This window comes from Bos javanicus, chromosome 21 (assembly GCF_032452875.1).
Source record: "Bos javanicus breed banteng chromosome 21, ARS-OSU_banteng_1.0, whole genome shotgun sequence".
NCBI lineage: Eukaryota > Metazoa > Chordata > Mammalia > Artiodactyla > Bovidae > Bos > Bos javanicus.
Genome location: NC_083888.1, coordinates 8,304,473 through 8,376,561, shown reverse-complemented (window position 1 = coordinate 8,376,561; position 72,089 = coordinate 8,304,473). Strand labels below are relative to the sequence as shown.

The 72,089-nt window shown below is 41.0% G+C and overlaps 1 protein-coding gene and 2 long non-coding RNA genes across 3 annotated transcripts in view; 1 reads left to right on the top strand and 2 right to left on the bottom strand.

The window, feature by feature from the left end:
* Positions 1 to 14,333: 14,333 nt before the first annotated feature.
* Positions 14,334 to 44,475, bottom strand: LOC133234104 (uncharacterized). The gene is made up of 4 exons (XR_009732011.1): positions 44,386 to 44,475; positions 36,543 to 36,615; positions 16,108 to 16,145; positions 14,334 to 14,578 (listed from the first exon to the last, which is right to left on the bottom strand). It is a non-coding gene; the product is annotated as an uncharacterized LOC133234104 (long non-coding RNA).
* A 3,383-nt stretch (positions 44,476 to 47,858) lies between these two features.
* On the bottom strand, positions 47,859 to 58,400 carry LOC133234105 (uncharacterized). Its single transcript, XR_009732012.1, has 3 exons — positions 57,911 to 58,400; positions 51,364 to 56,985; positions 47,859 to 48,225 (listed from the first exon to the last, which is right to left on the bottom strand). It is a non-coding gene; the product is annotated as an uncharacterized LOC133234105 (long non-coding RNA).
* Positions 58,401 to 58,629: 229 nt separating this feature from the next.
* Positions 58,630 to 72,089, top strand: part of ARRDC4 (arrestin domain containing 4) — a 14,298-nt gene continuing 838 nt past the window's right edge. The window contains exons 1-8 of the mRNA XM_061394283.1: positions 58,630 to 59,065; positions 63,956 to 64,022; positions 64,744 to 64,891; positions 66,815 to 66,917; positions 67,872 to 68,128; positions 68,615 to 68,777; positions 69,639 to 69,793; positions 70,171 to 72,089. The exon at positions 70,171 to 72,089 is cut by the window's right edge and continues 838 nt beyond it. Coding sequence (XP_061250267.1) covers positions 58,774 to 59,065; positions 63,956 to 64,022; positions 64,744 to 64,891; positions 66,815 to 66,917; positions 67,872 to 68,128; positions 68,615 to 68,777; positions 69,639 to 69,793; positions 70,171 to 70,227 — 1,242 coding nt within the window. The 5' untranslated portion in view covers positions 58,630 to 58,773 and the 3' untranslated portion in view covers positions 70,228 to 72,089. The remainder of the gene's footprint in view (positions 59,066 to 63,955; positions 64,023 to 64,743; positions 64,892 to 66,814; positions 66,918 to 67,871; positions 68,129 to 68,614; positions 68,778 to 69,638; positions 69,794 to 70,170) is intronic.

Genomic DNA, 72,089 nt, shown 5'->3' with positions numbered 1-72,089 from the left:
TCCTGAGGGTGTTGTAACTGCTTCAATAATGTGAATTAATTTTTTAAATAACAAGAGTAAGATAAGGGGAACATGAACTTGCTTTCCAAACTTAAGAATTCTGTATAAGTTTAAGTTCTGTATAAATTCTGTATAAAATTCTGTATAAGTTCATCCCTTAAAGCCCAACATGCAAGCAAATATCAGGACACCTCAAAATGAGTAATACAGCCAAAACACACACACACACAACAATACTCATTTTCTTCAGGAGGTAGTCCTCAGGAAAGTACAAACATAAATCTGTAGCTTGGCCAAACGCGTGGACGACCTGGCATTAATTGTCCACCAGAATGATTAGGGACAAACTGCATTTAATGGAACTACTGTGAACTATCACATTTCCTGGGAAAGGTGCCAGTGGCAGGTGACTGGGCGAGGAGAAGCCAGAGGCGGCCAACGTGAGCAATATATGCCCTTCCTACCACTGTTACCACAAATGACCAACCTTTGCAAAGATCCCCTGTTACTTACTATCTTGTCTCTTTTCTATTCCCTCCTCCAAGGGATCTTCCTAACCCTGGGATCGAATCCAGGTCTCCCACATTGCAGGCAGATTTTTTACCATCTGAGTCAGCAGGGAAGCCCATCTCTTTTCTAAAATTTACTATTTCGTGAGAAAAGATTCCACAAATCAATTAAGTACAAGTTTATTAATTTGGATATGAAAAAGAAAACATTCTCTTTCTACTTCCATTTTTCTTTCTGAGTTTTCATAAAGGCCACAACAAGTCTCAAGGCATTCATCACACCCAAGACCAGAAGAAGCGGCACAAATCTCAGGGGAGAGGAAAAACCGTGGGTCTCCAGAACTTTCAGTGGAGGAAAACATTCCCTCATGATCTCTCATGTCAGTGAAGTCAAGAAACAGGACACTGAGGTTCTCCTTCAATAAAAGAGCGAACATGTTACGTTGTTTAATGGAACAGCACAATGATCCTCTTCTGAGAAAGAGTTTGATTTAGGATTATAAAAATGAAAAGATGAGGGTCTCTTTAGAACCCTACTCCTACCTCTGACCTCTGGAATGCACAAGTAAAGGCTGGCTACACAGCAGCCATTTTGCAACCAAGAAGTGAATGCTAATACTGTACACATTGTCACACCCACTGAAGAAGAAAATCAAATGAATGCATCCTACTTAATCCTGCAGTGGTGGGATAAAATACCTCAATGTGCATATTTGGGAAAGAAAAAGATATAAGCACACAGCCTAAAACACAAGTGTGTAGGCTTCATACAATATGATTATCTGGGACACAGTGGAGAAGGAGAGGGTGGGATCAATTGAGAGGACAGCACTGACAGATGCACACTCAGCTCAGTTCAGCCGCTCAGTCACGTCTGACTCTTCATGACCCCATGACCGCAGCACGCCGGGCCTCCCTGTCCATCACCAACTCCCGGAGTTCACTCAAACGTCCGTCAAGTCAGTGATGCCATCCAGCCATCTCATCCTCTGTCGTCCCCTTCTCCTCCTGCCCTCAATCTTTCCAAGCATCAGGTCTTTTCAAATGAGTCAGTTCTTTGCATCAGGTGGCCAAAGTATTGGAGTTTCAGCTTCAGCATCAATCCTTCCAATGAACACCCAGGACTGACTTCCTTTAGCATGGACTGGTTGGATCTCCTTGCAATCCAAGGGACTCCCAAGAGTCTTCTCCAACACCACAATTCAAAAGCATCAATTCTTTGGCTAGCAGCTTTCTTTATAGTTCAACTCTCACATCCATACATGACCACTGGAAAAACCATAGCCTTGACTAGATGGACCTTTGTTGGCAAAGTGATGTCTCTACTTTTTAATATGCTGTCTAGGTTGGTCATAACTTTCCTTCCAAGGAGTAAGCATCTTTTAATTTCATGGCTGGAGTCACCATCTGCAGTGATTTTGGAGCCCAGAAAAATAAAGTCACACTACCATGTGTAGAACACAAAGCTGGCGGAAGCTGCTCTGTAACACAGGTAGCTCAGCTCGGCACTCTCTAATGACCTAGATGGATGGGACCAGGGCTCAAGAAGGAGGAATGTATATGTATATGTACATTGTTGTACTGTGGAAACTAACACAACATTGTAAAGCAATTATCTTCCAATTAAATATTAATAAATAGAATAGGAAATAAAAAAGCCTATTTGGGGAAGCGTTGAAGACTGAAAGCAAAGAGTAGATTAAATGTTATGAGGTGCTGTGTCTTTTTGTGAGTTTGCAGGTGGTCTAAGAAAGTAAAAATAGTGTAACTTTGATCTGGCAGATTAATTTTAAAATCACACTTCAACATTTGACCTGTTTATCGAAATCCCACTGTGACATCACTGCTCACATCCTCAGTTTCGACTTTCTTTCTGCTTCAAAGTCCTCCAGGCTCACGAGTGCCTTTTTATCAGCCCTGCACTTTTCTCCTCTGACTCCTATGCCTTCTAGAGAAGGCAGATTCCTTTTATCTCATACAAATTCCTTTTATCTCATCCCTTCCCTGAGCTATGAAGAATCACAACAAACAATTATAAGGATGCATGAATGTTTAATAAACTTATTTGAAAGAAATGGCCAAATTAAGGTCTAATTTATAGCTTCATGTCACACTTGAGGAAGCTTCTTCGATAAAGTGTTTGTGTTTGTTCTTCCTGTATCAAAAGCCATGGGATGAAGAATTCTGGTCTGAGTGGAGTCCTACCTTACATTCCTTCCACCAGCCCTTAGCATGTTGTTTATCAATGGAGAATGAGTAATTCAAAATCTATTCCAACTTTCTTTTCTTTGCACTTTTCTATTACAGACTGTAAAATTATATACTATATAGACACTTTATACTATAAACCTCCATCCCTCCACCTCTGCTATAGTCAAGAATTGCTATGTGACTCAGTTCTGATCTACAAGATATAAGGGAAGTCTGCTGGTCTCTTCAGAACCCTACTCCCACGTCTGGAATGCACAAGTAAAGGCTGGCTACACAGCAGCCATTTTGCAACCAAGAAGGGAATAACAAGAGAACTTTGGAGATTTAACTTAGTTGTTGTTGAGCTGTTGAGCCAATGACTTTAGGAGCCTACTCACAATATAAGGCAGGAAATTTCCCTATTTCAGTTACATGAAGCCAGATTTCTATTATCAGAGCAGATCAGATCAGTCACTCAGTTGTGTCCGACTCTTTGTGACCCCATGAATCGAAGCACTCCAGGCCTCCCTGTCCATCATCAACTCCCAGAGTTCACTGAGACTCATGTCCATCGAGTCAGTGATGCCATCCAGCCATCTCATCCTCTGTCGTCCCCTTCTCCTCCTGCCCCCAATCCCTCCCAGAATCAGAGTCTTTTCCAATGAGTCAACTCTTCGCATGAGGTGGCCAAAGTACTGGAGTTTCAGCTTTAGCATCATTCCTTCCAAAGAAATCCCAGGGCTGATCTCCTTCAGAATGGACTGGTTGGATCTCCTTGCAGTCCAAGGGACTCTCAAGAGTCTTCTCCAACACTGCAGTTCAAAAGCATCAATTCTTCAGTGCTCAGCCTTCTTCACAGTCCAACTCTCACATCCATACATGACTACAGGAAAAACCATAGCCTTGACTAGACTAACCTTTGTTGGCAAAGTAATGTCTCTGGTTTTGAATATGCTATCTAGGTTGGTCATAACTTTCCTTCCAAGGAGTAAGCGTCTTTTAATTTCATGGCTGCAGTCACCATCTGTAGTGATTTTGGAGCCCAGAAAAATCAAGTCTGACACTGTTTCCACTGTTTCCCCATCTATTTCCCATGAAGTGGTGGGACCAGATGCCATGATCTTGGTTTTCTGAATGTTGAGCTTTAAGCCAACTTTTTCACTCTCCACTTTCACTTTCATCAAGAGGCTTTTGAGTTCCTCTTCCCTTTCTGCCATAAGGGTGGTATCATCTGCATATCTGAGGTTATTGATATTTCTCCCGGCAATCTTGATTCCAGCTTGTGTTTCTTCCAGTCCAGCGTTTCTCATGATGTACTCTGCATAGAAGTTAAATAAACAGGGTGACAATATACAGCCTTGATGAACTCCTTTTCCTATTTGGAACCAGTCTGTTGTTCCATGTCCAGTTCTAACTGTTGCTTCCTGACCTGCATACAGATTTCTCAAGAGGCAGGTCAGGTGGTCTGGTATTCCCATCTCTTGAAGAATTTTTCACAGTTTATTGTGATCCACACAGTCAAAGGCTTTGGCATAGTCAAGAAAGCAGAAATAGATGTTTTTCTAGAACTCTCTTGCTTTTTCTATGATCCAGCAGATGTTGGCAATTTGATCTCTGGTTCCTCTGCCTTTTCTAAAACCAGCTTGAACATCAGGAAGTTCATGGTTCACGTATTGCTAAAGCCTGGCTTGGAGAAGTTTGAGTATTACTTTACTAGCGTGTGAGATGAGTGCAATTGTGTGGTAGTTTGATCATTCTTTGGCATTGCCTTTCTTTGGGATTGGAATGAAAACTGACCTTTTCCAGTCCTGTGGCCACTGCTGAGTTTTCCAAATTTGCTGGCATATTGAGTACAGCACTTTCACAGCATCATCTTTCAGGATTTGGAATAGCTCAACTGGAATTCCATCACCTCCACTAGCTTTGTTCGTAGTGATGTTTTCTAAGGCCCACTTGACTTCACATTCCAGGATGTCTGGCTCTAGGTTAGTGATCACACCATCGTGATTATCTGTGTTGTGAAGATCTTTTTGTACAGTTCTTCTGTGTATTCTTGCCATCTCTTCTTAATATCTTCTGCTTCTGTTAAGTCCATACCATTTCTGTCCTTTATTGAGCTCATCTTTGCATGAAATGTTCCTTTGGTATCTCTGATTTTCTTGAAGAGATCCCTAGTCTTTCACATTCTGTTGTTTTCCTCTATTTCTTTGCATTGATCACTGAAGAAGGCTTTCTTATCTCTTCCTGCTATTCTTTGGAACTCTGCATTCAGATGTTTATATCTTTCCTTTTCTCCTTTGCTTTTCACTTCCCTTCTTTTCACAGCTATTTGTAGACCAAATGACAGGCCACAGTTATGGCAGCCTAGCGGAAAAGAGTATAAACCACATCTAAGAGAGGCAGGTATCTAACCAATTAACTAAACTATTGAGTAGAATATGAACAGTACTAAATTGAAATAAGCAAAAGTCCAAACACAGAAGCAGAAAGAGAAATTTTGTGTTACCAATAGGACCAAGGAAATACTCACAGAAAACATGGGAAAGACATTGGAGCCACAGGCACTTCATTTTGCAAAGAAGTCAAGGAGTGGTGGACTGCCCATACCAAGGAGCTAGCACAAAGAAAGGAATAGTGGCCTGGCACAGCACAGTTAGCTTCAAAATAGCCCTGGGTGGCTGGAGAACTGAACTGTGTTTCATGACAACAGTCCTGGTTGATCTTCCTACATTACAAAATGGATCTCGCAGGCCTAGTTCTCCTAAACCATTTCCCACTTTCTATTTCCTTTTATGTTCAGTAGCAATTTCCATCAAAAATTCATCTACTGTGAGAAGCTAGGTATAACTCATTGGCTATTACCCTTCAAAGAAAAAGAAAATAATGTTCGACAATGGATATAAACATTTGGTCTTTCATATGAGTCACTCTCTGGGGAAGGCCATGGCAACACACTCCAGTACTCTTGCCTGGAAAATCCCATGGACAGAGGAGCCTGGTGAGCTGGAGTCCATGGGGTCACTAAGAGTCAGACATGACTGAGCGACTTCACTTTCACTTTTCACTTTCATAAATTGGAGAAGGAAATGGTGACCCACTCCAGTATTCTTGCCTGGAGAATCCCAGGGGCAGGGAAGCCTGGTGGGCTGCCGTCTATGGGATCGCATAGAGTCAGACACGACAGAAGCGATTTAGCAGCAGCAGCAGCAGCAGCATGAATCTCTCTCACTCAAAAGTGATTTTTTTTTCCCTAGGAGGACATTAGGCAATTTCTGGAGACATGTGTGGTTGTCACAATAAGGAGAGTTGGCTTCTGCCAACATCTAATGGGCAGAAGCCAGGGATGCTGCTAACATCCTATGATACACAGGGCTGGCCCCCCCATAGCAAAGAATTATCTAAAGTGTCAATAATGCTGAAATTTCTGTGGTATTTGATTGTGGCTGGTGGAGCTGTCACAAGTGGCTTCATATCACCAAATGAGAGGAGTGGATGGCAGCAGCATCCTGAGACCAGTGGTCACGTGAGATGCACCACTGTGTTTTCTAATTAATACTGAACCAAAGTGTGCTGACCGAAGCGACCTACTAGTGCCTTTACTACTTTGGCGTCCTTTATACCCAGAAACCCCTACAACAGAATTCTCAGCAATAAATATTTGCTTAATCAATGAATAAAGAAACAGAAATTCCATCACACAGGGTTCAAAGTACATTTTATATAATGAAGTTCGCTGGAGATGGGGTGACAGGAGAAGGGTGGAGTGATTTTCAGAATTTTAAGCCCTTGTGTACAACAACAACAAATACTTAAAACAATTGTTAAGGCCATATTGGGCTTCTCCAATATGGGATGCTCCAGACTCAGAAGGTAAAAGAATGGACCTGCTATGCCAGTCGGACACAACTGAAGCGACTTAGCAGCAGCAGCTATTCCAGAGACACAGGAGATGCGGGCTTGATCCCCAGGCTGGGAAGATCCCCTGAAGGAGAAAATCACAACCCACTCCAGTATTCATGTCTGAAAAATCCCATGGACAGAGGAGCCTGTTGGGCTGCAGTCCAAAGGCCATATTTACTATTTCATTCAAAAGAAACTCCATGTCAAGAATAACAATGTTTTACAAAAGTAGTCTTCTTAGAAAAACTTTTTAAAAAATCATACTGAACTACAATGGATGCAGCCTTTGTGAAGAACGGCAGTTAGACCACAGATGGAATATTGAAAACTGTGCTAAATCACAGATGGTATATTTTTTCCTATATTTCACAAAACAGCCAATTTCTACCATGTTTTTCTTTTACATTTTGCTCTTGGTAATCCTGTAGATTGAAGAAAAAAAAAAACCTAAAAACTAAAAAGAAACGTGAAAACATTTACTTTTAGTGCTGTTTATAATCTTAGTCTTTAGTGGATAGAAACACCACTGAATATTCTGTGGTGTCATTTACTTTTAAAAAAAAACTTGGAGTGTAATTCATTTTAGGTGTGCAATTTGTTTTATGAGCCGTGCATGCTTATTTGGGGTTGTGCTGTTTTTTTATTGAGTGCAATAAAGACACTTCTTATCAATTGATTTGTTGTATCAGCAGTGGGCTTCTCTCCAGACTGAGACGTGGCAGCTTTTCTGAGGACATTATCCCGCATCTAATTTCACCACAGACATGAATCCAGGTTCATTAGGGCCCACTTGCACTGCCTGTTATGACCTAATTTCTAGGATTCCTGCTCGATGGTGGCATTATCTTCCTCTCACACAGTGTATCACATGGCTGTCAAATGGCTTCTCTCCCTTTGATGGTTCATCACATACACAACTGTGAATTGTGCCAACTTGTATACCAACTGATCAAATCAAAAGTTCAAAAGTTCACTCCCAGTCCCACATGACATTGAAACTTCAAATAGTGTAGAGCTTACACCTTGGATAAGTAAGAAATGGCAAAGTAGGGTAGAAACCGGAAATGTTAGGGGACTATTTCAGTGCTATTAAAAACACAAATCCACCCAAAGGGGGATTAGTACAATTCAGTTGCGTATTATGCAAGCCACCTGCCTTCTCTCTAGCCCTGGGTGTGATGAATACTGTCCTTTTGGGCTTGGCTGACTTAACCATGACTGCTAGAGCAGGGGATGCTTGCAAGGTCTGATGTCAATGTGTATCTCACATATTTGTGCATTTCCAGGGTGAGAAAATCATGCCTTGAGAACAAGATCACAGTGGGTGCAGATCTCACAGAAGCGCATATCCCATCATCCTGGGGAACATGTCCTTCGGTCATACTGTGTGTGAGACAACACACGAGCAATACACGCCCACGGAGAGCAGTGCGGTACTGTGGAACAGCTGTGTAAACGGGCTTAAGAATGTAAAATGAGGAAGCTGTGTCTTTAGAAACATATTTCTTTTAAATTCCCAAATATCACATCTGGTTGCATCAAGTTGTCATTATGACATAGTATTTAAGATGATTTAATGGGTTATTGCAGCATAAGAATCTTGGAGTTTATTTAACTACTGTGCATTAAGAGAATGTAGCTCTCTAAACTGTGTTCTGACAAGGCTGATACAAAGCTGTTCTTGATGTTGGATGACTTTATTGTATGCTTTTTTTTCTTCCTTACTGTAGTCAGTATAAATATAGCTTTCAAACATAAACAGAATATATGCGAAGACAAGAGTGAACGTGGAGCTTTGGAATAGAAATGTAAAGTGAGAGGCACACACCAAAATGTAGAAAGCTATTCACTGTTAAAATTTATGAGGTGCATTCACTGTGAGTATGAATATGGGGATGCCACAGTTACAAGGCACCACGTACCTCCTGGCCCTTGTCAGCAGATTCCCTGAGTGGGCCTCTGCCAGCCAGCAGGTCAGCCCCCAACCCACAGGCAGGTTACCTCGGACTCGGCAAAACCTTGCTCCCTCCTCACACTCTCACACCCCTTCACCTCCCCCGATCATCAGGAACCTCTTACTACGTCCCCTCAGAAGTACACATCATTTTCAACAGAAAAATGAGGCTCTGTGTAGTTAGAACAATTTAAGATAGCTGATCTAAGGCCAAACTCCAAATCCATCACCCCCATTTCCCAATCCATAGCTTTGTCTACCAAATCATCTCATCCCTGCTGCTACTTAGGTCAACTATCTTCGTGGACGTCAATATTACATGTTTTTCCAATATGGAGAAGTTTCTCAACGGAACAGCTTTTGGATGCTTTTCTATCCCTGCTGTGTTTTTGCCTTAACATCCTTTTAATGTGCTAAGAACTTTTATGAAGGGGTTAAATAAACAAACACTACAATGAACCGCAGACTTGGAGCACATCACAATGACTATTTAACAAGGTCTTAAACAAAACAGAAGTTTAGTCTGGGACTGGCACAGAGGCCCTGCTCAGTAATGTCCTCAAGGACATAAGCTCTTCCAGATCACTGCCTTGTCGTCCCTCCTCATGGTCCAGGCAGCAGGATGCAGGAAGAGATCAAGAGAAAGACAGGTGAAAAGCTGGCATCGACTACCTCCAAAGAGTGTCTCCCAGAAACTTCCACGTAATGCTGCGCCTTGCATCCCACTGACCAAAACTTATCATTCAGCTGCAAAGAACAGACCAGAACATTTCGTTTTTATTCTGAAGAACCATGTGCCCAGGCAAAATCCTACCATTATGAAAGAAGACAATGGAACAGCACAGTTGCTGTGGATGGTGAAATGTGCATTTGCCTGTGGACTTTTAATCATTAAAAGTCTTCCTTATTCAATGTTTCTTTCATCAGTTACAGACTCTAGCATTAAATATAGTGCATACGTTTTATCTGGAGGCAACCCTGATGAATAGTTTAACCCGATTGATGAATGCTTGATTAATCATTAACCTTGATTAATGACTGCTTGAGAGAGTCTGAAACAAAGTGTGGCCTCAGCGACAAAGAGTTCTGCTATCCATTGGTGATGCCTGAAATGGGTACCCACAGGAAGAGAGAGTAGGATTAAGGATGCCTTCTCTTATATTCCTGTGCTACCACTCTCATTTGGTATTCACTTTCAAATAAAGTTAATGGCTCTACAAGTAAGTCTAGCAGCATGATAATAACTAACGAAACTGACACTACCCCAAACAAGGTGTGCCTACGCCTACTATTTCCATCCCAACTGGCTTCTTGCAAGGTAAGTGTTTTTATGATCCTTAATTTAGAGATGAAGAGGTTGTTTTAAGCAGAACAATGGGCTCCCACCAAAGTCACCTAATAATAAATGGCAGATACAGAATTTGAATTTCATTTTTCAGCATTCAAAGAAAAGAAAATTTCTCTTGATAGACTTTCTTGAATCTTTAAACTATTATGGTGCCATGTGCTAAAACAAAGATAAAATAGGAAGAAAACAGAGTGATTGTATATTATCTACTAATGATTCTCTCTTCAAGTTTTTGAGTCTTCCCTAATAAACTTCCCATGGTACTCTAGCCCAAATGAAACATTCATTCAGCAAACTTAAAACTGAACCAAAAAGTTGACTGAAAGGAACCCTAGCAGGAAATAGGTTACACAGATGAATAAAAAATAAGAAAGCTGTGGTACATATACACAATGGAGTATTACTCAGCCATTAAAAAGAATACATTTGAATCAGTTCTAATGAGGTGGATGAAACTGGAGCCTATTATACAGAGTGAAGTAAGCCAGAAGGAAAAACATAAATACAGTATACTAACACATATATATGGGATTTAGAAAGATGGTAACAATAACCTGGTGTACGAGATAGCAAAGAGACACTGATGTATAGAACAGTCTTATGGACTCTGTGGGAGAGGGAGAGGGTGGGAAGATTTGGGAGAGTGACATTGAAACATGTAGAATATCATGTAAGAAACGAGTTGCCAGTTCAGGTTCGATGCACGATACTGGATGCTTGGGGCTGGTGCACTGGGACGACCCAGAGGGATGGTGTGGGGAGGGAGGAGGGAGGAGGGTTCAGGATGGGGACCACATGTATGCCTGTGGCGGATTCATTTTGATATTTGGCAAAACTAGTGCAATTATGTAAAGTTTAAAAATAAAATAAAATTAAAAAAGAAAAAAAAATCAGTTTCCAACTATAGAAAAATTATAAACGTGTAAACAGAAAACCCCCATTGTGTTCAGAGAGGCCAGTACAAGGACCTGTGGTGGTCCAAAGGGACCAGCAGCCGCCATACTCAGAGGGGGTGGGCAGAGCGCATGTCAGAGTGACTTTACAAAAGAGGAGATGGTTGGGTCCCAGAGGGTGGGTGGGCCATCACCAAGCACACTCAAGCAGTAGCTAGCCAAGCAGGGAGCAGCAAATGCCAGAACCAGGGTGGGGGGTCCAGAAACAGTGTGGTGAGTTCAGAAAAAGCCAGGCAGCATGTATGTGTAATAGGGGTAACTGAGGCAGGGCGTGGCATGCCTGGAGTATACAGTGAGTTGGAGGACCACAGGCGAGGTAGACAAGATGGTCCCAAGAAGCTATTTCAGAAGCTTGCAGCCCCTGAGTGAGGCTAGGGTTTATGGATTTTAGCCTGTAAGCTGTGGCAGCCACTGGAAGCTTTTATAGCAGGTACACAGAATAACCACGTTGGCCTTTGAGAAAGACCACTGTGGAAGTGCGACTATGGTTTCCTAAGGCAGAGGCCATGCAATCAGGTAAAAACTGAGCAGAGTCTAGACTGAGAGTTCTTCCTCTGGGATCGACACTCTTTGAAGGATTTATGAACACCCTCAAGCCACATGTTCCAAACGTGGGAATGAGTGGGTCTCTGAGGAAAGGCTCAGTACTTTTCCCCTGGTTCTCAGGGAAGTCCAAAATATTCGAGAGTTGAAGTAATAACATTCTACAGCTGAAAAGAATCTGGCCTAAGCTCAATCCACAAAAGTGGAAATTTTTTAAAAATAGAGATAAATGTAAGAGTTGTACAGGAGTCATATATAAAACAAGTAGGATTTTAAATACGGTATTTGCATTTATTTTAAAAAATGAGCAAAGGCCTTGACAATAAGACAAGTGTATGTGGCTCATATTTTATACATAAAGCAGAGAAATTCATGTGTGTATAGGAACCTTGCCACAGATTTTCCAAGACAGGCCAATCCTCTTCAACATCTCATATTCTTGAACTTACAAGTGCTCTCTTACTTGGCAAATACCCCAAACTTAGTTTGAAAAGTAAATTCCACATAAATTCAAGTCTCTGAGAAGGTGGCCAAAGAGGGTTTTTAATAGAGTTTGGGGAGAGGAGGGTATTGAGAAGCATCAAATCTCAAATCTCTAGCTATAGAACTATAAACAGAAAATGGAGCAGTTATCAGGTAAATATGGAAAGAAAAATCTATATCAGTTGTTCTTAACCTTTATGGGGGTCACAGACCCATTGCCTCAATAATTTTGAAAAATTGATGAATGCTGCAAACCTCCTCCAGAAGGGATCCATGCAGATACTTCCTTACAGAATTGTGCAGAATATAAGAGATTCACAAAAATCCAAGGATACTGACCTGACCCTGGATGCAAATGTAAAAGCCCATAGTCTCAACAGCTCTCCTTTCTCTCAACAAAAATTCCTTTATCACAGTTTATCATCTAAATTAGTCCCATTAATGTTTACATTATCTGGTTTTCATTGATCTCATTCACTTTGCAATTAATTTTACCTTTCCTGCAAATATGCAACCTCCATCAGTTCTAAAATCACAAAGTCAAAAAGGAGACTGATTCCAGTTTCCACTAAGTTGAACTGTTGCCCAAATGTCATACAAGCTCCCAAATGGATTCATAAACCTAGAATAGAAAACACCGTGCTATGCTTAAGCTTCATAAAAATGCCTTATCCTCTCAGCATCACTGTGTGTTCTTACAATCAGGTATTTAAATCCTGGTCTACTGTATGGATATATGTCTACATTCTTTAACATTCTCTCCACTACAAAGCAAATTTATAAACGCTAAAAAAAAAAGAAAAAAAAAAAGCCCAAATCCAGCAATGGTCTTGATCTCTTAATGGATTAGGGAAAAGAATAATTTGAAGGGAAAAAATTACAGCAATTTCTATATCACTTCTTTTCTCTCCCACATTGCAGTTACTGAAAACCTTTGATTAGACCTCTGAAAAGGACCACACATTCAATAATTTGAAGCAAAAGGTTAATGGTGTTGTTACAACTATTATCCCTTTTAAAATCATTATCCTCTTGTTTTTTATGGCTGTATTACCTTCACCTTTCAATGAACCCACTTTACCAGCTGTTTCCCTCTGTCATAAAGTTTGCTGAACATCATCGTGGAAATAGGATAAATGCCATGTTTTATCAATCAAGCCTAAGGGGATTTGAGTCTTCTTATATCCACAACTGTAAAGGGAGTTTATTGCAAGTTTCTGTTTTGATTTGTAAATTGTCCTTAAGTAAAACACATACCTGATGCCAAGGAATAGAATGTAAAAATGCAATACGTTATACTACAAAAATCTGCATCATAAAGTTTGATAGGTTGACAAATGAGAAAGCTTAAGATTACTGAGGAACACTACAGGCTTGCTTTCTTGGTAAGTTGACATCTACCTGCCGGCATTCCTGAACCTACCCATATGTGAATTCCCTGGTCCTTAATGCTGCACCACCTCAGCAAGCCAAGGAGTGTATGAAACATAAGACTGAGGTTTTTATCCTACACAGGGCTATGTGGTCTCAACACAAATCTGATATAATGAAAATATTCTTTAATCATATGCAATAAAATTTTAATTTACAGTAAAATTCCCAAAATACCATTACACACTGGAGACTAAAACATGCATTACTAAATTAAAGGACATTATAAAATATCCATAATTTACTGATAGCAAATGTCAAAATTTTAGGTTACAGCTAAATGAGTACTTAGGAAATTCTGAACCCTTAATAAGCACTTTTAAAAATTGAAAATAAATGAACAAAATATTCAACTAAAGTAGACATAAAAAAGGCCAAGAAAAAAATTCAAATAAAGTTGTAGAAAGGAAATAAGCATAAAAATAAAAATTCATACTTTATATATTTATTCAAACTTTATATGTACATAATGTGTGTATATATACAAAGAAAGAGAAAGAGACAGAGATGAATAACAAAACCAAAATCAAGTTTCTTAAAAAGATGAGTACTATTTATAAATCTCTAGCAAGACTGCTGCTGCTGCTGCTAAGTCGCTTCAGTCATGTCCGATTCTGTGTGACCCCACAGACAGCAGCCCACCAGGCTCCCCCGTCCCTGGGCTTCTCCAGGCAAGAACACTGGAGTGGATTGCCATTTCCTTCTCCAATGCATGAAAGTGAAGAGTGAAAGTGAAGTCGCTCAGTCATGTCTGACTCTTAGTGACCCCATGGACTGCAGCCCACCAGGCTCCTCCGCCCATGGGATTTTCCAGGCAAGAGTACTGGAGTGGGATGCCATTGCCTTCTCCGCTAGCAAGACTAATCAAGGAAAAACAGAGAGGTCATGAATTAGCAAAATTAGGAATTCAAAAGAAACATTATAGATAACTTATACATAATTATAGATGTTGTAAGTTAAAATTATTGTTATTGAATAGGGGGTCCCAGTGCTAGTCACTTACAAAATCAATACAAATGGTAGAAAGGAAAGGTATCTTTAATCAGAATGCCAGCAATCTGGGGAGATGGTGGACTCAGTGTCCCTAAGAAACTGCCTACAAAGATTCTGTCTGGCCTTGAAATTTTTAAAGGGAAACAAGGAAAGAACCTCAGTTAATCACTGAGATGGGGATCGGGGTTGTCGTCATCCCCATCGTGTGCAGGCTTGTCCACTCCTGGTGATCTTCTTCCAGATGTTATCTTCACATAGTTTGTTCAGGAGATTACTGTGGGGGAAGCCAGGAAAGAGACCTGGTCATCTCTTAACTATGTATTCATCATTTCTACTTCTTTGATCTATGGAAAGAATTGACAAGCTAGGCAAACTAGTATGTGATTTAAAGACTTGAAAGCTGTACTTGAGCCAGAGATGAGTGGAACATGGGGGTGCCTGGTTTAAGGTTAAGACAAAAGTGTGCCTCCTGCAGAGAGCTCTTCCCTGCCAAAAGCTGCTTATACTACAAATGGGGGTGTGTGTGTGTGTGTGTGTGTGTGTGTGTGTGCCGGTAGCTTTGAAAACATAGATGAAATGTAAAATTTCCTAAAAAAATATTTTAATCACCAAAATTACTCAAAAACAAATTTTTAATAAGCCAGCAAACATTAAATAATTTGAACTAACAATCTAAAAACCATCTCTCCCCAACAAATTTCATGTGATAATTTTGTTAACTTGACCCCAAAAATCTCTCTCTCTCCCTCTCTCTCTGATTTACAAAATTTTCCAAAAACACTGAAATACTGAAACTTCTCCAACTCATTCTTGATGTTATTATATCCCTAGGCTGAGACCAATCAAGGGCAGTGCAAAAGAAAATTAAGTCCAAATCATTTACAAGTATAAATGTAAAAATAACAAAATAGTATCAAATTAAATCAATAGTGTATAAAAATAATACATCATGAATGAGCTGGATTTATTTTAGAAAGGCAAAAATATTTCAAAATTATAAAATCAGTCAACACAAAGAGTAAAGGACAAACTAATACAATTATTTCAACAGATGTAGAAAATTTTCAAATAGAAACATTTATCTAGAATAAAATCTTTTGACAAGGTAGGAATAGAAAGAAACTCTCTTAAGTTAAAGATGACATCATTCTTAACCTCAAATTTTGTAATGAATCCCAATAAATTCAAGAAAAGGGCAAGAATTACTGGTATTGGTAATTGGTGTCACTGAACAATACTATAATACAGAAATCCTAGCCCATGAAATATGATAATAAAAAGAAGCAAGGGGCTTAAGATATGGCTTTAAGAACAAAAATACCCTAAATAGTCAAGCAATATGCATTGTTTTTTCAGGTATGTCCAACTCTTTGTGGCCCAATGGACTGTAGCCTCCCCATGGAATTTTTGGGGAGGCTAAATTCCATGGCTCCATGGCTCCTCTGCCCGTGGAATCTTTCCAGTCAAGAATACTGGAATGGGGTGCCATTTCCTACTCCAGGGGATCTTCCTGACCTGGGGATTGAACCTGCATCTCTTGTGTCTCCTGCGTTGGCAGGTGGATTCTTTACCACTAGCACCACCTGAATAAGAGGCTTAGGGTATATCTTTAAGAACAAAAATGCCCTAAATGACTACATACATTAGGGGTCTGTAAAATAAGGTCCATGGGCCAAATCAAACCTATCATGATCCAAATTCAGTAACTTCCATGGTCCAAATCTATTTCTTTATGCATGGTTTGTGGCTGTTCTTATCCTGAAACTACAGAGTTAAGTAGTTTTGATTAAAAAAAATACTCACCATTGGCCTTTTCCAGAAAAAGTTTACACACCTCTGATCTACAAACAAACCAGTAGAATAAAAAAATATATATAACATAGTTTCTGGGCTCAAGAAGTGTACAGAAAATCAATAGCATCTTTATAAACCAGCATGATCTAATTGAGAGCTATCTCACAAAAAGAACAAATATTTAAAATAACAATAATGATAAACAAATAAGCAAACTATAAGGCATATAGAAAAATATGCCACAACTTTACAAAAAAACAGTCTTTGAAGGATGTGCAATAATAACTGAATAAAAACTGAATAAGTGCCTGTTTCTTCAGCAAACTGTTCAATCACAATATATACAATAACTGTCAAGTCTGCATGGAATTCTTTAGGCCAGAAACTGGAGTGGGTAACCTTTCCCTTCTCCAGGGGATCTTTCCAACCCAGGGATAGAACCCAGGTCTCCTGCATTGCTGGAGGATTCTTTACCAGCTGGGCCACAAAGGAAGCCCAAGGATACCAGAGTGGGTAGCTTATCCATTCTTCAGGGAATCTTCCCGACCCAGGAATAGAACCAGGGTCTCCTGCATTGCAGGCAGATTCTTTACCAACTGAGCTATCAGGGAAGCCCTTTTCCATTGTGCACCTGCTTCACAACTGTTTTGACTATTTCTAGATTTCCCCACAATGTATGATGTAGATAAATAATAGATAAGCAGAATGTGATTGTATTCCATACCACAGTAAAATAAAAGGTGTAACGACAAGAGGAGTAAGAGAGAAAGGAAAGCAATAACCATACTTTTAATGTATTGTGATAATCATAAAATATTTAAATGTATTATATATTTATAACATGCTTAACTCTGACATAAAATATACCTGTATGTTTTACTACAATCCTGTGAGGAAGATATCACTAGTATTTTCAATTTATGTATGAGGAAACAGCCTTGGAGAGAGTAATGGCTTTGACACGTTAGATAGGCAGTCATTCAATGAGGATTCAAACTCAAGCAATTTAATTCCAGATCTTGTTCTCTTAATCTTCACTCTATGAAGTAGGTATTACTCCCTTCATAAATATATGTCATATTACTCATCTCATAATTATAAAATGGAGAAAAAGAAGCTTGGAGCTATTAAATGACTTGACTAAATTCACCAGCCTAGAAACTGATAATGCTGAAATTCAAATGAGAATGTTATTAAAGTGCATGTTATTGCTACTGTACCAACTATGGTCCAAAACTCAAATGATACCAGTGGAGGAACAAGAAGAATATAAAGCCTGGATATTAATTATTCAGCAGACACTGTGATTTGGGGTAGAACAGAGCTTCAGAAATGTCAATAGACTATACATTATTAATCAATTTATCAAAGTCAAGAATCTAAATATTTAAACATTTCTACAACTGAAACATAGGTAGCAAATAGCACAGTCAGTAAAATGGATTGTAACACATTAAATCTCTGCCTCCTCACTAATGAAATATACTTCAGATCATTTGATTCTAGTAATTTTCTGTAGAAAAATAGGCTGGGAGTATCAGGAGAGGAGCAGTGGAAGGTGGGAAAGTACCCCCAAGTTACTGATTCACAATCTGCAAAGCTACTTCCTTCAATAGTTATATCATCTTTTAGCATCCCTGCATTCCATTCTTAGGTAGAAATGTAATTATTATCAACAGTAGTTCAAAATAAGTTTGGGGCTTAATTTCTTGAAAATGTGATATATACTTACTGTAGATTTAAGGAAAGAAATATCAATAACCTCAGATATGCAGATGACACCACCCTTATGGCAGAAAGGGAAGAGGAACTCAAAAGCCTCTTGATAAAAGTGAAAGAGGAGAGTGGAAAAGTTGACTTAAAGCTCAACATTCAGAAAACGAAGATCATGGCATCTGGTCCCATCACTTCGTGGGAAATAGATGGGGAAACAGTGGAAACAGTGTCAGACTTTATTTTTGGGGGGCTCCAAAATCACTGTAGATGGTGATTGCAGCCATGAAATTAAAAGACACTTACTCCTTGGAAGGAAAGTTATGACCAACCTAGGTAGCATATTCAAAAGCAGAGACATTACTTTGCCAACAAAGGTCCGTCTAGTCAAGGCTATGGTTTTTCCAGTGGTCATGTATGGATGTGAGAGTTAGACTGTGAAGAAAGCTGAGCACTGAAGAATTGATGCTTTTGAACTGTGATGTTGGAGAAGACTCTTGAGAGTCCCTTGGACTACAAGGAGATCCAACCAGTCCATCCCAAAGGAGATCAGTCCTGGGTGTTCATTGGAAGGACTGATGCTGAAGCTGAAACACCAATACTTTGGCCACCTCATGTGAAGAGTTGACTCGTTGGAAAAGACCCTGATGCTTGGAGGGATTGGGCACAGGAGGAGAAGGGGACAACAGAGGATGAGATGGCTAGATGGCATCACCGACTCGATGGACATGAGTTTGGGTAACTCTGGGAGTTGGTGATGGACAGGGAGGCCTGGCATGCTGCAATTCATGGGGTTGCAAAGAGTCGGACACGACTGAATGAATGAACTGAACTGAAGGAAAGAAAGAGAATCTTTTACAATATTAATAGCCATAGATAACAATTTTTAACCATCAAGGACATTTTTAAAATTGAAGCAATCCCCTGAGAATTGCCATAAAATTGCCTTAGTCAAGAGATTTGCTTGGACCTCAGCCGTAGGCTGTCAAAGTATATGGGATTTTGTTGGACAAAGACTAAGTTTGTGATGTAGAAATAGAGTTTGACCTCCAAAGAAAGTGGTTATCAATCTAAAGTATTGTGTATAAAGCTTGTATTCGATGCCCAATGAGCCAGCCTGAACAGCTAGGTGACCATCTCTGAAGTTTCTGGGTCAATGACAAATAGATGGAACTTTCTGCTCAAGCAGCTCTCTGGATTTGGACATGATCCCAGGCACCAGCTGTAAGTAAGTACTGGGATAGCTTTGACGTCTCTAGAGAAAGATACCTATCAAGGGTCAGTCATGGGTTTAGGGTCCCGTTCAAACAGGCTGAATGTTAAAGCCTGTGTCATAGGCAAGGATGAACCATGCAGAAACCTAGCTAAATGTGTGTTATCACTGAGATGAGTAAGGAACCTGGATTTCAGAGAGCCACTCAAAAAGTTGGCAAGAGATAATTTTTGGCTATGTCTAATGGTTGGTCTGGTTCAGATCCCTCATCTAGCCAACCTTGGTTCTCTAGACTCAGAGACTACAGGTTGAATACCCTCAATATCCAGAGTTAAATGATACTAAAATACTAGTAAAGATCCTGTTGCCACTTGATAAGCATTTGGGAATGGGTCAGTTTTGCTGTATTTCCAAATTCTCAAAGGATGTTTTTATCAGTCAGGTACTGATGCTTCATCAGACTAACCATACTGGATTAAGGTCATCTCAGGTAGTAGGAATTCATTGAAACTGACCAAAGAGCATCTTATTCAGTACCCTGAACAACACACTTTAAAAATTACCAATCCATCCTTCAAAAAATCCCACTGCATGACAAACACAAAATTAAAAACAGTAATTATTTGATAGAAGAATAAAGGGCTAAGCACTTTTCCACTGCAAGACAAGAAACATTGGAAATTATTTACAGGACACAAAATATTGGGACAGAACTGAGGTTGAGATCAAAGTGAGTTGTAACCTAATCAAGACAAACAAGGATGTGACTGAAGGAATGAATAATAATTTTTTCAAGAAGGCCCCCAAAATTTTCAAATACAGAGTCAGCACGATGAGGGAGCAGGAGTAAGCTGTGGGCTGCTGGAGTGTTCTTGGAGTGGGTTCAGTCCAGTTGCTCAGTTGTGTCCGACTCTTTGCGACCCCATGGACTGCAACACGCCAGACTTCCCTGTCCATCACCAACTCCCGGAGCTTACTCAAACTCATGTCCATCAAGTCAGTGATGTCATTCAATCATCTGATTCTCTGTCGTCCCCTTCTCCTCCTGCCTTCAATCATTCCCAGAATCATGGTCTTTTCCAATGAGTCAGTTCTTCGCATGAGGTGGCCAAAGTATTGGAGTTTCAGCTTCAGCATCAGTCTTTCCAATATTCAGGACTGATCTCCTTTAGGATGGACTGGTTGGATCTCCTTGCAGTCCAAGGGACTCTCAAGAATCTTCTCCAACACCACAGTTCAAAAGCATCAATTCTTCAGGGCTCAGCTTTCTTTATGGTCCAACTCTCACATTCACACATGACTACTGGAAAAAGCATAGCTTTGACTAGACAGACCTTTGTTGGTAAAGTAATGTCTCTGCTTTTTAATATGCTGTCTAGGTTGGTCATAGCTTTCCTTCCAAGGAGTAAGCATCTTTTAATTTCATGGCTGGAGTCACCATCTGCAGTGATTTTGGAGCCCAAGAAAATAAAGTCTCTCACTGTTTCCATTGTTTTACCATCTATTTATCATGAAGTGATGGGACCAGATGCTATGATCTTCATTTTTTGAATGTTGAGTTTTAAGCCAGCTTTTTCACTCTCCTCTTTCACTTTCATCAAGAGGCTCTTTAGTTGAAGTGGATATTAGAGCCAAAAAGAGAAATGCAGCAGTTTTAGGCATCTTCAGGCCACCACAGTGTTAGCCTATACAGCCTAAAAGAAACTGGCCCACATCTCCTAACCCCATAAAACGATGGATAACATTCCCATTTATGACTGGAGGAAGAAGGACCTAAGGTTGCTATATAGGAATTTCTTCCTTATGTTTTAGTATTTAGTATTTTCAGGTAAATTCAACATATATTAAGGTAGAACTCTACATCAGCTACTAACATTGACTATTCTAGACAAGAAAGAGTCAACATGAACTTAAAAAAAAATAATGGCATGAAAGTGAGATATTACCCTATAAAAGTAAAACAAATGTTTTCCCAAGAAAACAGCATTAATGTAGAGAAGAGAAGGAAATGTTGCCAAAAATTGAAATATTCCTTGTGACAGAGAAAGCGATGTTGCATCCACATATTAAGAGCAGGCTGATAAAGAAGTACACTTAGAAAGTTTTAAAAAAATCTTAAACAAATAAAAATATGATTAGCATAAAATGAAACACAGTGGGAGACAGAATAACAAAATGCATACACTCAAATCCGAAGCAGTTTATTTAAAAGTCAGTTTAAGAATGTAAAGCAAAAGACAAGTGATATGTATAGATTGTATGGGAAAGACTTGAGTTTTCATAACTAAAGTGCCATCTAAACACTAAAAAGAAATATTGGAAGTAGACACACATTCCCAAATATATCCTGCTATTGTTGCTGAATTCAGAGGTTCAGAGCAGTAAAAAAAAAAAATACTATGAGAAAACAGTTTTATTACAATGGAAAGAGAAATAAACATATACTGAATGTATCATAAAATGCTAAGCACTAAAACACAGTGGAGAAATGTCTATATTGCTTTGAAGAAAATACTATGATCCTTGAATCCTTTAACAGCGCGTTTTATCATTAACATATGAAGACAAGCTAAACACTTCTTGGACTAAAAAATATACCAGCAAATTTGTTTTTTTTTTCTGAAAAGGAAAATTACCCAATTATATATTCAGGCGAAATAAAGAATTACATGTATATATCCAAAAAAGAGGAAAACCTTGGATATAAAACACATTGGAGAGAAAAGCAATCAGTAAATCCTAGAGTAACATCAAAACAAGAGTGATAATGTACTTCTAAAGCTTAGTGTTTAGAACAGATACTTATAAAAACAAGAGGTATAACAAAAAATTTAAAACAATTTAAAAACTCTGGAGCTAAAATAGTCATTTTTTTAAATTACAGATAATATAAAAAGAACTGAGTCTTGGAGCAGGCAACAAGCTTATGGAAATGTTCAATGTTTTATTTGTTTCAGAGATTATAGACACTGATGTAACAGAAAAACGTAAACTCAAAAAAGGTTGCCAAAAATTAGGGGTAACTTTTGGGGGTAAAAGTGACTGAAAAAGAACAAGGACATTTCTGGAGTGCTGATTACACAGTGTGCTCACATTTAAAAAAGTCATCATGCTCTACACTCTTGATTTGAGCAATTATATATACATTATAATTAATAATATCATATTATTTTAATTATATTATTACACTTTTGATTTGAGTGATTATATATACTATCATAATTGATAACATATAATTATTATAGTACTATAATTTTATATAATTACTACACTTTAAATAAAACTTGAAGGATAGATACACAGTTAATATATAAAAATCAATTGTTTCTCTATATACCAGCAAGTGGAATTTGAAATTAAAAATACAATAACATTTTATTAGTATCTAAAAAGTGAAATACTTAGGTATAAATCTAGCAAAATATGTACAAGATCTATATAAATAAAATTCCAAACCTACGATGAAAATCAAAGACACATAAATGAAGAGATATTCTATATTAATGGTTAGGAGGACTCAATATTGTCACAAAAATTAACTCAAAATAGATCACAGACCTAAATATAAAACACAAAACAATAAAACCTCTAGAAGATAACATAGGAGAAACCCTAAATAGCCTTGGACATGGTGATGACTTTCTAGTTACAGCACCAAAGGCACAATCCATGAAAGAAGTAAGTTAGAGTACGCTAAAATTTAAAATTTCTATTCTATCAAACGTGGCGCCAAGTGAATGACAAGACTAGTCACATGATGGAAAAGATGTTTGTAAAAGACATATCTGGTAAAGATGACTTTCCAAAATAGACCAAAAATCTTAAACTCAACAGTAAGAAAATAAACAACCTGGTGAAAAAAATGGGCCAAACATGTTAAGAGATACTAAACCAAAGAAGATATAGAGATGTCAAATAAGTATATGAAAAGATACTCTACATCATACTGTAGCCTACCAGGCTTCTCCGTCCATGGGATTTTCCAGGCAAGAGTACTGGAGTGGGTTGCCATTTCCTTCTCCAGGAGATCTTCCTGACCCAGGCAGGGATCGAACCCAGGTCTCCTGCACTGCAAGCAGATGCTTTACCCTCTGAGCCACTATGAAGCCTGTTCATACATCATCAGGAAAATGTAAATCAAAACAACAGCAGAGGACTTCCCTAGTGGCTCAGCGGTTAAGAGTCTGCCCCCCAGTGCAGGGACACTGGTTTGATCCCTGCTCTGGGAAGATTCCACATGTGACGGGGCTACTAAGCCCGTGGGCCACAGCTACTGAAGCCTGCATTGCCCTAAAGCCCGTGCTCTGCCGCAGAGGAGCCACCACAAGGAGAAGCTCACACACTGCAACTAGAGAAGGCCCGCATGCAGCAATGAAGACCCAGCACAGCCGAAGTTATATAAACTAATAATTTTTTAAAACACCTCTACACACCTAGCAGAACAGCTAGTATCCAGAACACTGACTCCACCAAATGCTGGCAAGGATGTGGGAGTGACAGGAACTTTAATTCACTTCTGGTATGATGCAAAATGGCACAACCACTTTCGAAGATGGTTTGGTGGCTTCTTACAAAACTAAACAATATACCATTCAGCAATGTGCCCACTGATGTTTACCCAAAGGATTTGAAAACTTTGTCCAAAAAACCTGCACTGAGATATTTTTAACTTTACTCATAGTTGCCCAAACTTGCAAGCAACCAAAATATTCTTCAGTAGATGAGTAAATCAGAGAAGGCAATGGAACCCCACCCCCCCAGTACTCTTGCCTGGAGAATCCCATGGACGGAGGAGCCTAGTAGGCTGCAGCCCATGGGGTCGCTAAGGGTCGGACACGACTGAGCGACTTCACTTTCACTTTTCACTTTCATGCACTGGAGAAGGAAATGGCAACCCACTCCAGTGTTCTTGCCTGGAGAATCCCAGGGATGGGGGAGCCTGGTGGGATGAATAAATAAACTGTGGTAATTTCAGACAATGGAATATTATTCAGCACAGAAAAGATATGAGCTACTGATTTCAAACATATGATATTCTGAAAAAGGCAAAACTATGAAGACAGTAAGAAGATCATCAGTAGAAGGAAAAGGGATGAAATATTTTAGGGTAGTGAAAATATCCTATATGATACTATAATGGTAAGTATCCTTATACATGTCCTTATGCATTTGTCTAAACCCATAGAATGTGTAACACCGAGAGTGGCCCTTAATGTGAACTGTGGACTTTGGACACCTATGACGCGTCAATGTTGGTTCATCTTTTATAACAAATGTACTATTGGCGGATGCTGTAAATGGGGGAAATATATGCATATATAAGGGCATGAGAATATGGGAAATCTGCACCTTCCTCTCAATTTTGCTGTGAATGTAGAACTGCTCTAAAAAATAAAGTCTGGAAAAAAAACCTCAATGCCTAAATACAAGATTAGAAAATTCAACCTGTTAAAGGGAACAAAAAAAATTTTGATTAATCAGTCAAAAATCGTGAAAGGGACTGAAAGAACAACAGAAAGCGTACTAAGAAGATTATAAAATAGGATAACAAAAAAAAAGTGATCACAATAAATGCAGAAGAGTTAACTTTACCTTGTAACAGTAAAAATCCTTTTAGAATAAGCTAAAAAGTAAAACCCAGTTCTGTGCTGTTTACAAGAGAAGCACTAAAGGAAGATAGACATAACACAGAAACCGATGAAGATAAGTCAGGCAAACAGTAAAAACGACAACAAAAGCCAGCAAGGTCCACGTCAGACAAATCAGAAGCCTTGAAATGGTGTTTTGGTCATGTCTAACTAGGAAAATGGAAACCACTGCAAATATTTTCAGTATAGAGAATTTAATGGAGAGAACTGCCCATAGGTGTGGAGTTGCTGAGATATCAAAAGGGAAGAGGGTATGGTGACACCAGGCTGAGGGGCAAAGGAAGGAAGCAGTGTTTGCAATGCCCTGTTGCTAAAACCACTGTGGGTTGGCTGGTGGAAGCTGGAGTCACCTGGAGAAGCAGCCTAGACAGGAGGCAGGAGGAAGGGGGATAAGCACCTTAACTCTTCTTTTCCTTCACACTCTTATCTTTCTCCCACTGACACACCCATCTGAAAACCTGGGAACCTGGGAAACACAGACTCATACAGCAGCTACCATAATAAAGAGCAGAGGTGGGCAAGGAATGGATATGCGGACAAAAATGTCTAGGATGAACAAAGAATGTTGAAACGAATGTTTTAAAATAGATAAAAGGTCAGTTCAGTTCAGTTGCTCAGTCGTGTCCGACTCTTTGCGACCCTATGAACTGCAGCATGCCAGGCCTCCCTGTCCATCACCAACTCCTGGAGTTCACCCCGACTCATGTCCATCGAGTTAGTGATGCCATCCAGCCATCTCATCCTCTGTCGTCCCCTTCTCCTCCTGCCCCCAATCCCTCACAGCATCAGAGTCTTTTCCAATGAGTCAACTCTTCGCATGAGGTGGCCAAAGTACTGGAGTTTCAACTTTAGCATCATTCCTTCCAAAGAAATCCCAAGGCTGATCTTCAGAATGGACTGGTTGGATCTCCTTGCAGTCCAAGGAACTCCCAAGCATCTTCTCCAGCACCACAGTTCAAAAGCGTCAATTCTTCAACGCTCAGCTTTCTTCACAGTCCAACTCTCAGAGCCACACATGACCACTGGAAAAACCATAGCCTTCACTAGACAGACCTTTGTTGGCAAAGTAATGTCTCTGCTTTTCAATATGCTATTTAGGTTGGTCATAACTTTTCTTCGAAGGAGTAGTAAGCATCTTCTAATTTCATGGCTGCGATCACCATCTGCAGTGATTTTGGAGCCCCAAAAAATAAAGTCTGACACTGTTTCCACTGTTTCTCCATCTATTTGCCATGAAGTGATGGGACCAGATACCATGATCTTCTTTTTCTGAATGTTGAGCTTTAAGCCAACTTTTTCACTCTCCTCTTTCACCTTCGTCAAGAGGCTTTTTAGTTCCCCTTCATTTTCTGCCATAAGGGTGGTGTCATCTGCATATCTCAGGTTATTGATATTTCTCCCAGCAATCTTGATTCCAGCTTGTGCTTCTTCCAGCCCAGCGTTTCTCATGATGTACTCTGCATATAAGTTAAATAGGCAGGGTGACAATATACAGCCTTGACGTACTCCTTTTCCTGTTTGGAACCAGTCTTTTGTTCCATGTCCAGTTCTAACTGTTGCTTCCTAACCTACATACAGGTTTCTCAAGAGGCAGGTCAGGTGGTCTGTTATTCCCATCTCTTTCAGAATTTTCCACAGTTTATTGTGATCTACACAGTCAAAATCATATAAAAATCATGAATCTCTATGCCCTGAACAGTACAGCTTTTACACATAAAGTGAAAACCTTCATTTCTAAAACAAATTAGAGAAAACTTTCGGGGGTAGAAATCTTTAGTATAAACTACTGTAAGCTTTTCTTTCACCCCCATATGGAATTATAAGCGAAGTCTGATGCCCACTAGTGCTTCTGTGGGACTGCACTCTCTCCGGGGGAACTCAGGGAGATTTTGGACTTCACATTGGGTTAACATGGTCCAGAGTCAACCAGTAAAGCCATGGGACACAGAGGAGAAAGATACATGAAAGAGATGGTCCAAGAAGTTTAAAAGAATCTGGGAGAAGTTTGGGCTTCCCTAAGCATTATATCCAACCAGTCCATTCTAAAGGCGATCAGCCCTGGGATTTCTTTGGAAGGAATGATGCTAAAGCTGAAACTCCAGTACTTTGGCCACCTCATGTGAAGAGTTGACTCATTGGAAAAGACTCTGATGCTGGGAGGGATTGGGGGCAAGAGGAGAAGGGGATGACAGAGGATGAGATGGCTGGATGGCATCACTGACTCAGTGGTCGTGAGTCTCAGTGAACTCCAGGAGTTGGTGATGGACAGGCAGGCCTGGCATGCTGCGATTCATGGGGTCGCAAGGAGTCGGACACGACTGAGCGACTGATCTGATCTCATCTGATCTGATCTGAAGCATTATATGATAAAATATTCAAGGCTCTGCAGATTACACATTGTGTGTATCTCTGTGTGTGTGTGTGTGTGTGTGTTTGCATGCACGTGTAATTCTAAAAGCAGGGTGAAATGTACAGAAGGATTCACAGCAACTTTTGATGGATATTACCTTGTAGATGAGAGTAGGAATGGATGAGAGATAGATATCAGTCAGGGACCAGTTAGAAGACAGAATCATAAGTTATTTTAAAGAATGCAATATGAAAAAATTTTAACTAGGAATAAGGTTGTTAATTGAAAAGGCAGAAAAAGAACTCTGAGGTATCACAGGGGAGCAATCACAGGAAACCGCAGAAGAGGGGCCTTGTGGACCTGGGACCCATGTCTCAGGACTAGATGCTAGCCAGCTGATGAATCTAAGGGGTGCCATGGCGTCTGTTCTTCATATCTGAGAAAAAACACAAACTTCATCAACTGCTTCTACAGGGGCAGGAGAAGGAACCGGATGCAAAACCCACAGGAGCAAAGGTGAAGGAGTCTGCTAAGTCTCCCTTCATCAGGCCTGCAGGCTCTATTCAGGATCCTGAGTGATAAAAACCTGACGTGAAGGCAGCTGACAGAAAAGGAATGTGTTCTGTAGAATCCTGGGTGTATCCCAGGGTCACAGAGCAGGAGTATAGGCAGGTGGTAACGTACAATTAAACCAAAGAAGAGTTTTCTATTTGAATATAATCACATGAACTATAGTACTAGTTATGTGTAAAGAAATTTATTTCCAATATCATTATTGACCCCTGCTTTTCACAGATGTAAGCTGTCTTATCTACAATTTACTCTTATTCGAATTAGCCAAATTAGCACAATCTTTCTGGGCTTCCCTGGTGGCTCAGATGGTAAAGAATCCGCCTGCAATGCAGTAGACCTGGGTTTAATCCCTGGGTTGGGAAGATCCCTTGGAGAAGGGAATGGCTACGTACTCCAGTATTCTTGCCTGGAGAATTCCAGGGACAGAGGAGCCTGGAGTATTACAGTCCATAGCGTTGCAAAGAGTTGGATGTGACTAAGCGACTCACACTTTCACTTTTGTTCTCGTTTCATTACAATCTTTCCAGTGAAAACCACTTTTCATGTCGTTTCTGAAAATTGTTTATGCCACCTCTGAACCTGGCACCCCACTCCAGTACTCTTGCCTGGAAAATCCCATGGATGGAGGAGCCTGGTAGGCTGCAGTCCATGGGGTCGCTGAGAGTCAGACATGACTGAGCAACTTCACTTTCACTTTTCACTTCCATGCATTGGAGAAGGAAGTGGCAACCCACTCCAGTGTTCTTGCCTGGAGAATACCAGGGACAGGGGAGCCTGGTGGGCTGCCGTCCAGGAGGTCACACAGAGTCGGACACGACTGAAGTGACTTAGCAGCAGCAGCAAACCTTTAAAAGCATTCTTTGCTTTTTTTTTGAACAAAAACCCCAGCCCACCTTGAAAACTCCCTACTCCAAAACATGGATTCAACTTTCTCTAAGCAGCCCAGATAAGGCATAGTGAGAAGAGCACTAGAGCCCAAACCTGGGGTTAGGGGTGTAAATCACATTATTAATTGCGAGCACAGATGATGTTTTCCCATATGGTGACAGAGATAGAAAATATAGAGCTTAAACTAGTATTTTAAATTTACTGTTAACACTTTTGTATTATGTGCTTAATTGAATTTTTAATTCTCTACCTAAACTATTCTAAATTGATAAGCCATGTAATATACCTTTAAATAAAATATTAATTAAAACAAATATAAACATTTATTCATTTCTCCAACAATAAAGTATCTCTAAAACTTGTCAATGTAGAATTGTGATATATAAGACTTGCCACTAAACTCTTTTGTGACAATTTTTACATATATCTCTTAACACTTTATGATGAAATTAGTTCATTTTGCATTGTTTGTAACAATTTGGATTCCAATGAACTTGTAAAAGATACAGGTCTATTGTATACTTTAACCCAGTTACTTAAGCTTATTTTAACCCAGACTGTTGATCTACTAAAGATGGATAGTTCTTATTTTATAATGACATTCATTCATCTTGTGTTCATTTGACAAATATTTAATATATTTATTAATATATTGGTGATATAGTGATGTATGGTTGGATAGACAAATGGATAGGAAAGAAAATACATAAATCCCTATCCTTGAGAATTTAAATTAAATTCTGTTTTGGAGACAGATAGGAAAAAACAGTAAAATAAATAGCATGTTAGAAAACAACTGCACAAGGACCTACTGTACCACACAGGGAACTCAGCTCAATATTATGTAACAACCAAATAGGAAAAGAATTTGAAAAAAATAAATATATGTAGAAGTGGATCGCTTCACTGTACACTTGAGACTAACACAGCATTGTTAATCAACTATACTCCAATATACAATTCAAAGTTTTTTTAAAAAAGAATACAGTAAATGCAATAGAGGGAAAATGAAGAGAAATAAGGAGGTATGAACTATTAAGGATGGGATAAGCAACCTAGAGAGCATATTAAAAAGCAGAGACATTACTTTGCCAACAAAGGTCCGTCTAGTCAAGGCTATGGTTTTTCCAGTGGTCAAGTATGGATGTGAGAGTTGGACTATAAAGAAAGCTGAGCACCGAAAAATTGATGCTTTTAAACTGTGGTGTTGGAGAAGACGCTTGAGAGTCCCTTGGACTGCAAGGAGATCCAACTAGTCCATCCTAAAAGAGATCAGTCCTAGGTGTTCATTGGAAGGACTGGTGCTGAAGGTTAAACTCCAATACTTTGGCCACCTGATGCAAAGAGCTGACTCATTGGAAAAGACCCTGATGCTGGGAAAGATTGAAGGTGGGAGGAGAAGGGGATGACAGAGGATGAGATGGTTGGATGGCATCACTGACTCAATGGACATGAGCTTGGGTGGACTCCGGGAGTTGGTGATGCACAGGAAGGCCTGATGTGCTGTATAGTCCATGGGGTCGCAAAGAGTCAGACACAACTCAGCAACTGAACTGAACTGAAGTTAATATTTTAGATAAAATGACAAGGAAAAATCTCTCTGAAAAGGTGAGTGGAGATCTGAATATAGTGAAGATGGTATCCATGAGGATACCTAAGGAAAGAGAACATTCCAGGCAAAGGCAACAACATCTGAAAAGGCCCTGGGGTCAGCATGCCTGATGTGAGAGAAGATTTGAGTTCTTCCTCTCAACTCTAAACCATGACTTCCTGGACTCACAATGATAGCTTTTTCCCTTAAGTTGTTAATTTGTAGAGAATGTTACGTGTAAAATTCACACTGAACACACACTCACACCAAATTTGTTTCATTTTGTGTCTTATTATATAAGTACATTTTTTGGTATTTTTGTCAGTTCTAACAATAAAGAGGTTATAATTTTTTTAATGTAATGTTACAGTTAAAAACAAAAGTAATGACTAAAACAGTTTGAAATGTAATTGTATTTTAATATTATTGTTAGGAATTCATCTTTAAATGAATAAAAATTATAACTTTCATTTTCAAAAGATGTTAATTATTTCAAATGGGAATTTTAAAATAAGTTGATTGTGTTTACACTTTATGTCAATGTAAGGTTAATATTTTCAATTAAATGTTTTAATTGGTTGCTCATATGTTAATCTTTCAACAGGCACAATTATTTTCAAGAACTTGAGACCTCCAAATACTATCTTAAATTCAATTAGTTTATAATGTATTTGAATAAATTATAGTTTTAAGGACAGCTCTTTTGAGAGGCTAAATAAGATTAAGTTAAACAATTAAAATTCTGCTCCCTACATACCTAGTATGAATAAAAAATTATTTCACTAATTTTTATTATTATAAAATACTTCATGTATCCTAAAATAAATAATATAAAGGTATAAGGTGCAAAAATAATTGTAAAATACTCAAGTCTTCCACAAAGGTTAATAGAGCATTAGCAATAATTTTGAACTTTCCTCTCTGTACCAACTCCCCTCTCCCTTTTTCATCACCTCCTAGGAGTAACTAATCTTCTAAAATTTATATACATTATTTCTTGTTTTCTGTCATAATCCATGAATCCCTTAATGATATATTATTTATACTTCATATGCCTTTGAGCTTCATATAAGAAGTATTATGTTTTTTGTTTTTTATTGTAACTTGCTTTTTTCATTTAATACCATCATGAGACTTATCCCTTTTGAGATATATAGAGCTGTACTCAACTCAGTTTCATTACTGCATAGGATTCTATTATGTGAATATACCACAATCCAGTCATCTTCCTATCAATGGACTTTTCTTGTTGTTAAAACTTTGCTATTAGAAATATTGCTGCTATGAACACTCCTGAACACATCTCAGTGCATCGGGTATATCCCTAGGAATGGGTTGTAGACTAGTATATGCATTTTCAATTTTTTTAAAAATGAAAAATTATTTTACAAAATGCTTGCATGAATTTACATTCTAACCAGTAAGGTATATTATGGTTATTTGATTTTTTTTAAAGAAACATTTTATCAGAATTACTGACTTTGCCCTTATTTGTACTGATAAACTTTGTCTCAATGATTTTAGAAGGCTTTTCTAAACATATTTTTTATATTGACCCTTTGAAAGTTATGTTCTTTGTAATTAGCTTCTTCTAGTATACATCTTATAGTGTAATGAATAGACTTTTTCAAAATTTCAGTTCAGTTCAGTTCAGTTGCTCAGTTGTGTCCGACTCTTTGTGACCCCATGAACTGCAGCAGCCAGGCCTCCCTGTCCATCACCAACTCCCAGAGTTCACTCAAACTCATGTCCATCGAGTCGGTGATGCCATCCAGCCATCTCATCCTCTGTCATCCCCTTCTCCTCCTGTCCACAATCCCTCCCAGCATCAGGGTCTTTTCCAATGAGTCAGCTCTTCGCATGATGTGGCCAAAGTATTGGAGTTTCAGCTTCAGCATCAGTCCTTCCGATGAACACCCAGGACTGATCTCCTTTAGGATGGACTGGTTGGATCTCCTTGCAGTCCAAGGGACTCTCAAGAGTCTTCTCCAACACCATGATTCAAAAGCATCAATTCTTCAGTGCTTAGCTTTCTTCACAGTCCAACTATCACAGCCATACATGACCACTGGAAAAACCATAGCCTTGAGTAGACAGACCTTTGTTGGCAAAGTAATATCTCTGCTTTTCAATATACTATTTAGGTTGGTCATAACTTTCCTTCCAAGGAGTAAGCGTCTTTTAATTTCATGGCTGCAATCACCATCTGCAGTGATTTTGGAACCCAAAAAGATAAAGTCTGACACTGTTTCCCCATCTATTTCCCATGAAATGATGGGACCAGATGCCATGATCTTCGTTTTCTGAATGTTGAGCTTTAAGCCAACTTTTTCACTCTCCTCTTTCACCTTCATCAAGAGGCTTTTTAGTTCCTCTTCACTTTCTGCCATAAGGGTGGTGTCATCTGCATATCTGAGGTTATTGATATTTCTCCCAGCAATCTTGATTCCGGCGTGTGCTTCTTCCAGCCCAGCGTTTCTCATGATGTACTCTGCATATTAGTTAAATAGGCAGGGTGACAATATACAGCCTTGATGTACTCCTTTTCCTATTTGGAACCAGTCTGTTGTCCCATGTCCAGTTCTAACTGTTGCTTCCTGACCTGAATATAGGTTTCTCAAGAGGCAGGTCAAGAGGTCTGGTATTCCCATCTCTTTCAGAATTTTCCACAGTTTATTGTGATCCACACAGTCAAAGGCTTTGGCATAGTCAATAAAGCAGAAATAGATGTTTTTCTGGAACCTTCTTGCTTTTCAAAATTTAATACACTTTAATTACTCTCTTTAATTCCCTTATTTCCTTGGTTTTATTTAAGAGATCCTTTTCTATACATATAGATTTGACTATATGGACCTTTGTCAGCAAAGTGATGTCTCTGCTTTTAAATATACTGTCTAGTTTTGTCACAGCTCTTCTTCCAAAGAGCAAGAGTCTTTTAATTTCATGGCTGCAGTCACTGTCCAAATGACTTTGGAGCCCAAGAAAATAAAATCTGTCACTGCTTCCATTTTTCCCCTTTTATTTTCTACAAAGTGTTAGGACTAGATGTCAAGATCTTAGTTGCTTGAATGTTGAGTTTTAAACCAGCTTTCTCACTCTCCTCATTCACCCTCATCAAGAGACTCTTTAGTTCCTCTTTGCTTTCTGCCATTATCTGCATATCTGCATATTGTATCATCTGCATATCTGAGGTTGTTGATATTTCTCCTGGCAATCTTGATCCCAGTTTGTGCTTCATCCAGCCCTGCATTTTGCTTGATGTACTCTGTACAGAAGTTAAATAAGCAGGATGACAATATACAGCCTTGACATAACTCCTTTCCCAATTTTGAACACTCAATTTTTCCATGTAAGGTTCAACTGTTGCTTTTTGACCCACTTATGGGTCTCTCAGGAGGCAGGTCAGGTGGTCTGGTATTCCCATCTCTTTAAGAATTGTCCACAGTTTGTTGTGATCCACATAGTCAAAGGCTTTTGCCTAGTCCATGAAGCAAAAGTAGATGCTTTTCTGGAATCTCCTTACATTTTTGATACTTACTGCCTGAAGAGAGTTTCTAATTCAACAAGCAGGGACAAGGAACCCACAAGAAAGCAAGCAAACTTCCTAATTCAATGAGACACAATCAGCTGTCTGGGGGGCAACCAGGTGGCCAGAGTCTGTAGAACAGAGGGGCAGAGAGAAGACGAGAGGGCAGGGGCAGAGCTGCGGTGTGAAGAGGCCCTCCCAGAAGGGTCAGCTGTGTATGCATCGGTGCATGTTTGTGAAGAAACTGCTTAAAGTGGCAGGAAAAGTCACCTGGCAGAATGAGAGGTAACAGGGGTCTGTACCCATGCAAGACTGGAAATAATGCCTGTTCCCAGTGGCCAGACTGGAAAAGCTCACAGTCCTTAAGGCATGGGGTAGAGTACTCAGAGGGCTTTGCATGTGGGAATGATTAGCCATAGACTGACCATTACCCTTCTCACAAAGCCTAAAACTGTGAGATGTGAAGTAGTCAAATTCTTTCCAATTATCTTAACTTTATCCCAGAACAGAATTCAAGAAGATCCATAGGGATACAAAAATATACAACATCCATAAAAGATAAAATTCACACTGCCTGGCATCTAATTAAAACTGCCAGGCATGCAGAGAAGCAGAAAAATATAACCTATAATAAAGAAATATTCAACAGAAACCAACCCAGAACTAACACGGATGTTACAGTCAGAAAAAAGCACACTAAAACATTTATTATAGCTGTACTCCATATGTTCAGAAAATTACAGAGACAGAAGATATAAAGAAGACCCAAATAAAAGGTTGAGATAAAAACTACAATGTGTGAGCTAAAAATTAAAAAGTAAAACACTAGATGGGATTAATGGCAGGTTAGACATTGAAGAAAATTTAGTGAACTTAGAGACATAACAAAAGAAACTAAAATGAGACACAGAAAGACTCAAAAACAAACAGAGCTTCAGGGAGCTGCAGGACAACTTCAATCAGCCTAGTATACAAGCAACTGTAGTGCCTGAGGGATAGGGGGATAAGCAGAAAAACATTTTAAAAGAATAATGGCTAAAAATTTCCCAAATGTGATGTATACTCTAAATTCACCCATCTAAGAACTCAATACATCTCACATCATAATCAACTCCTCAAAAACAGTGATAGAGAGAAAATGTGTAAAGCAAGCAGAAGGAAACGTCTGCATATTTCTCCAAGGAAACAATGTGAAAAACAAGGCAGTGGAGTAATATCTTTAAAGTAGTCAAAGAAACAACTGCCAACCTAGAGTTCTATAACCTATGAAAATGGCTTTCAAAAGCTGAAGATAACCAGAGGGGAAATGTTGCCGGGGATGGGGGATAAATCAGGAGTTTGAGAGGAACACACACACACCACTATATATAAGTAGTAGTAGACAGCAACGGCTTACTGTATAGCAGAGAAAGCAACTCAGTACTCTGTGGCAAGCCACATGAGAAAGGAATCTAAACACGAATGACTGTGTGTCCTCATGCAGCTGAATCACTTTGCCATACGCTTGAAACTACCACAACACTGAAAATCAACTGTACTCCAATCAGATGTTTAAATAACCAAAGTTGAAATGGAAACTTTCTCTGGCTTACAAAGGCTAAAAAAGTTTATGACCAGTGACCAAATGAAGTTCTCTCAAAGCAGAGAGAAAGTGATACCTGATAGAACGAGGGTCTACACAAAGGAATGAAGAAATGGACTGCCTGGATAAATAGATGAGTGATTTCCACTGTTAATAGGTAGCTGATTCTTTAAAACAAAACTGATAACAGTGTAGCTTACTAGCTTACTGTTTATAACAGATAAAAAAGCAAAATGCATCACGATAATAGAACAAAGGCTGCAGGGAGAGACATGAAAGTATACTAACATGAGGTTGTTTATTTTATGAATTGGTGAAACAGCACTTTGAAGTAGACTGTGGTAAGTAAAGATATACTCTATAAAACCACTGGGCTTCCCTGGTAGCTCAGCTGGTAAAACTCTATAAAATCATTAAGCCAACAAAGTGGATTAAAAATAAAATCATACTGGATTCCATTAATTTGTATTTATCCCTTTATTTTCTGCTTTAATTTTACACTGACACTAAGGGGGGGGGTGTATCAATCTAAATTTTTAAGATAAATATTAAATAACTATGACTGAAAAAATTATATAAGAAAGTTACAAATGATCCCCTGGTGGCTCAGACGGCAAAACGTCTGCCCGTGATGCGGGAGACCTTGTTTCGATCCCTGGGTTAGGAATATCCCCTGGAGAAGGATATTTGCCTAGAAAATTCGATAGATGGAGGAGCCTGGTGGGCCCCAGTCCATTGGGTCACAAAGAGTTGGACACGACGAGTGACTTCACAACAATGAGTTAACAACCATAAAAGCATCTGACCAAGGTAAAAAATTAAAATCTTGGAGACATTAAAATCTTTTATTTAAAGACAGAAAACATCTAAATGTATAACTTGCAGAAATGAGAAAACTTATTTTCTTTTCAGTAACTGTTGAAATTCCTCTGATGTACTAAAAAGTATTGCTATATAATCACTTGCTGTCCATGTAATGCTATCTTTTTGAGTTGAATCATAAATGCCAGAACTTCCTAAGAACCAGTCACTAATTGAATTCTATTTTTAATAACTGTGGATCTGAAAGGAAACGCATAAGCAATACCACCATTGACAGATAATGTAAATTATCTGGTAGCTCATCACAAAATTGCTATTTTCTGAGTTAAAAATCTTTCCTTGGAGAGAGAGGTTTGCAAGTTTTTTTTCAGTCAGTGTAAAAGTATTTTGGTTTTAGCACATATGACTATCTGTGTTGTATGTGATGAAAGACTAGTGATAAGACATAAAAAGAAAAAGATAACTATTAAAAATTCTATTTTCAGAATAATGTGACTTTAGTAATTAATGGGGAACATTAACTACATAGCATACTTACCTTAAATTACACTAAAATTATCAGCAGTTTTCTTTAAAAGTAGAGACAGCCAACAAGAAAATGCGGTAGAAATCTAGGAAAAGAAAACTTTCAGTTCATATTAAACAATAAGTTTGCACTTCTAATAGGAAGCTGTAGGAATAAATATCATCTTTTGAAAAACAGGATTAAGAAGACTTTTTGGAAAGTCTTGCCTTTCTAATCACTCATCAAAAATAACTTTCTTGATTCTTAGTTTTCGCTCCAATTTATTTTCAACTCACAGAAAGTTATGTTTTTTTCCCCCATTATTTCATCATAGAGTGAAAAGTGCCATTACTGACTGAACTGTGAAAACTGGTTCTTATCCCAACATAGGGGTGTGTTGACCATATAATTTATCATCCAAACCAGTATTGACTTGATATTGAAAGGGCACCATACTAACAGAATCAGTAGGACTGTCCTCCTCCAGGACTGTTCCGGGAACTGTAAGATGGATGATCTCATGTCCATGTGAAGGTTTTGATGGGCAGCCCCTTTTCTACCTGTTACATTGCATTTCCACCAGTGTCCCCTTATACCTCAGGTTCTAGGAATTCTGAACTACTTCTGGTTTCTAAACTATGCCGTCTTGCTTCACACCATTAAGGCTTTGCATATTCAAGCCCTCTGAATAGTTCAGTATTTAATATTCAGTACTTCAGCAATTCCTATGAAGCTTTTAACCCTGCTTAGATGGCGTCTCTTAGGAAAGGCTGAGGCTAATGTCCCTCCAGGGTTAACCAGTCTCTTAATTAAGAGTCAATCACAAGACATACAGACGAGCAACAGGCACATGAAAAGATGCTCAACATGACTGATTAGAGAAATGCAAATCAAACCTCAATGAGGTACCACCTCACACAAATCAAAATGATCATCATTAAAAAAATCTATAAATAAAGAATGCGGGAGAGGATGTGAGACTAGGGAATCCTCCTGCATTGTTGGTGGGAATGTAAACTGGTCCAGTCACTGTGCAGAATTCTGTTGTTGTTCAGTCCCTAAGTCGTGTCCAGCTTTTTGTGATCCCCTGGACTGCAGCACGCCAGGCTCCCCTGTGCTTCACTGTCTCCTGGAATTTGTTCACTTTCATGTCCATTGAATCGGTGACGCTGTATAACCATCTCATCCTCTGTGCCCCCTTCTCCTTTTGCCTTCAATCTTCCCCAGCATGAGGGTCTTTTCCAATGAGTTTGCTCTGCATATCAGGTGGCCAAAGTTTTAGAATTTCAGCTTCAGCATCAGTCCTTCCAATGAAAATTCAGGAGAATAGTATAGAGGATCCTCAAAAAACTAAATATAGAGTTGCTATATGATCCAACAACCCCACTCCTGAGCATACATCAAGACAAAACTACAATTCAAAAAGATACGTGAACCCCAATGTTCATAGTAGCACTATTCACAGTTAAGCCAAAACATGGAAACAACCTAAATGTCCATCAATAGATAAATGGATGAAGATGTTATCCACGTACACACACACACAATTGAATACTCATTTCAGTTCAGTCACTCAGTCATGTCTGACTCTCTGTGACCCCACAGGCTGCAGCATGCCAGGACTCCCTATGCATCACCAACACCCGGAGTTTGCTTAAACTCATGTCCATCGAGTTGATGATGCCATCAAACCATCTCATCCTCTGTTGTCCCCTTCTCCTTCTGCCTTTAATCTTTCCCAGCATCAGGGTCTTTTCCAATGAGTCAGTTCTGTGCATCAGGTGGCCAAAGTACTGGAGTTTCAGCTTTAGCATCAGTCCTTCCAGTGAATATTCAGGTCTGATTTCCTTTAGGATTGGCTGGTGTGATCTCTTTGCAGTCCAAGGGATTCTAAAGAGTCTTCTCCAACATCACAGTCCAAAAGCATCAATTCTTTGGTGCACAGATTTCTTTATAGTCCAACTCTTACATCCGTACGTGACTACTGGAAAATCCATAGCTTTGACAATATGGACCTTTGTCAGCAAAGTAATGTCTCTGCTTTTTAATATGCTTTCTAGGTTGGTCATAGCTTTTCTTCCAAGAGGCAAGCAATTTTTAATTTCATGGCTGCAGTCACCATCTGCAGTGATTTGGGAGCCCAAGAAAATGAAGTTTCTCACTGTTTCCATTGTTTCCCCATCTACTTGCCATGAAGTTATGGGACCAGATGTCATGATCTTAGTTTTCTGAATGTTGAGTTTTAACCCAGCTTTTTCACTCTCCTCTTTCACTTTTGTCAAGAGGCTCTTCAGTTCCTCTTCTCTTTGTCATAAGGATGGTGTCATCTGCATATCTGAGGTTATTGATATTTCTCCCTGAATCTTGATTCCAGCTTATATTTCATCCAGCCCAGCATTTTGCATGATGTACTCTACATATAAGTCAAATAAGCAGGGTGACAATATACAACTTTGACGTACTCCTTTCCCAATTTGGAACCAGTCTGTTTTTCCATGTCCAGTTCTAACTATTGCTTCTTGACTTGCATTTAGATTTCTTATGAGGCAGATAAGGTGGTTTGGTATTCCCATCCCTTGAAGAATTTTCAACAGTTTTTTGTGATCCACACAGTCAAAGTCTTTGGTGTAATCAATAAAAAAAGAAGTAGATGTTTTTCTGGAATTTTCTTGCTTTTTCTATGATCCAGTGGATGTTGACGATTTGATCTCTGGTTCCTCTGCCTTGTCTAAGTCCAGCTTGAACATCTGGAAATTCTCAGTTCATATACTGTTGAAGCCCAGCTTAGAGAATTTTGAGCATTACTTTGCTCGCGTGTGAGGTAAGTACAATTGTGAGGTAGTTTGAACATTCTTTGGCATTGCCTTTCTTTGGGATTGCAACAAAAACTGACCTTTTCTAGTCCTGTGGCCACTGCTGAGTTTTCCAAATTTGCTGGCATATTGAGTGCAGCACTTTCACAGCATCATCTTTCAGGATTTGAAATAGCTCAGCTGGAATTCCATCACCTCCACTAGCTTTGTTTGTAGTGATGCTTCCTAAGGCCCACTTGACTTCACATTCCAGGATGTCTGACTTTAAGTGAGTGATCACACCACTGTGGTTATCTGGGTCATGAAGATCTTTTTTGTATAGTTTTCCATCATTAAAAAATGAAATAATGTCATTTGCAACCACATGGATGGACTTAGAGATGACCATACTAAGTGACGGAAGTCAGAAAGAGACAGGAAACAGCATATGATATCACTTATATGTGGAATCCAAAGTATGATGCAAATGAACTTACCTATGAAACAGAAACAGACGCGCAGGTACAGGGAGCAGACGTGTGGCTGCCAAGGGGGATGCGGGGAGGGCTGGACTAGGAGTTTGGGATTAGCAGATGCAAACTAGTATACATGCAATGGATAAACAAGGTCTTACTGTACAGCACAGGGAACTATACACAATATCCTGTGATAAACCATTTTGTAAAAGAATATGGCTTCCCAGGTGGTGCAGTGGTAAAGAATCCCCCTGCCAAGACAGGAGACATAGGAAATTCGGGTTTAATCCCTGAATCCGGAAGATCCCCTGGAGGAGGAAATGGCAACCCATTCCAGTATGCTTGCCTGGATAATCCCATGAAAAGAGAAGCCTTGTGGACATAGTCCATGGGGTTGCAAAGAGTTGGAGATGATTGACTGAGTGAGAGTGAGATACATATGTGTGTGTGTGTGTGTGTGTGTGTGTGTATACACACATATATATAGGGCTTCCCTAGTGGCTCAACTGGTAAAGAATCTGTTTGCAATGCAGGAGACCTGGGTTCGATCCCTGGGTTGGGAAGATCCCCTGGAGAAGGGAATGGCTACCCACTCCAGTATTCTGGCCTGGAGAATTCCATGGACTGTATAGTCCATGGGGTTGCAAAGAGGCAGACTTGATTGACTGACTTTCACTTCCAGCTTCACTTTTCATATATATATATACATATATATATGTGTGTGTGTGTATATATATATATATATCTGGGAGAAGGCAATGTCACCCCACTCCAGTACTCTTGCCTGGAGGGTCCCATGGACAGAGGAGCCTGGTGGACTGCAGTCCACGGGGTCGCTAGGAGTCAGCCACAACTGTGTAACTTTCAAGTAGACAACCTGAGTGACTTCACTTTCACTTTTCACTTTCATGCATCGGAGAAGGAAATGGCAAGCCACTCCAGTGTTCTTGCCTGGAGAATCCCAGGGATGGGGGAGCCTGGTGGGCTGCCGTCTCTGGGGTTGCACAGAGTCGGACATGACTGAAGCAACTTAGCAACAGCATATATATGTCTGAATCACTTTACAGCACGGCAGAAATTAACATAACATTGTAAATCAACTCTACTTTCATAAAAGAAGTTTAAAAACAGTATCACTTAGCATCTGCAGGAGGAGTTTACAGTCTGACAGCACTCTGGGTCTTGCAATGCTTCTACTGTGGTCCTTTCACTTCATGAAACCTACCTGTGTCATTCCTTCACAGAACTGCACGTTCCTTGAAGACAGGTATGTCAGTAGATCTAAGTCTGACATTTCTTTGGAGAGCTAGCCTTCTGTCACTGCATGTGCTCAGTCACTCAGTCATGCCTGACTCTGTGCAAGCCCATGGACTGCAGCCCTCCAGGCTCCTCTGTCTCTGCAATTTTTCAGGCAAGAATACTGGAGTGGGTTGGCATTTCCTTCTCTGTGTGTCTCCTGCACTTCAGGTGACTTCTTTACCTGCTGAGCCATTGGGGAAGCCATTCACTGCGTGTGGTATTAATAAATATATTAATTAATGATTGCTACATAACAAACCGTGAGGCTTCCCTGGCGGCTCAAACAGTAAAGTATCTGCCTGCAATGCTGGAGACCCGGGTTCAATGCCTGGGTCAGGAAGATCCCCTGAAGGGACTGCCAGCCCATTCAGTATTCTTGCCTGGAGAATTCCATGGACAGAAGAGCTGGACCAGCTCTCTAGTCCATGGGGTCGCACAGTCGGACACAACTGAGAGACTAACACACACACACACATATTGCAAACTGTATACTATAAATGTTTGTGGCTTAAAACACACTTTTTTTTTTTTTTAAGTTTATGTGGGACCTTCTGCTGATGTGGGCTGGTCTGGCTGATCCCAGGGGCCCATGCCTCTTCGGTCATCTGGTCAGGTGATTAGAGGCTGGCTTTTTGTGCTGGTTTCAAGATGCGTCTGAAAATTCTTTCACACTCTTTCTTCTGAACCGTGGAGCGTAATTCTCCTCCCCTTGAATATTGGCCAAACGTAGAGACTCATTTCTAACTGAATGCGGCAGAGTGATGGTATGGGATTTCTGAGGTCACAAAAGGCATTGCTGCTTCCAGCTTGTTCTCCTGGATGGTCTGCTCTTGGGAGGGGCATGGGCTTGTTATTAGGACACACAAGCAGCCTAGAGGAGGAGAGAGGCCCCCGTGAGGAGTAAGGAAGTTGTCTAGTTAATAAGTAATGCCGACTGACCAGCCAAGTGAGGGAGCCACTTGGCCTGTAAGAGCAACTTAAAAGAAGAGAAAGTTCTGGCCTCAGATGACTACAGGGCCGGCCAAAATCTTGTCCAAACCTCGTGAGAGACCCCCAGCCTGAACCCCCCCATTTAAGTGGCACGTGGACTCCTGACCTTCAGAGGCCGTGTGAGGTAATAATCGTGGACTGCCGCCTTGAACTGCTGAGGCTGGGGAGCTATCTGAGGCACAGTGGAATTAATGGACACAGTGGCTAGGATGTGGGATGGCCCCTCTGCACGGCACACAGCCTCTCATGCCCCACCATGTTGGCGGGCACTTGTTCTCAGGACTTGAAGCTTCCCAAAAGAGAGAGGGCAGAAGCTTATGAGCCCGCTGTGGCCCATCCCCAGAGATGATACCTATGGCTGTTGTGTTAGTCGCTCAGCCGAATCCAGCTCTTTTTGACCCCGTGGACTGTAGCCCGCCAGTCTCCTCTGTCCATGGGATTCTCCAGGCAAGAATACTGGGGTGGGTTGCCATTTCCTTCTCCAGGGCATCTTCCGAACCCAGGGATCAAACCTGCCTCTCCTGCAGTGGCAGGCGGATTCTTTTCTGCTGAGCCACCAGGGAAGCCCCAAACATCACCAACACAGCTAAAGCAGGCCAGCCAAGGGTCAAGGGTGAAGACACAATACTGCCTCCTTGAGGGAAAAAGCTGTGAAGTCATTACAAGGCATGGATAAAGAGAGGGTAATAATTGGGGCTGTACTGCCAGTCAAGCTACCCAAACAGCATTGTCTGTCAGCCAAAGTGTTCCCCTGCTTTGGTCCCGGGAGTGAGCTCTTGACTGCAGCACGTTCGTCGAGTGCTCTCCACCCTAGGACTGTATGACTCAAGAGGAAAGATGAATGGTTTCCTCTTGACACTGAGCAGTTCTTGACGCCTAGATTTCTGGAGCTCTCCTACTTCCTTTCCCGTCTGGTTCTCAGTCATCCCTTCTGTAAACTAGTAGATGCTTTCTTATAAATGCCCATTCTTCCCTGCCCAAGTTAATTGGAGTCAGTTTCTGTTTACTATCAAGAAACCCAGCCAAGGAACCCAGTGACCTTGGCAGCACTCAGCTCAGGACTATATGAGCTCCGGTATTTCTTCCAAAGTTAGGGGCCAAGAGATGCCACAAACAAAGCACCAGGAGATCCTTCAGATGATCACTGGCATTTAAAAAATGTCTTTGAAAACTCTTTAAACATCCTTAAGGACAATTGTAATAAAAATGCAAAGCAATCATAATTAACGGTATAGAAGCTACCCTAAAATGGTGTTTTCTGGGGACTTCCCTGGCAGTCCAGTGCAGGAGGTGTGGGTTTGATCCTTGGTCAAGGAACTAAGATCCCACATGCTGCATGGCACAGCCGAAAAAAAAAGCCTGATGGATTGTGTATCAGTAAAGAAATGGTGTATCTGGCAAGGGCTGACTGCACTGTCTGGCAGCATTTCCATGCGGCAGTGTGACTGTCTGCCAGGGAAATCACAGAGCAGGAGAGGTCAAAGTTTCTGGCACTTGGACCAAATACTCATATTCAGGCTGTGAAGGCGATGGCATTGCACCTCCTGCTTCCCGTTGACCTATGGCTGCTTCCGGCCGCTGTCTCCGCCCATCTACTGCAGTATAGCTTTATAGTCACTCCCAGCCTGAAATGATTTCCACTTTCAGCTGGTCATGCTTCCTTATTAATTTGTTAAACAATCAGGAATGACAGAAGGTATCAACTCCCTTCCCGGATATTTAAACTGTGAGTAGTCATTTATATGCAAATAGTGTGCCCACGAATCTTTAAGAACTTTGCTTATGCAGAGTTCCAGAGCACAAATGTTGCAGAATCAGATGCCTCCCCCAAACATCTCTCCCTCTGACATTCAGCAGCTTCTAAAGGAAACTCATTAGTGGTTTTTCACTGCTGAAGTTACAGCAGCTGTCAATCAGGGATGGGCTTGGGCACTGGGCAGTGGAGACAGTGTGTCCTAGTGATTAGGAGCACAGGCTTTAAAACTGAATGAAAACTGTGAGTTCCAGTCTTCGCTCCACCTCTCATTATCTGAGTGATTTGGGGCAAGTTCCTTGACCCCCAGGGCCTCAGTTTCTCTATTACAAAGATTGTGCCAAAAAGAGAAACTATCTCATGGGGTTCTTCAGAGAATTATATGAGAAAATATGTGCAATACACTTAGTCTACAGCTTGCAACATAGGAAGCAATCAATAAATGCTAATTGTTAGCGCTTATATCATTATTATTAATACTAATACCACTACTATTAATAATAATCATTTAGCATGCCAGCAGCTTCCAGGACTGGAACAGCAAGTCCCAACAACGTCTGACTCACCAAGTTGCAGTAGCAGAGCTAATGCTGGCCCAGGCAGGATTGGCACCAGCCCCTAAGGGCAGCATCCAGGGAGGCAGGGCGAAATGCTGCAGCTCAGAGTCCAAGTTCCATCCCTAGATGCTGTCAGGATCTCACCTTCACACTCCATCTGGTTTGGATTAGCCGTATCTGAAGCAGAGCCAACCCTCAGAAGGGCTGGGCTCCAGACTCAGCAGAGAATCGGAGTGGATGCCTCAACCTGGGCAAGAAACAAGACAGCTGCAAGGGTCTGACTGAAGCTCGGGAACACCCGGGGTTCTGGTCACACAGTGCCGGCTGGGGCAGCAGAAACTCTCCAGACCCATCCAATCGGCAAAAGAGAGCCAGTTCTTACAGGGCTGCCAAGGCCAGATCTGAAGCACACTGATGGCAGGGCTGTAATGTGAGCTGCTCCTGGGTTGTAGGGACAATAAAGATCCTCCTCTCTGTGCTAAGGGAAGGAATAACAAGTAAACAAGGAAAAGGAAAACTGGACCTCACGGAGCAGGACGTCTGTGGCAGCCACAAAGCATTCAGGCAGGAGCAGGGCTGTGCAAGAGCTGTTATCTCATCTGGCAAATTCAGGGCACCTCAGGGCTCCGCCACCCTGTCCTTGACCGTTGGACAGACGTGGTCAAAGGATCCCAGCCGATGAGTCATTCGCAACAGAACTCTCCCACAGCCTGCTACTCACAGGGGGTCTCAGAGGGAATCAGAATCAGCATTTTAGCAAGATGCTCACAGAATACCCATACGTGTTTCAGTTTAAGAAGTTTTGTGAGGATGCTTTTACCAACTGGTGGGGTTTAGCATGTGAATTCAAACCTATTTGCCATCGTCCCTATGAAAACAGACAGAAATTGCTGGTTGCTGAAGGCGTGAAGATGTCCCTTATTTCAGAAACAAGATGGGAATCTCTAAGTGGTCTGCCAGAGACTTTTGGCTCATGAGAAGGTTGCCGGTAGCCAGAGCTAAGACTGTCCCAGCCAAGAGGAGACGGAAGGTCAGGAGGAAGTCAAATATTAAGATCTCTGGAAAGTGGAACAGACATCTGGAGCAGGAGCATGGTAAGAATTAGAAGACGCTTCCTGTGACCCTTGTGTGTTATGAAGGATCTTATCAACAGTCTTTGCTGTTGGCTCATCTTGTCTGCTCTACTTCATCATTTGCAGTTTGAGGTGGAACCCACTCAGCTGTGCTAAGGTGCTCCAAGGAAAGATGACTTTCTCTAGGGCAGGACGGCAGATGGGAGCCACAGCAGTCCCCTGAGAACAAGGAACTGGTGACTGAAAGAATCAGAGCATGTGAAAGAAGCAGAAGTGACAATTTGGGGAAGTACTCAGGACCCTCCCACATTTTCTTTACCACTGTGCATCTTCGTGTATGTATGAATTTCATGAAAGTGCCTTTCCCTCTGTGGCTTCTTTTGAGAGACCTAAGGGATGAATCTTTACCCTCCTCTCTCCATCACTGGTGGCAGTAGTGGAAAAGAACCTACCTGACAACGCAGGAGACATAAGAGATACAGGTTCAGTCCCTGGATGTGGAAGACCCCCTGGAAAAGGGAATGGCCTCCCACTCCAGTATTCTTGCCCAGAACATCCCACGGACAGAGAAGCCTGGCGGGCTACAGTCCATGGGTTTGCAAAGAGTCGGACATGACTGAGTGACTAACACCCCAACCCCTAAACATAGAGACCCACATATACTCCAAACTTGGCACACAATTTCAGGGGTTTACAAGAACCCCTATGATTTCAGGGATCTCAGGTTAAGAACTCAAGCCTGACACTTCCCGTACATTTTTATTTCTTCTTTGAATCCCTCACTTTAAGCCCTGAGACTACCATTGTTTCTAAACAAATAAGGATTACCAGGTGGTATTCCATTTCCAATGAGAACGAACTCACCTTTCAGACAACGAATATTCAGAGCCATGGTCCTTGCACCAGATATGCGATTTAAGCTGGGATTTCTGGGAAGGCTCACAATAAACATCAGTGACAAGGCCAGAGGCTTTGATTCAATTTGTTTGGGTGGAACCCAAGTGTAGGGAGAGAGCAAATGAGCCAAGATGGTATGTTCAGGCTCTCCTGCTCCACATTTTGTAAATAATGACTATGTAACAGATGAGATCATTTCTAGCACCTCACACGTGCATCACGAGGTGCTCACTTGGTTGTGGGCTAGCATCTGTCCAGTACCCCTGTATGAACGTTATCATGAAAGCCCTGCCTGATGCTGCACTGGGGCTACATTGGAGTGACCCCATGACTATGTCATGTGAGGTTATGTTATGGCTATGTTATGTTTATGCTGTGGCTGCTGCATCAGCCAGGAGAGAGGCTGTGTTAAGGCTGCCAGGCCAGCCAGGAGAGAAGAAATGTGTCTGCAGTCCCTATGGCTCCTCAAGTCTTCTTCCAGCCTCTCAGCTCGCACCTTGCCTACCCTGGGTTCAGCCAACAGTATGAACAGCAAGACAATTGCCACTCTGAGCAGGGTCAGTGATACATCAAGCATCTGTATTTTTAAAGCGCCCAGAAAATTCTACAGTGCATTGTAAGTTTAGAACCACTGCTCTAGGTTGACTACCTACAGTGGATCTGGGGTAATCAGTAGTCACTCCTTTAGCTACTCTACCTTCCCCTGCGGCTCTCGGCACCCGCTCTGTACTGGTAGCACATGTGCGCGACCTCGGGTCAAGTGAGATGAAGAAAATCTATCTGTAATCTTTGCCCTCATGTACAATCCTGTTTACATCCTAAACATGAAACCTGAAAAAATACTAATATAAGTTTTCATTAAAGTATAGTTGGTTTACAATACTGTGTTAGTTTCAGGTGTAGAGCATAGTGATTCAGTACTTTTGCAGATTTTGTTTCTTTACAGACCATTACAAGATTAAAAAAGAAATCAGTTGCTCAGACATGTCTGACTCTTTGTAACCCTATGGACTGTAGCCCTCCAGGCTCCTCTGTCCATGGGGTTTCCCAGGCAAGAATACTGGATTGGGTGGCCATTTCCTCCTCCAGGGGATCTTCCTGACTCAGGGATTGAAACCGCCTGTGAGAATTACTTCCCACTGAGCCACCTAGGAAGTCCCTATTATGAGATACTGAGTATACAACGCTTTGTGCTCTATCGTTGTTCCTTATTGTATACACAGTAGTTTGCATCTGTTAGTTCCATATTCCTAATTTATTCCTCCTCCTCTCCCCTTTGCCTTTGGTTAACCACATTTGTTTCCTATGTCTGTGAGTCTGTTTCTGTTTATGTTCAGTGATATAAAATCCAAGTTTAACAAATACCTGTCAATAAGTCATGAATCTTAGCCTTCACCGCCCCCCCCCCCATACGATGTACAAAGGTTTTTCACAAGCAGGGTGGGGACGTGCCTCTGACCTCTCTCAGAATCACCACTAGCCGCTGTGAAATTTCAGGTGAGTCATCTGGTGTTTTGCAAACAAGTGTCAGTATCCCAAAGATACCTGCCTATAACTCCACCTCTGGTCTGTATATGCAAATCATTTCCACATGCATTTGATGAGAACATGGATTTTTCCAGTCAACGCTTAAAGTGTGTTACTTCTCTGAAAATCACTGAGCAATAAATGTAAAGCTCAAGGGTATTGGCAACGAATGGGAGGCATTAATTGGCAGTCTTAAAAGTTCTACTTGGAAAAGTTCATTACTTCTAATGGCTTTTTTATAAAATAATTTGTTTCAAGGTTAGAATGGATGGTTGTCACGTTGGTGGATGTGGTTCATCAGGCTTCACCTCTAGGATGTTCAAATCGGCCACTGCCTGATTGGAGAATCTGCCTGGATGTGATATTATGAAAAAAAAAAAAAGTCTAATCAATAAGGTTTCCTTCAATCAAATGTTCTTACACTGCGACCCACTGTGTCCAGTTTCAAAAAATTTCTGACTCAGAATCAACATTTGTGATAATCAATCCATTTTATCAACAGTAATCGAAATGCCTCTTATGCCAGCCTACATTTGATGAATAAAAAAAAAAAGGATTATTTCTACTCTGATAGTTAGAATAGTGAACCCAAGCAACTGAGATGCCTTCATTGCCATCCCCCGCCTCGAAATAATCTATGATGGTGTGACTTGGACATGAAATCAAGGCTGTAAGTCAGCATCACTATGTCTTCAAAAAGCAGCATCCTGTGTGGCTCAGGTCCAAGAAAGAAGTGAGACCCGAGGCTCTGAGCAAATGGCTTGGATGATTACCTGGGATCCTTATTACACATCTTTATGGAAAATGGCCTGGGTGAGAATGTCGTTAAAACACCCACAACTCCAGACACCGAAAATCCTGAAATTCTTCATTGGTTACAGATAGTATTTGAAGCTTCCTTTAAATGTTCTAATTACAAATATGATTTTAATGTTAACTAGTAAAATATATTCTCTTCTACATCTCAATAAGAGCATTTGTTTTTCTTGCCTTGAGAAGGACGACTGTCAGAAGTGACATGACTACCAGCTACTGTCACATGAAATATTACAAAAAAATATTACAAAGTACTGACACATATGTGTTCTCACTGAATCCTTTAATTATGACCAGCCTGACTTTGAAGAAACTGAGGCTTAAAGAGCCCAAATGGCTTGTCCAAGGTCATGCCATGAGGAAGTGGCAGAGCCAGGGCTCAAAACCAGCCCTGTCAGATTCAAAGTCCGTCTCTACCTAGAACCGCAAAGGCCACCATTTGTTGGGCATTTATTGGATAGCAGGCATTTTTCAGGGCTTCCCTGGTGGCTCAGCTGGTAAAGAATCCTCCTGCAATGTGGGAGACCTGGGTTCGATCCCTGGGCTGGGAAGATCCCCTGGAGAAGGGAAAGGCTATCCACTCCAGTATTCTGGCCTGGAGAATTTCATGTCGGACACAACTGAGCGACTCTCACTTTCACTTTCAGGCACTTTTCATTCAATAATGTGACCCACAGCGAGGAAGGTGTTAGCATCAGAAGCTCAGAGAGCTTAGTCCCTTCCTCAACTTTATGCAGCAAATGCTAGAAATAAGGTTTGAATCCTACTCTTTGACTGTTTCCACTGTTTCCCCATCTACTTGCCACGAAGTGATGGGACTGGATGCCATGACCTTAGTTTTCTGAATGTTGAGCTTGAAGCCAACTTTTTCACTCTCCTCTTTCACTTCATCATGAGGCTCTTTAGTTCTTCCTCGCTTTCTGCCCTACGGGTGGTGTTATCTGCATTCTTATTATTCTTGAAAGAAAGTGAAAGTCAGTCAGTCATGTCCAACTCTTTGTGACCCCATGGACTATAGAGTCCATGCAATTCTCCAGGCCAGAATACTGGAGTGGATAGCCTTTCCCTTCTGCAGGGGATCTTCCCAACCCAGGGACTGAACCCAGGTCTCCCGCATTGCAGGAGGATTCTTTACCAGCTGAGCCACAAGGGAAGCCCATGCGCTAGCAATAAGCAATCTGAAAATATATAGGAAGAAAACAATCCTATCACATCAAAACAGCAGAGAAAATATAAATTATAAACCTGACCAAAAATGTGCAAGACTCATATGAAGGAAAAGATACAGTTTTACTGAAGAACACATAAGTTCCTGGAAGGTGTTTAAAACTGCTCATTCACAACAATTTAACATAAATTCAATATTCTCCAATGCTATCCCTATTGAATATACAGTTGTTGTTATAGTTTTTAATGAAAATCAGACAGGTTGGTTCTAAAATTTTTTTTGGAAGAAAGCAAGTATAAAAATAGCCAAAATAAAATGCTTAAAGAATAGAAAGGAAGTGATACTCTACTAGTTACTGAAGCATACTGTAGAAAAACCTGAAATAAACAAAAATGTTGCTTTGGTGTAGGCACAGCCAACAGAGCAGTACAAGAGAGAATTTTTCTTTTTAAACATACTGATGGACTTTGTCAATTCACTGTGTGATAGAAAGACATATTCTCATACTGAAGAATGGGGATAAACCAGTCAAAATAAGTTATGTAGGAGGAATTAGCTATCTCTTGGGGGGAAAATAAGTATTTTTCCTGACAAGAGACTCAGATTATTTAAGAACTTAAGATAAAAAATAATTAGAAAATTTTAGGAAAAAAAATATAGAGAAAGGCTTTATAGTTGCAAGAAAGGGAAGGTCTTTTTATGATTAAAACAATTGATAACATAATGTAATGACTGATACATGTGACCACAGCAAATGAGTTTATATTCAGTTTAAATAAAAAGCGTCTGTAATATTTATAAAAGACTAAAATGCACAAGATGAGAGAAAATGTTTGCAGTATATAACACCAAGTTTCAATATTCAAAATACATAAAAAATAACAACTCAATGAGAAAAAGGACAAGATGAATTGCCATCTCGCAGAACAACATGCCGTGTGAAAATATGCAGTTTCACTCACAGTCACTCATATTCATAAAAAAGGTAAATTTAACCCCTAATGAAATACCATTTTTCACCCATCTGACTGGAAAATATTTCAGAGTGGTTATGTCTAGTGTTGACAAGATAAAAAACTGACTCATCCATCCACTCATTAAGAGGATATAATTTTTTGGAGGACATTTTAGCAGCATCTATTTACATTTAAAATGACACATCCTTTGACCCAGCAACTACACTGTAAGGTTTCTATCCTAGGGGAAATACTTGTACACATATACAAGAGACTTATACAAGAGACTTACACAAGATGTTCAGCACTGTTATTACTAATAACCCCAAATCTAAAGCTACTTAGATGCCTATTAGGGGTACTACGATTATACAAACAATGGTGCTGTTACAAAATGGAATTGTGCGTTGCATAAAGGCAGGCCTTTAGGTACTGATAAAAAAATCTCCAGGATACTTCAACGTGAAGAAAAACAAGATGGAGACCCATAACTATAAGATAATTTATGTATGTGTGTGCAAGACAAACACATAAAACTAAATATACACACCATGCGTGCATGCTTAGTCACTCAGTCGGTGTCTGATTCTCTGCAACTGCATAGACTGTAGCCAGCCAGGCTTCTCTGTCCATGGGATTCTCCAGGCAAGAATACTGGAGTGCGTAGCCATTCCCTTCTCCAGAGGGATCTTCCCGACCCAGGGATTGAAGCCAGGTCTCCTGCATTGCAGATGTATATTTTACCACCTGAGCTACCAGGGAAGCTTACAAATGTACATACTAAGCTGACAACAGTGGGTATGGCTTCAGACCAGGGAAAAGGGCTCCAGTGGTGGAAGGGTCTGAATGGGACCAGAGCAGGGGCAGGGGACTGGCCCCGTTCACATGTTCGAAGCACAAGTCCACCAGAAAACAGTCTTGATTTTCTGGACTCAGTTCATAAAGTGATTTTTAAATGTTATTACAATTTACATTGCTTTCATGATAATTTTATTACTTAATTTAATTAGAATTCTTCCTGAGCTTCAAATATTTGCAAGGAGGGATTTTGTGAAATCAACAATAGAGTCTGTTACCGCGTGACCGTCTTCAAGACAGAGTAGGGGGCAGTCATGTAGAACGAATGATGTTGGGTCACGATGAGCTTTTCCCATCGAGCCTGCACTCAATACAAATCTAATTATATTTACCTAAGATCGTTAATGGTTACTTATCTCACATGCCTTGCTTTCTGATCTGCCTGTTCAGTTTTCATAATGGAATTGTAATCTGCTATTAAGTTCATCTGCAGGAGACAACTTTCCTTGCTCTATTCAGCTGTCGTCACAACACACTACATTACCTGTGTGTAAACCATGCAAGAAGAAGGCAGGATCCTTATGCTGTTTAGAATAAGATAGCTTTAGCAAAACAGTCCTTCTGCCCTTATGTGAACTCCAGTCTCTCCACCAAAATGGAGAATCAAATAAAACTTGTCTGCAGTACTTCTTTTTAGAATTGTGTTTTATTTTCTCTTGTATCCCTGTCCTTAGTTGCCTTCTTCCCTCATATGCCTTCTCCGTCCCAACTTTCCTTGAAGCAAAAAAAAAAAAAGTTCATTTCAGTTATTTCCTCTGCAGTTGCCACAAATCATTTTTGGAAGAAAGCAGAGGGTCAATTTAGGTCCATGGATGGACAGGGTGGGCTTCTTGAGTGGCTGCCAAGAGATCTGCCTGCGATGCAGAAGACGCAGGGGACGCTGAAGGTTTGATCCCTGGGTCGGGAAGATCCCCTGGAGGAGGGCATGGCAACCCACTCCAGTATTCTTGTCTTAGAGAATCCCATGGACAGAGGAGCCTGGCGGGCTACAGTCCATAGGATCACACAGAGTTGGACATGACCGAAGCGACTGAGTATGCAATTACGGACAGGGTACCCCAGAACAGTGCTGGCCACGTCCAAAAGAGCATCACTAACTCAGAGAGGAGCACGGCATAGTCACGTGTCCATACACTGTGATAGTAGGGAATCCATGCTGGTAGTGGTCAACATCTGATCTCATTCCTTATTAAAGGAAGTTCATCTTCTTTCCTTTCTCCTTTCTCTTCCATCCTTCTTCCCTTCCTTTCTTTCTTTTTCCCTTAACTTACACTGAAGGCAGTTTAATGAAGATGGAAGGCCTTGGTTCTGACCTTGGCCCTGCACTTACTGGCTATGGAATGAAGCAGGCTACTCCATCTTTCTGAACCTCAGGCTCCAAGCCTGTAATCCTGGACCTCATTCCAAGGCGCCCCTTCACCAGGTTACTGTCAGGCTGAATGCGACTGCCTGCATTGAGCATCCTGACTGGCATTCAATGGTGTGCAATCAAGGTTAGGTCCTTCTCCTACTTCCTAGGCATCTTTGCTTTGTGAACTCAATTTCCAGCTCTGAAACAGGAATTCAGACAGCAAACACATTTCAAATGTCAGCAGCCTTGTCAGTGCCACCCCCAAATTAAGATCCAGGTACGGGTGAGCATAAACTGAATATAACAGGCAAAAATAAGATGAATGTGTGCATGACACAAGAATGAATGGGAGCTGGTACTTATGTAGTGATTTAATTACCTTTATAAGACCTGTGGCTCAGCGGTAAGGAATCCACCTGCAATGCAGGAGACCACCTGCATTGCAGGAGATTTGGGTTAGATCCCTGGGTCAGGAAGATTCCCTGTGGCAACCCACTCCAATACTCTTGCCTGGAAAATCCCACAGACAGAGGAGCCTGGTGGGCTATAGTCCATGGGGTCACAAGAGTAGGACATGACTTAGGGACTAAACCACTGCCACCAAAAGACCTGAAGGATCAGGAAAGATACTGGGCAACTTGGAGTCAACATACAATAACCTTTCTCGCAGTGATGACAGCTAGAACTTTGATGATGGTTAAAATAACAATAATAATATAACAATAGTATAATAACAATAATAATAACAGCAAGTATCTGAGCACCAATAACAGTTAGTAGCTTAGGGAGGGAAGTCAAAACTTAAAAAGCAAACCATATTAAAAGTGAGCTTTGTGAAGGGTTTTCTTTTATCTCCTGACTTGAAACCAAGGGTGGCCCCTGTGTGGAAGTACAAAGAAGACACAGGCCGCAAAAATTCAGAGAGAACGCTTCGGTTTTAGAGAACTAAGAAAAGGTGTTTCACAAGCTGGAGAGTATGGGGGAAATCCCTGTTGCTGTCATTGTTGTTTCCAGTAAACATTCACTTTAGAATAACTTTAGGTTTTCAGAAAAACTGGAAAGTTAGTATCGAGTCCCTGAGCCCCCCTCACTCTATTTAGCCCATGGTTAACATCTCATGTTAACATGTTCCATTTTTTAAAACCAAGAAAACAATGCTGGTGTGTTTAGACTCTGATTAAACTCCAAACTTACTGTCCTTTTACTGTTGTGGGCACCATTCTGCTGCTACTGCTGCTGCTAAGTCGCTTCAGTTGTGTCCGACTCTGCAACCCCATAGACAGCAGCCCACCAGACTCCCCCATCCCTGGGATTCTCCAGGCAAGAACACTGGAGTGGGTTGCCATTGCCTTCTCCAACGCATGAAAGTGCCATTCTAGGACACCACATTTCATTGTCATCATGTCTCCATGGTTCTCTGGGGGTTTCTGGGTCTTCTCTTGCTTTCTTGGCCTTGAGTCTTGAGGCACACTCATCAGGTGCTTTGTAGAATGTCCTTCAGATTGGGTTTGCTGAATGTTTTGCTCATGTTTAGACTGGAGTTATGGGTTTTAGCAAAGAACATTAAAGAAGTGAAGAGTCTTTTTCATGTTCTCATATCAAGGGTAACTTCTGTCAACATAACTAATCACTGGTGGTGTTAACCTAACATGTGTTTGCCGGCTGGAGACAAGAGACCAAATCCAGCGCATGCTTAAGGGGAGGGAAGAGAATCTACGTCAAAGGTTGAGAATTCTTCTGTAAGGAAGATTTGTCTCTTCTCCTCCATACTTTAGTTTACATAACCATTGTGATCAGTATAGAGTCACATAGATTTGGGACTTTTTTCCTCTCTCTTTTTTTTTCTCCTGGCCCTGCCCTGAGGAACCTAAGGACCTAAACCCAAGGAGAAAACCTGTCCATCTGGATGGAGGACCCTACGGCCTGGAGTGTGAAGACCACATTTTCTTCCTTCCTTTCCCTCACTGTTTGGCCTTGATAGTAACTCCAACCACAGCAGTACATGTAGCTACAACGCCTAGAAGAACACCAGATTTCTACCCAGAGGGCTGGATGAAGGGGCCCCTGGGAGTCACAGGAAATGGGGAAAATAATAAAGGGGAAAGGAATAGGGAAAGGTAGCCCCTAATTCTGTGTATGAACTGATAAGAGTCCTAGGCTCACTCTGAGCTGCTTGCGTAGGGTAAAGACCCACAGCAGGAGAACAAAGTCTTTAAGAACTGAACTGACGTAGGAACTTCTGCCCACAGAAGGAGAGCTCAGGACAGTCTGAACACACACAGGTTCACTACCTGTCAACAGAAAATAGCCGGCATTCTCCAGAGGATTTTAACAGGACTCAGAATCGTATAAGATTCAAAATGTTTATGGTATAATCTAAAATTACTCAACATACAAAATACACAGAAATGTGACTAATTCTCAAAGGAAAAGACAATCAGAGGTCAAGCTCAAGATTATCCCGATATAGAAACTTTTTCAGACCTTTAAACAACTATTATCATCATGTTCAATGAGACAAAGGTAAATACTCTTGAAATAAACAAAAAGATCGATATTCTTAGCAGGGAAATAAAAACTATTTTTTAAAGTGAGTATTTTAGAACTAAAAAATACAATATTTTAAACAAAGAAATTCGTGGGATGATCTCAATAACACAGTGAAGGTGACAGAAGAAAAAGTCAGAGAACTTGCAAACAGATCAACAGAATTTATCCAATTTCTATAACAGAAGGGAAAAAAGATTGAAAAAAATCACCCTCAAGGTACTGTGGGACAATATCAAAAGGTCTACTATTCATCATATTTAAGTCCTAACAGGAAATGGGAAAGAGATAAATGCAGAAAAAAAGGTAGACATTATCAAAGAAAACATAAATTTGGTGAAAAACATAAATATACAGCTGTAAGACAAAATAACCTCAAAGGAAACCAAACCTATCCACGTTATAATCAAACTGCTGACAACTAAGATAAAGACAAAATCTTGAAAGTAGACAGAAAAACAATTCCCTTTATGTATGTCCATGGCAAGAACAACTGGAAGGACTGTTTGGTTTTTTATTAGAAACCAAGGTTCTGAGAAGGCAATAGTATAAAATCTGTAAAGTGCTAAAAGAAAGAACATTACACTGTACACCTGAAACCAACATAATGTTGTAAACCAACTATATTTCAATTTTAAAAATAAGGCATGTGGCAATGTAAAAAAAAAAAAAAAAAAGAAAAGAATTGCCAGCCCAGAAGTCCATATTTAGCACACATATCCTTCCATAATGATGTCAAAATAAAACTTTCTCAGACAAACTAAGGGGACTCATTGCAGCAGGCCTTCTCTAAAATACTAGAAGGAATCCTTCAACCTGAACTATTCCCCGCGGCAACTTGGAACTTCCGAATAAAGAAAGAGTAATAGATGAAAATAGACAAATTTTCTCCTAGATTCTTTAAAATACATGTTATTACCTGAAGCAAAAATGTAAACACTGTCTGATGGCGTTGTCAATACATGTGGATGTAATATACATGCCAACTATGGCATCAAAGGGTTCGGATCAGATCAGATCAGATCAGTCGTTCAGTCGTATCCGACTCTCTGCGACCCCATGAATCGCAGCACACCAGGCCTCCCTGTCCATCACCAACTCCCGGAGTTCACTGAGACTCATGTCCATCGAGTCAGTGATGCCATCCAGCCATCTCATCCTCTGTCGTCCCCTTCTCCTCCTGCCCCCCAATCCCTCCCAGCATCAGAGTCTTTTCCAATGAGTCAACTCTTCGCACGAGGTGGCCAAAGTACTGGAGTTGCAGCTTTAGTATCATTCCTTCCAAAGAAATCCCAGGGCTGATCTCCTTCAGAATGGACTGGTTAGATCTTCTTGCAGTCCAAGGGACTCTCAAGAGTCTTCTCCAACACCACAGTTCAAAAGCATCAGTTCTTCGGCGCTCAGGATTACTGACCCCTTAAAAAAGCAAAAACAAAAACACTACAAAGAGATATAGTTCAAAATCAGTGGATACATTTAAATAGATTACTAAAAGATATAGGAATATTTGAAAAGACAGGAAAGGTGTAATAGAGAAACACCCATCACAGGCACAAACTAAGCAAATAATAAAATAATACACCTAAAACCCTAAAATCAACCATATTAATGATTGTGTTGGTCTAAACTCACAGGGATGGAAAGGGGGTCTTCTGCATGGCAGACGGATTCTTTACCAGCTGAGGTACCAGGGAAAACAAGGTTAGGTTAGGATATAAAGAAAAGTGGTAGATTAAGAGCATGCTGGGGGCAAATCTAGATAAACCGGAAAAAAAGAGAAGAGCAGCTATTTCAGGAATTTATGCAGAGATGGATTTGGGGCCTTTTCCATGTTCTTTAGGAAGAGATAAAAGTTGTAAACCTTGTAAAACTTTATTAAAGTTCCATGTTAACACGCTAAATTTAGAGCAGAAAATCAACCTTTAGTTTGGGATTATTTTAAAAAACAAAAGAAACACCGATATCAGGGAAGATTTTTAAATCTCAGTATACGATTGGTCATTCCGTGATCGCTCACAACGTTGCTATTTTTTTAATAAGGGAAGAATTTATAAGTGTTAGAAAATCATGGCCAGATAGTGGCAGAGACGTTAGATAACAATAATAATAAAATTAGAATCGAGAAGGAATGAAGGATTAAAGAAGAAAACGAAACTAAGGAGAGGCGACAGGAGCTGCGGACAATGAGAACAAGTCATCAAGGCAACGGGAAATTTTCGTGAATTATGACACGGAGGTCAGGAACTCCTTTAGGGTGGGGCAGAAACTTGGGTGGCAGACTTTGTTTAGAAACAGCCTGGTTGATGACCTTATTCAGAGCTGGAAGAACGACCATTCCTACCATTCTCGTTTAAAGAGGCTGAAAGAGGAGATGGGCAACTGAACTCCTTAGGGTCCTTTCAGGTTGAGAACCCCAGCCTTCAGTCTCACTGTCTGCAGCTCTATCTTAGGCGGGCAATTCTGAAACGCGGGAGTGGCTAGGGCTCGGGAACCTAAATTCCGAGGTGGCCGGCCCCCATATCTCACAAGGATATACTGTTGAGTTCGTTTTCCAGGACACGTACATCCTCTTAATACAGATGTAATCAGAACCACAAACCCCTTGCAGCCACCACCTCACGTTCCAGTGTGAATCCCCTTAAGCCCAGGCTGCTAGAAATCCCGCCTCCAACTGTAACCATGGGAACCGCTGACACGCCACAAGCCGGAGATTCCTGTTTCCGCCCCCTCCCTAACAAATATTGTTTCCCACTAGCTGTCCACATGGGCGCAACGCCTCTCTATTGGTCAGGGCCCCAAGACCGTGCCTTGCCCCAGCCAATAAGCGGCCTGTGCACGTGCACGCTCGCGTACTCTGATTGGTCACCACTCATTGATCACGCACTGCCGGCCTGCTCCAGCCCGTGCGCGGGGGCGCCAATGAAATGACTCAGTAGCCCTTTACAACCAATCGGCACGTCGCGGAGCTCCCAGCCGGCCTATGGGAGTGCGCCGGGGGTGGGCTGTCCCGGCCCCTCGCCTTAGCCAGCTGGGTTTGTTAAAGCGACAGGCCCTACGGCGCGCCGGGGCTCCACCGGGCAGCGCACGGCGGGCACCGGGGCCCGCGGCGTGCGCCTGGCGCCCGTGACAGCGGTGCCGCTCGGCTCGCGACCCCAGCTCCGGGCCGTTGCCGACCGCCTCGGCGCGGCCGCGTCGCCCGGTAGAATGGGCGGCGAGGCGGGGTCCGCGGCAGCGGCGGCGGGCTCCGAGGGCCGCGTGAAGAGCCTGGGTCTGGTGTTCGAGGACGAGCGTAAGGGCTGCTACTCGAGTGGCGAGACCGTGGCTGGACACGTGCTGCTGGAGGCGGCCGAGCCGGTGGCCCTGCGCGCGCTGCGTCTGGAGGCCCAGGGCCGCGCCACCGCCTCCTGGGGCTCGAGCGCTGGTGCCGCTGCCCCGGCGGCCGCCTCGGAGGTGGAGTACCTCAACGTGTGCCTCAGCCTGCGTGAGCCCCCGGCCGGTGAGCTCCGACCCCGGCCTGGGAGAGGGGCCGGGGGGACGGGGAAGGAGCGCTCCGGGGGATGCCCGCCGGCCAGGGGGCTGGAGGGGGGGGGAGGTTTCTGGGGGTGGGGTCCGCTCGCAGGGTGGCCCAGCATCCCTTTGGGGGCTGTGGCGGGCAAGCAACAATGCCTGCGCATCCCCACCTCACAACCCCGGGGAGAAGGTTCTCCTCTCCACCTGGCGCCCCGCCCCTGCCTCGCTGGGCGTTGAGCTGCATCGGGGTCCCAGGACCGCCTAGGCAGGCTGTGGGAGTGAGCCGTTGCCATGGGAACCAGGATCTGGGGCTCTAGGTCCTGTTCCTTGTGGCCTAAGGAATGGAGGGCAGAACCAGTCTGTCCTGATGTGCCCGGTGTTTTACGGGCCTTCCCTTCACCGGCATTCCCCCCTGCCCCGCCATCAACCCCCAACTCGCATCCTTCTTGCTTCATGATGAGTTAGCAAAAAGCTCAAATCTTAGGAGGGAAGTCGTTCCCTGAGCATTAGGAGTTCAAAGGAAGTGCTTTGTGACTTGATCCATCATCCTGGGATCCCCCCCTTTTGGGGAGCGGGTTTAAGAGTTCTACCTTTGTCTTTATCCTTCTCTTCTTTTTGTTCTCTTTGCATCTTCTTCCTTCCTTACACCTCCCATAAACCTTGAGTTACAGTGGGATCTGGCCACTGAAAGAGTTTGTGGAGGAATAATGACCCTGCTTCTGAAGTTGTTAATAGTGTAGGATTTTCCAGAAGTACCCCTGTGAAAATTCACAGCATGGATTCCGTTAATGTTCGGTGCAAAAATAGATTCCCTTAAAATACCAGGGACAGCGAGTCTTAGTCTTTTTTTAGTTGAGGAGCTCCTTTAAACTGTTTACCTTTTTGCCTCATCAGCTTCAGCATTTATCTGTAAAATGAAACAGTGATGTAGACTCCGCTGTTGAAGAATGAAATGCAGTGTATCAGTGTTTAACCTTTGCTATGTATTATACAGAAATTAATAGTAAATGCAGTTTTGCCTTGTCCTGCTATGGAACAGTAGACTGTTCACAGTTAAATCTTTATGTGAGCATCAACTAATTCCAAAAACTTCAGTGAGGAAAGCACATGTGAACCAAAGCCCTCTCTGGGATTAATAAATGCAGTAAGTTAGGTGACAGTTCTTTCTTGCTCTATGCCCTTTCATCAGTATGGTTTCCAGAATCAGCCCACACAGGCCTTCCCCAAAGGTAACAGACAACACAGATTTTCAAGATGGCTGACTGGAGTCAAGGGCAATGGAAGAGGAAAGTAACTGGGTTTTGTCCAGGACTTCAGACTCTCTGTGTCCATAACTACTGAGTTTTTGTCCACGATTTTGAACTGCTTGTATGTCTGTGCCCATAACTACTGAATAAATAGATGTAAGATTAATAGAAGTTAGACCTGGGATTTGCAATGGGAAAAACGCTTTGGTGAAATACTGACTATCAAATAGTGTTCTGATTCACAAGTCAGATTTTTTGTCATTCTGATGAAGTAGAATGGCTCATTCTAGACAACCTGAAAAATCGTAGCTTATTTTAGAACATACAGTAACAAACACTGGCGAAAAGTAAAATCATAAGTCTATTTTAGTTGACTTAATAGAGGGGGAAAAAAAACCTAGTATCTATAATCTGAGAGAAGTTAACAACATTATATAGCTGTAGATTCTTAAGTTTGTTTAATTTCAAAATCTAGCTGAATTTCAGTCACCTGAAGAGATTTTTTGAAATCTAGGCTATGGGATGTGTTTTCAAAAAATGTACTGGATAATTTGTTAGCCTTGTTAATCTAACTACTTGTTGTCTTGGTGGTTGATTTTCTTCATATTTTTATCAGTAATAATGGTAGAAAAACAAGACACATCAGAGAGTTGGTTTCACATGTTGGCGGCACACCAGGAGGATGACCTTGTGTACATTCCTCAACCTTTGAGCTCCAGGCTCTGCCTCTGTGTTGGTCTGGTAGCTCAGGACTCACCAGTGCCCTGAATTATGCGCTTGGGCTGAGGAACATGAGTGAAGGAAGCATCTTGTGACACTGTAGGTCTCATTGCATAAAGCAGTAAACCTTGAGAGCAGAATGGACACATGATTCAGTTTATGGACCTTCTTAATTAAAAGGTAATAAAGAAGAAGAAAGCAAGCAAAGATTTTATTCCAGTGCTGTGCGCTTAGTCACTCAGTCATGTCCAACTCTTTGTGACCCCATGGAGACATGGGGTGTGTTCTGCCTAGCTCCTCTGTCCTTTGGAGATTCTCCAGGAAAGAATACTGAAATGGGTTGCCATGCCCTCCTCCAGGGGAATCTTCCCAACCCAGGGATTGAACCCAAGTCTCCTGCATTGCAGGCAGATTGTTTACCATCTGAGGCACCAGGGAAGCCCCAGAATACTGGAGTGGGTAGCCTATCCCTTCTCCAGTGGAACTTCCCAACCCAGATATTGAACCAGGGTCTCCTGCATTGCAGGAGGATTCTTTACCAGCTCAGCTACCCAACTTTCTGAACATTTTTTTTTCCTTTTTATGTTTTGAGGCAGTTCAAAGTCATTTTATTTTTTTTAATATAAATTTACTTATTTTAATTGGAGGCTAATTATTTTACAATATTGTATTGGTTTTGCCATACATTGACATGAGTCCGCCACGGGTGTACATCAGAGTCATTTTAAATGTTCTGGTTCCTATTTGTTTTTTCTCTGAAGAGAGAACTTCATCTCTCATTCTCTTCCAATGTCCTGCACAGCTCTGTTCTTCACACTTGCCTGCAATGCCCTTCCCTTCACCTAACCCTTGTCTCCATGCCAACCGCTTACATCAACTGCGGAGATGGTTCCCTCCCCACCCCACCCCCCACCCTCACCCCAACCCCAACAACAGACTGGGCATCCTAGGGTCATTCAGTTCAGTTCAGTTGCTCAGTTGTGTCCAAGTCTTTGCAACCCCATGAATCGCAGCACGCCAGGCCTCCCTGTCCATCCCCAACTCCTGGAGTTTACAGCCTAGGGTCATTGCATACAAGTGTCTGTAGCCATCTTTCCTCCCAAGGTTTATTTGGAGATTGAAGTTACTTAGCTTTGTATCAGCTTTGTACCTGACAATCGCTGTAAATTTTGGATGTAATGAAATCCACATCTTTAAACATTTTAAGTACTTTATTGTGTTCAGTTATCTGATGATTACAATTTGGAACATTAGCCCAGGTCTCAGGAGTATTGGGATTCCTTGAGCCTAGTACTTGATAGTTACAGAGTGGAGAGGCTTTCCTGCCTTCTGGTGCTGGGGCTTGTAGAGTGGCCCCAGACACCCTTGAGCCCTGGGACTCACTCTGTCACTATTATTTAATGTGTCATTAACATCTAACATGTCCCTGTGACTTATCACTTTGCCTCCAAGTTAACCACCTTTTAGTATTTCTGTCTGAATGACTGTAAGTGGCAAATGCTGTTACGATTTTTTGCACCTTATATATCACACATTGAAAATCGGAGATAGAGTTAGGAGATTTAATGAGCCAATGACGCATTCCCTTTTTCTAAAAGTACAAGGTTGAAAGTGAGAAGGGCCTCCCTGGTGGCTCAGATAGTAAAGAATCTGCCTTCAGTGCAGGAGTCCCAGGCTTGATCCCTGGGTCAGGAAGATGCCCTGGCTATCCACTCCAGAATTCCTGCCTGAGAGTCCCATGAACAGAAGAGCCTGGCAGGCCGTAGTCTGTAGGGTGGCAAAGAGTCAGATATGACCGAATGACTAACACAACTTTCAAAAGTATGGGGTTGAAATATTAACTGAATTGATGAAGGGCTTAGACTATTAAGTTCTAAGACCTATTAACTATTTAAGTGAAAAATTATCCCATTTCACTAGTGATTTTTCACCTTTAAAATTTTTTTAATGAATGGCTACAATAGAAATCTCCATTTTAGTATCAACTGACCAGGCAAATCTCAGAGAAAGTGCTCAGCGTGTGCTGCACTTTTTTCATCTCAGTCACCCCACCCTTGGGAGATTTAGTTCTGTACTTGGATCTGTGCACACAGAATGAAGGGAACGTTTATAGGTCTCTCTGGGGAGCCACCCGACCAACACTGACATCCCTGGCGTTGGCTTTGAAGCTGGCCGAGAGTCTGCACTCAGTCGGCACTCCAGCAGTGCCTCTGACCTTGCTCAGTCCATCCACAGCCTGCCTCCCAGCTTTCTCATGGTCAGGGGTAAGCTGTTTGAAACGAAATGGGGCCGACTGACCCCAGAGCAGGAGGAAGGAGTTCTGGCCATCTGCACCTCTCTATCCCAAGTGAAACAACATTCTCTATTGATCAGTACTGATTCCTGCCTAATAACTGGTCCTGTTGAATTGGCTGTTAAGTATTATACCCAATATTCATAACACAACAAAGAAATTTTTCACCTCCTTTTCCAGCTCTGCCCAAAGAGTAGTCTAAAATAAATAGATCTGTTTTTTTCTAAATTAGTTTTGGGTCCTATGTAATATTTGTATCTCAGGTTATACTCATGCTAGTATACAAGTGGGGAAAATAAATACTGTATATAGGTATGTATGGTTGTGTATACATACATATGTATGTGGGAGCTCTGGTACTTGATGGCAATTATGTGATTGGTCTATTTGCAGATAGCATATATGTATATATACACATATATGTGTAATTTGAAATTGAGCTTGGTAAAAGTTGACTCAAAATTTATCAATAATTCTCTAAGTCTCAGGTTAACGTACTTTTTGAAGTATATTCAGTGGTACAGCCAGGAAAACCTCCCTTTAAAAAAATTATGATTTATACTGAAAATTGTTGATCTAATATGAAACTTAAATAAAAATATATTGTCTTTTTTAGGGGAAGGCATCCTCTTACTACAGCCTGGAAAACATGAATTTCCTTTTAGTTTTCAACTTCCATCTGAGTAAGTGAAACTGTGTAGCTTTGGGGGTTTTCTTTCCCTGGAAGGTGTCTGTACATTGTATGGTTACTGAGTAGCTTCTAACACTCAGGTGTAAATATTTATCATAAGTAACCTCTGATAGATCCCACCCCTGTTACCTCTCTTTTTTTAAACAAAACTGACACTTAATTTAAGGGGTTTTCCCCATGAATCGGAGAAGGCAATGGCACCCCACTCCAGTACTCTTGCCTGGAAAATCCCATGGATGGAGGAGCCTGGCAGGCTGCAGTCCATGGGTCGCTACGAGTCGGACACGACTGAGCGACTTCCCTTTCACTTTCCACTTTCATGCACTGGAGAAGGAAATGGCAACCCACTCCAGTGTTTTTGCCTGGAGAATCCCAGGGACAGGGGAGCCTGGTGGGCTGCCGTCTATGGGTTGCACAGATTCGGACATGACTGAAATGACTTAGCAACAGCAGCCACATGGATTAGTGGTAAAGAATCTGCCTGCCAAGCAGAAAACACAGGTTTGGTCCCTGGGTGGGGAAGATCCTCTGGGGAAGGAAATGGCAACCCACTCCAGAAAATCCCATGGACAGAGGAGCCTGGCAGGTTACAGTCCATGGGATCACAGAGTCACAACTGAGTGACTAAACCACCACTACAACACTTTTAAGAGCTTTTTCCTGTTTTGAACTGAAAAAGAAACTTTAAATATCACGTCTTCGGTTTCTTGCAGACCTTTGGTAACCTCCTTCACTGGGAAATATGGAAGCATTCAGTACTGTGTGAGAGCGATTTTGGAACGACCCCAGGCACCTGATCAGAGCGTTAAGCGGGAACTCCAGGTCGTCAGTCACATCGATGTCAACACACCAGCGTTGCTAGTACGTTCTTCTGCCCTCCCTTCCTCTGCCCCTCTTTTTGCTTTCGGCCATCATCCCTGCATTTAGCAAGTCTAGTGGCCGCCTATCCTGTCACTTTTTGATGTAATCTTATAACCCATATGCGTTCACTATAAATATATGATTCTAAGTCGGGCAAATTACAAATTGTGTGCGGTAATACTCTTGATTGTGTCCCTGTTTTTCAGGGCTTCTTTTGCCAAAAAGTTACATGGGCTCGAAATGCATTAATAAGGCTTAATAATAATAATGCGCGCACACAGAGTAGTTACTTTTCCCAGAGCAGCCACAGTCCCAGGGCTGTGGTATTCTAAACTCTTCCCTAATAGCAGGGTGAGGAACAGTAATTACGGAAGAGTACTAATCACGCTCAGCCTGTTATTGACGCTCAGGCCATTATGCTGTGTCTCCGTGCATTTTGCATGTCATTTTCTAACGCTAAGTGAGTATGTGCAGCTGCTCTGGACTTCCTTTCACTTCTCATTTCCTTATGACAGATTTGGCTGCATTAAAGCATTGAACTTCTAATAATCACCAGAAATACTGTAGGCTGATAAGAAAGATCAGGCTGTAAGTAACAACAGAATAGGCAAGATGGGAGCTAATGAGGTAGATTCTTTTATCTAGACCCATATTATCAAAATAATATAAAATTATACCTTGTACTTTCATGATAGCTAGTAAGGACCTAATGGTTCTTCATTTAAATATGAATGAATGATTTTTTTTTTTTACTTAATAATTTAAACTTTCCATCATGATACTGATGTTGCAAAGATATATTTTTAGTACTGGAGGTTTCCTCTTTCTAGCCAGTGTTTTTAAAGATCAGAGGAAAAAAAAAAAACAAAATAGGAGTTAAAAGTTGTTTAACTCTATTTTCATACAAAAATAAAATAGAATTTACTCTTGTTATGAAATTATTATGAAAATGTAACAGATAAGCCTAGCTGCATGATCCCTTGCAGCCAAAATCATGCAATAGCCTGACCCAGCTTTTAGCTCTGACTTATCACCTGTTCAACACCTATTTTGAAAATTGATGATGCTAATAACTGCCTTGTGTTTTTAAAAACTACTTAGAATTGGGTGGTTAAGTAATTCTAATTCTAATTAATTTATGGGGCCATTGTGGCAAATAATTTAAATTTTTTTTTTTTTTTGCAAAAAGAGATGCTAATTATCCTTTATTATCCTTCAACAATTAAAAAGCTATATATTGCAACTTTGGGTTTTACAGTGAATTTTGGCTTGTGCCTCTTGTAAACTGAGTATTTTAAACCTTGTTTTTTTTTTTTTTTTGCTGATGTAGAATAGAAAGTGGGGTGGTGAGTTCAATAATCCTTTAGATCCATTACATTGGTGTGTTGTTGTACTGCCATAACACAGAAGCCCCAAATTATTCTAAGTACCCTTGAAATTTCTGCCTAATAATGCATTTGAAGTAAGGACAAAAGGCTGTTTGCTTATTCAACATTTTAAACTCCAAGACAAATGGAACATTCTGGCTATTGATGTATAGGCAGTTTCTCCTCCTGATCTACACCTAAACTCTTTTTTTTAGAAAAGGTAGTTCTGTCATGTTAATAGGGACTGCTACAGTTAGGTTCTGATTGCTTTTTTAAAGGATGATGTTCATTTCCCAGAAACACAGTGAAAATATAGAATAAAATAGCATGCTGTCACCCTAATTTGAATCGGAAAATTCACTTAGTTTTCCTGAAAAGGGAATGATTTTTTAATGCTTTCTTTCAGTATGTTGCATAAAATGTCACAAGAAGATAAAAAAGGTTGATTTGTTTTTTGGAAGACATTTCTCTACAGCTATTTTATTTTAAAAAATGACATAAGTTGTATGAATTTTCCAGATCAATTTAAGTAATTTTATTATTTGAACTTTTAAAGACCCCTGTATTGAAAACTCAAGAGAAAATGGTTGGCTGTTGGTTTTTCACTTCTGGTCCAGTCTCGCTGAGTGCCAAAATTGAAAGAAAGGGATACTGCAACGGTAAGCAAACTGTCTAAAATTCCAAATGCAAGATTCGTTAATTAGCTAATTGAAAACAATTCTGAATAATATGTTTTGTGATTAATGAAGTATATATTATTTTAAAACATGAGTAATATGATTCTAGTATAAATCATTGATATTTAAATATTTATAAATAGATGAGTAGATCCCAATGATCCTAGTATTTCTGACTTCAGTCCTGGTACGTTCATAACTAAGACTAACACCAAAATGAGAAGATGCCAGCATTTATTTTAATGTTGCAGAAGACTATTCCAAGCAATGTTGCTTGGAAGAGAGCTGTTGTTGTATGAAAATACTGTTAGGCATTCTGACTCCGTGCTGGGAATTGTACACACAGGGCTAAAATGTAGAACGTTGACACTCTTTAACAGTCAGATTGGTATCAGAACAACCATCTGTGAAAGGCCCATTTCCATCCAGTGGATATGGCCCTGCTCCAGGGTTCTGGCTGGTTGGAGACGCGGGTGGTATGGGATAGTATGACAGTGGGTGTATAATGTGGGTGTGAAACTTGTTTACGCCATCCACTGCTTAACATCTGTTCCTAAAGTGCAAACTTTGTTCTTTTTTCGGGCAGATTTTGTTAAGCATTGATGAGTTTGGTACTTAAGATAGTACTAAATCATTTATTTGTATATCTTCTCTCAATTTTTATAGATCATGGTCATTTATAGATCTTTAGAACTGGTAGCCTAATATTGCTACATTAGAAAAGTGAATCATGGAATAATTAGAAAACATTATCTGCACAAGCTGCAGTGAATTTTCTTTTCTCTGACTCAGATTTGCAGGGTAAATTTTTCCATGAGGCCTCTCAATTTCTTAAAGTCACATTGCCACATTTCAGCTTGCGTCAGGGACGGCTCTGTTCCACCGTGGTGAGAACTTCCTGAAGAGTCTCTGAAGGTGTTTCTGTTTTCTTTTTAGGAGAAGCTATTCCGATCTATGCAGAAATAGAGAATTGTTCCTCTCGTCTGATTGTTCCCAAAGCTGCCATTTTCCAGACTCAGACGTACCTGGCCAGCGGGAAGACGAAGACCGTGCGGCTCATGGTGGCCAACGTGCGCGGGAACCACATTGCCTCCGGAAGCACTGACACCTGGAATGGGAAGACCCTCAAGATCCCGCCCGTGACCCCGTCCATCCTGGACTGCTGCATCATCCGCGTGCACTACTCCTTAGCCGTGAGTGCGGAGCCCGGGGGGCGTGAGACACGGGCGTGGAGCCAGGCCCGGTGCTGTGCCCCCGAGAGATGTCCTTTTATGTCAGTGTCACAACAGATTATGAAATAGAGGATCTCTTCTGTTTTTTCATCAAAAACTAGCCCCCTGAGGGGTTTAATTAAGGTGGGAGAACGAAGGTGCTGTCAGGGCTGCTCTTACGGTGAAGATGTGTCCTTAACTTCCTGTGGTTTTGTGTGAGCCATGCTCACTGACAGTGAAGTGTGTTCAGGACGCAGTTCTCCAGCACAGAGCGTTCTCTGTATTTTGTGGGCTCTTCATTCGGTTTGCTCATTTTATTCTGTCAGGACAGTTTGCGATCGTGTTGGGAATAGTAGCAGACAAAAGAAGCTTTTTTTATGAAAAAATAATTGGGTTACTCACTATAAGGTTTAACTTACATTTGTGCCTCTCTCTCTCTTGTTGTTGTTTTGGTTTTTGGCGTATTAGGTGTACATTCACATTCCTGGTGCTAAAAAGTTGATGCTTGAGCTGCCGTTAGTGATTGGCACAGTTCCATACAATGGTTTTGGCAGCAGAAACTCCAGCGTTGCCAGCCAGTTCATTATGGATATGAGCTGGTTGACACTGACTCTGCCGGAACAGCCCGAAGGTAAGATGTTTTGAGGTTCTTTCATGATGAAGTCACACATACAGAGTATGTAAGAGCAGCACATATAAGATAGAAAGTGCTCAGATGATAATTGCTACTTCCACTGTGACTGTCCTCACTCTTCTTATTACTAAAAATCAGCAAACATTATTCTAGGCAGGGACTTGAGAGTTTAGCCTAGCCAAGACACAGAATTCCCAATGGCACGTCCAGAAATACCATCCACATCTCCCAACTGCTGTTTATAATAGGTAAATAATGGGCTGCAGTCCATGGGGTCGCTAAAAGCCAGACATGACTGAGCGACTTCACTTTCACTTTTCACTTTCATGCATTGGAGAAGGAAATGGCAACCCACTCCAGTGTTCTTGCCTGGAGAATCCTAGGGACTGGGGAGCCTGGTGGGCTGCCGTCTCTGGGGTCGCACAGAGTCGGACACGACTGAAGCGGCCTAGCAGCAGCAGCAGCAGCAGCAGCAATGAAAAATAATCAGAGTATGGTTTGTTATGTATGTATTTTTTGTAGCCACATTTCATGACTTTTTTTTTTTTTTTTTACCTAGACTGTAACGTATGGAACTCAAGAGAGTAGAATAGAATCAGTGTTCAGTTCAGTTGAGTCGCTCAGTCATGTCCCACTGTTTGTGTAGTACTTAATAAAAACAGAATCCATTGAATACTTTTTGTTGTAATGGGCATAAAAGCTTCCTGATTAGAGGGAAGAATACCATTTGTTTTATTTTCAAATTAAGCTAAATTTCTTATTTTTATCAGAGTTCAGTAGACATTAACGTAATTAGTTTCTGCCTGGATTTCTTAGATCCAACTGGTTTTTTTTGTTTGTTTTTTGTTTTTTTTTCAGCACCACCAAATTATGCAGACGTGGTGTCGGAGGAAGAATTCTCTCAACACGTTCCTCCTTACCCTCAGCCCCCTAACTGTGAGGGAGAGTCATGCTGTCCGATGTTTGCCTGCATCCAGGAATTCCGATTTCAGCCTCCACCACTTTATTCAGAGGTAAACACATTACAAGAAAACTAGGCTTGTGCTGTTCTGTTTGTAAATAATCCTGTATCCGTTGTTGATTCCCAGTTATTAAAAGATACATACGACAATTTTCTATCATGATGATGATAAATTATCACTGGTCCATTTATCACATTTTGCAGTATTTTCTTGGTATTTTCTAGCATGCATGTAGAGTACCATGAATTGCCTTTAAGGACCCGGAATACAGAGAACTTAATAGTATTCTTAGAACTTAGAAGTCTTTGGGGCTTCTTCATAGTAGCTTTGAGCAGCTTGGCTTAGCTATCATCATGTAATTAGCAATAGATTCTATAGTTGTGTTAAAGAACATTGCAGTATTAATCTCGGTCTGTTCATTTTTACAGGTTGATCCACATCCTAGTGATGTAGAGGAGACCCAGCCTGTTTCCTTCATTCTTTGAACATGTTTCAGAAGTCACTGTGCTCATCATCCAATTAGAATGTTGGTTCTTCCCCTGCTTTTGGGGGAACAGGGAGGGAGGATGAGCTTAAGAACATAACGCCAAGACCGAAGGTGGAAGAAGTTAAAAAAATGCAACGAGAACTTTCCAGTTGGCCAACAGGATTGTTGCACAAGTTTGTGATGTGGTCTTGTGTTCCCTTTGAACGGTGGGATGAATATGTGATGTGAAAAGTCTCAGAATGTACTGAAAGTCCAGATGGTGATAGAGTAAGTTGAAGGGGTGCCTGTGCCAACCCAGGAGAAAGAAAGGTGCCTGTGAAGAGTGGAAGCACTGTGAGCGTGTCTTTAGAAGGTTTCTCAAAGTGGAGCAGCTGAGGCAATGTGGACATATGGGGAGGAGACTTGATTTTAGAGAATGTAGCAGCACAAGAATGTGCGTGAGCAGGAAAGGGGCCCACTCTAAATATGAAGCGAGACCCTCTGGTGTCAGGATCGTCATGATTTCTTACCATAGTTGATAGGACTGAAGGTCCTTAAAGGAATCCTTTTCTGAGGTCATGATCTTAGGAGGTACTAATGAAGTACAGTTTTCATTCTTCTAGTGATAGTCTAAGAAGTAGTTTATAAATTGGCTCTACAGTATTATGAAACCAAGAATGAGTTCCTTAAAAGGCTTGTCAGTTGAAAGGGGAAAGGTGAATTTCAACTTGATAACACATTTTGTTGAAGTTGCCACTTCCTAACCCCCTTTAAATACTTTAGCAGGGTACATGTTTGATTTTCCTCATGTCTTAATTACCTAGGAGCATATTTTAAAAAGGGTTAAAAAAAACAAAAAAGCTTGCATCCTTAGGATGCGTTGATAACTGCACAGTGCGGGGGAAAAGGCCTTTTCTTACCTACCTCTAACGGTGTTATCAGAATCAGATTCGGTTTAAAGCTCCAGGCCTGAGAAGTCTTCTCTGGAGTTTCTGCTCATTTGTCTATAGCAGTCTTATCTCTCCTATCCCCAAACCAGAAACTGGACTAAGGGCAAAACTTGTAAGGTTAGCATTAGATGAAGGTTAGTATGTGTATACCAAAGGGTATTTGAAGTTAACGTAAAATCAAGAAGGCAGAAATACCATTTTTTTTAAAGTCACAAAGTTAATTCCTCTCAAGAGACATAAGTGTACTGATACGATGGCAGTCACTGTGTTATCCATTGTTATTCCACTTCTTTAGTAATTCTCTTTAAACTGTGATTTTTTTTTTTTTTATCATTTTGGTGCAATATTTTACTATCCTTGAACCTCAGGATATTAAGACCAAGATTGTGTTGCTGCTAAAAGTCTGAGCAGTGTTTTTATGTCCCTCTGTCACCTCCTAGTCAGAGTCAAACGTTCACTTGTTTTTACTTTAATCTGTTGGTTTCATGAGCTGAGAGTATTTCTGGATGCTGAGTGGAAGGGGAGGTAGGGATCCGCATGACAGAGATTTTGGACCAGCCCAGTACTTTGGTTTTCTCCATGTCCTAAGGGTTCGCTCTAGAAACCCTGGTGCTTCCCATGCCAAATACTGTACTTCACTCAACTGAATGATTAGCTTTTCTTTCAATCAGTATACTCAGTTAGAAAAGTCCTAAGGTTAAATTTTTATGTAAAAATTAGATGGACATTTGATCAGGGATTTTTATACAAACATTAGGTAAATGTACACTTTTAATCCTCTGGGCATACCTCTCTCCTCTGTAATCACGTAAGCATCATAAGCCGTTCTTCCGTTGTAAGCCTCTGTTGAAAATCACAGTGCAAACTGTTCTCCCAATAATTGCGGTACTGAAATTGTCATGAATCGTTACTCCTTCCTTTGGTTTTTTGG